Consider the following 72,089-nt stretch of genomic DNA (forward strand, 5'->3'; position numbering starts at 1 on the left):
ACCGACAAACAGACACTAAAGAGGGTAGAACTACAGGTGTGTCACACTATATTACATAAAAAAGTTAGGCACTGCCACTTTCTATCTGATCCCTCTCCTAAGTCTCCATTTCCTCTTTCCAAGTCTCCTCCTCCCCCTTCTTTTCTTCTCTGTGTGTTTCTTCCTCCCCCATCCCTGTCCTTGGCATACCTTAGCCATTCTTTGATTGTGTTCTCCATGTCTTTTTAGAATCTCCACTAGCACTAAAATTGTAATATTTGGTACTTAATACATTTGTTACTTTTCTCAGTAAAGAGTAAACATACGATTAAATTTACAAGTATATCACTATATGTTTAAGCTGTCAATTAAGGAATAACCGTCTTTTTTGTTTCTTGGTGTGATTAAGTGATTAGCTTGCGTGATGATGGCATTTATGCATAATATTTATACGCTTGATAATCATCATCACAACAATTTTGATTCAATGTTGCCCCATATAAAATACATGTATTGAAAATTTGTCGTTACACTGAACAAATTTTAAATGAAAGAACCCAATTTACTTTTAGTACTGAATAAATTTTCTTTTAACTTCAGCAAGTTCAACATTTTCAAAATGTTTGATCATGTACTCGACGTTAAGTGTATATAAGTAAATTAAGTGGTAGTCTTCGGAAATGTATTCTACTAGACACAAATTTCAATTTAAATAAGGAGCAAATTATTTATTGTTTTAACTGTATCAAAACACATTTTTACACTTTCATTTATTTTTCTTGTATAGAAACAAAAAATTTATCACTGATAATTTATTTTGTTTTGATAAATTATAACAATTTTAAATTTATTTTAGCTAGCTTGATTTTTCAAGTAGGATTGGTTGTAGATATATTTCTGATTGTAGAGACGATCAAATTTGTTAATATACAGATTTGTTACAATTAAATGTTTATACACATAGGCCCAATGTTGGTCCAATGTATCGGGCCAACATAGGGCCAAGGAGCAAAATGACACTGGGCTAACGTCATTTGCCAACATCGGCCCAATGTTCTTGTTGACGTTTCGCCAACAATGTCGCATTCATTGGGCCAATGTTGGCGCAACGTTGGGCCAATATCTGTAGAAATAACACTCTACATTGGGCCAACGTTGGCCAACATATCGGGCTAACATTGGGCCGATGAGCAAACTTAAATTGGGACAATGCCATTTGCCAACATTGGCCCGATGTAACCGATTACATTGGCCCAACGTTGGTCCGATGTAACCGATTACACTGGCCCAACGTTGGTCCAATGTTAGCATGCTATCGTACAGTTTTGACTCAACAACACCTGGCCTCTGCACTTCCCCGTGTCTGATTTACACAGATTTGTACATGATATCGTTTAAAAACTAAACGTTAATTCAGCTGTGCCGAGGCAAACATATTATTAATACTTACAAAGTGGATGCAGATATGCAAGGTATCAGTCTCATTACGCTCGTGTCAGATTAAAAATGGCGCGGATATTACAAGTAGCCCGGTTGTTGTCTATCCATGATGCTCAGTCAGATTCATGGTATATTGGGCCAACGTAGAACCGATGCCAATCCCCAAACAGATATTTTCTCTCATGATAATAGTTTAATGATATAATGCCAACAGTTAGAGCAACATTAATGCACTATTATACATGACCAACTATCAATATTCCATGTTGGGCCATTGTTGGCCCAATCAAGGTAACCCAACATAGATAATACAACCATAATGTAAGATTGGGCCAACGGTGTTCTGCCATCTGGGTTATTACAAATAAATAAGCATATACACAATTCAAAAAATAGAATAAAACACTCTTTGGTGCTTGATCACTTAAGTGCAAAGTTAAAATGTTGAAAATATCATATCTAAACAAAAGCAGTCATCCAATGATAAGCATGGACATAGAAAGTCCTCTTAACTATTTCAGAATGTGCCAACGTTGTCCCAACGTAAAGCTCAGCAGCTAATTATAAAATTGACACCATCAATTAGTTGGCAGTATAATAATTGGGCCAACGTTGGCCCAATATAAATATCCCATCTTTGAAACACCTAAACAAAATAACACTTGTGTGTATTACAAACATTGTGCCAAAGTTGGGCCAACATACTACTACCAACTTCATAGGACATGTTCTTTAAGGGTGTATTATAAACAATGGGCCAATGTTGGGCCAACATACTACTACCAACTTAGGACACGTTCTTTAAGGATGTATTAAAAACATTGTGCCAACGTTGGGCAACCATACTACTACCAACTTGATAGGACACGTTCTTTAAGGGTGTATAACAAACAATGGGCCAACGTTGGGCCAACATACTACTACCAACTTGAAAAGGCACTTTCTTTAAGGGTGTATTACAAACAATTGACCAACGTTGGGCCAACATACTACTACCAACTTGTAAATACACTTTCTTTAAGGGTGTATTATAAACATTGGTCCAACGTTGGGCCAACGCCATAATCCTTCCTTCTTTGGAAACTAAAGTGATTGCAAGTTGCTTACGTTGGACCACAGTTGGGCCAACATAGGAATTCCGTCATGGTCGAGAAGGTTGACTTGGTAACATTGGTCCAACGTTGGCCCAACGTTGTTCCCCCAACGCCAACCATACAACCTTTAACAAATGTTGGCCCAACATAGTCATGCAATCTGGGCTATACTTGTCGTAGAATATTGACCCTGGGTCATTTTTCTACGTAGAAAAATTCTAAGGGGGTCACATTTCGTCGATACACCGGTGGAGGGCTGCAATATTATACCTTCACTCGACACTCAGGGTCATTGAATAGTGAAGGATCCATTTGGTGCCAATTTATCACCTTCTATAAAGTTGACCTCGGTTTACTGGGTATACGGTTTCATCGAAGGACCGGTATCCATGTCCCACAGTGGATTTGAACCTGCGTCGTAAGAAACAGCTCCTTCCTCCGAGCAAACAGTATTTACTACTGCGCCCTTTGGCGACTCCTAAATAGAAATCGTATATAATATACTATGTGATCTTTTTTTCTATTAAAAATTGGTGTTGGTGTAGGTTTCTGTTTTTGAGTTGTCTGTATTGGCATTTTGTGACCCATGAAAATGTAATTTGCTTAGTGCAGATGATTTCTATCATCTGAATCTGTTATCTTGATGCAAAATGTGAAGAATCAATGTCAATACAGATAACAATCACGTGCTCTAACAAAGACCGGGAACTTACAACCTTACCTCATCAAGATAATTCCAAAAATAGAATTACTAGTATTCAATTTCTATCAAACATCTCTGTACTTACTGGAACACAAAAGTGCATTTTTTTATTACAAAAGACGAGGTTTTTTTTCCAAATAATATAACTTTTATTTCCTTTTTTATATATATATACTAGAATCAAAAGGTCAAAGGCAAAAGGTATTAATCTGTTAATGATATAAATACAGTGAAATACATTAAATGATATAAAATTCTGATGTATCTCTGATTGAAAAATTAAATCATTTTATATTTCTTTTGTGAATAAATTAAACCCCCTTCAATTAGCTCCGCTACATACCTTTTTTGATAGCAATATTAAACATGCTAAAATTTATTAGAAAACCAATTTGAATATGAATACATGTATATCTGTCCTTATTTCTGTCTGTCCATTAATCTATGCGTTTAGCAGTCTCAATCAACTCATCATGTGGTTGATTACCAAATTTTGAGAGAAAATGAGGACATAAAGCTGCATATATTGTTTCCTGTTCTCAGCTGCATTAGGTATCTTACATGTAGTAACAATTAATCAATCGGGATCTTCATACTCTGATTAGAATATACAGCTTAACAAACTTTTTAAGCTCACATGGTTTTTCGCACAAATTGAGGTCACATTGTTGTAATAAAAATTACCATTTTGGAACTGCAGTGCAATGGCATAACCCTTCGTTATGTTACATATATAATGTCAAACATAAATGCCTTTTAAAATCATTATCTTAAGTTTCCAAAGTGGATGTTTTAAAGGAAAATTTATAAATAAATGGTAGGATGTTTCGACTATACGATTCTACCATAGGTTTTTACTAATTGTAGAAAACAAGCTTTCCTTGATCCCATGTAGTTGTATTTTTAGAGGATATTTAAACAATCTTTGCTCATTTACCATACTCCTCTTGGTTTCGTCGAAATGTAGCGCCGAAAAGCGATATCATTGCAAAAGGAAACCACACTAAAGCATAGGATAATGAACTATTGTTTATTTTTTTGAATAGTAAATTTCTTCTATGAGAAGGAAAATTCTTCTGTATTTACGGTTTGAAACGTTTAAATATTGCAGTGGGACGAATCTTTCATGATTCTAGATTTTAGAAGTTGACTCTTAAAAATCCCACCTTATTAACATAGAAAGAAGTCAAACAGATGAAAAATACTATTACCAACCCGAGTTAAAGAGTCAAAATGTACAGAAAATACAAAATACAGTAGCTGTACTGTACCCATGTCTACGTTTCTGCCAAGAGCTATTACTTTCAAAAGAACGGATAAAAAGACAGTTACACTTGGCAAGAAACTACAAAAATTCAAATGAGAATAGTTTTTATTTTTCAGCCATGAATATATCAAAGTTCTACCAATTGATTTGTGAATTATGTTTCAGTAAATGAAATAAAACTCAAGTTATGTAAACAAATACTTCTAAAATGTATTTTGTTGTCTCGATACACAATATTATATCATATCAATGTGACCATAATTTGTGCGAAAAACCACGTGAGCTTAAAAAGTTTGTTGAGCTGTACAAGAGCTATTCAACAATTTTATTAAATTTCTGATTTAGACTTTTTTCTTCGACATTTTGCATTTTCAGTGTATTAAAATAAATTTCAAGAAAAAAAGGTATTTATTGTGGAAAACAAATCAACTTTGTCATAATTTTATGTCATCTTCTTTATCGTGATCTTTCTCTTAAATGTGAACTTCAAAACTTTTATTCAAACTACGTTCTGTTGTACCTGTATTGGTGACTCACTATAATTTATTGTATGTCGACATTGATTTTTCTTAGATGCTGACCTCAGCGTTCTTTCTTTTGCATACATGGGTAAATATAAAAAAAAGCAGCTAAATGGTTCATATGAAAATTGGAAATACAATTAAATATTTCCGTTTCTTTTTTGTATCTAAATTGATAAAGCTGCACAATATTTTGGGAAAAACAACATTTAGCAAACAGTAGGGAAGCTATTTTTTTCAGAATGTTCTCGTAAAAGTTATCAAATTGTGTTCTTCTGTCATTGGTGTTACCTTATAAAATTTTGTTGTATAGAATCAATTAAAAACTTATGAATGCAAGCCATGATAAACATGTACTAGGATTATTCAAGTTTACTGATAAGTCCAAAAGTATCGTTGTCCAGTGATGAAAATTAAGTTTTCAATCATATTTGGACATTGACATGAGACAAAAATAAATAGACACACACTAAAAAATGCTGTAAATTTGGTGCCATGTGTGTACAGTTCAAAATAACATAATTTATGACTTTTTTCAAGGAGTGAAATTAGGTAATATAAAGTTATTTCTTACATTTAAACTTATTAAAAGTAAAAAATAACAAGTTTTAGGTTGGTTACTCCACTGACTCAACTGTAACACCAATGATCGAAATTAGTAATACTAATGACTTAGCACTTAGCAATTAGCATTTAAACATACTATAACATGAAACTTCATGTGAAAGACAGAATACACTGCATGGCTAACATACAAAAATGAAAAAAAGTTTCTGGGATTTCATACTTAAAATCTTATAACAAAAAGAAATCTGGTAACACCAGTGACAGAATAGTTAACTTTTATGGTAACACCAATGACTGGTGAAGTAACACCGGTGACAAGAGATATGCAGTGTTTGTTAATCATTGGTTTGAAAAAAAAATAATGTTTGTAGGGTAAAAGGGTCTCAATTGTGAAGGATATGATGTTTTAAATCCCACATTCTTCATTAGAGAACTAGTAGATAAAATGTATCAATCAAAATCTCTTGTCACCGGTGTTACTTCACCAGTCATTGGTGATACCATAAAAGTTAACTATTCACAGAGAGATTTATACAAACTAAGTTAAGATTGACTAATTTTACTTTACTTAGGTGATAAACTCTGAGATTCATGCATGGCCAGTGAATTTTTCAGAAGGGAAAATATATTTTTTGAGCATAAAAAATGTTTTGTCATTGGTGTTACATGTATATGATCTGAAGTTGTCATTGGGATTACCATATATTTAAAACGTCTGTAAGTGGGAAAAAAATATTTATTGGAAAAAAAATCAATTACTTTCAAATACCATAAATTAGGTTTGCAAAGTAGAATAAAAATAAATAATTTTTCAATATAAGAAGAATATATTTTGCCTCCAAAAGTACTTGTTTTGTCAATGGTGTAACCATTCCTGTCATTGGTGTTAAACTTTAGAAAGTAATGCCAATGACCGTAACACCAATGACGTATTAGTCATAAAATGGTCTAATATTTCTAATTTACCCTGGATAAAGTAAAAGTTTTGTCAACATTGCTTTTAGTTTCCCTAAAGAACATCTTTCGTAAAAGAGTTCAATGAGTATCTAAAATCGTTTTGAAATAACGATGGAAACACCACTGACAAAAAATGTTTGTACTAGTGTACTTTTTTACTTCTGAAGTCCATTAATATGTTCTGATCCTGAATATCAAGGAGCAGTTTCTGTTGTTTTTGGTGAGAAGTGATGTAATATGACTTAGGACTGTTTATATTTCCTTATCAGGATTGATACCTCTTTTGTAGCAAAAACAAAAATAGTAACACCAATGACACAACTTTCTAGTACAGTCATATTAAATGCTGTATCAGTTAAATGGAAGGTGGGGCTCATACTTTTTTATTCAAAGTATATTCTATTTAACGTTTATTTTATGTATACATGATTTTTCAGACAAAATTTCATATAATTTTTGGCGTATTTATCCTTATTTGAAGAGAAAAATTCCATTGACAGCATGAATTTGGCTGATTGGTGTGATAAAATCATCCATTGACTTTAATGAAATTAATTATGTGAAAATTTCTATTAGTAAATAGGAAGTACAGATGTCATAGATTGTAAAGCAACAATCCAAAATTGGGAGAAAATAAGAAATAGGATTTTACAAAGAAGTGACACATTTAGCTGCTTTTTTTTATATTGACCCACTGTATATGTGTAAGATTTTTTTTCAAATCAAACTCCATACAAACGTCTAATCAAGGTTCTTTATCTCTGCCACAATTTCCAAGTTATTACCTTTATCCTATGACGTTGGATTTCATCCATTCTTCATTTTCTCGAAATATTTCTTACACGGATAAATCTTTGTAACGGTATTTTTGAACAATTTCTTGGCTTAAATGACATATAAAATAAAACTACCTTAAAACATAACTTCATAAAATATGAAGTAAACCAAGGGTAATCAAGCTTAAAGGTTCATTGAAACTATACATAGAACAAACATTGGCCTCTAGTTTGGGATCAGATGTCATACAGGAGTAAGCATCCCATATCCACCCATCATAACCGCCTCACTGAAAAAAAACTAGTGAAAGTCACTGGGAAGACTAGTAAATTTACTGTCCATACAATCACTACCTCAAAAGTAGTTTTACTAGGTATTGTGTAGATTTATTAGATAATATTAGTAAATCTCAGAATTTATAAGTAACTTTCACTAGGTATCTAAGTATCTTTACGATCATCACTCAACTTTTCACTTCTTAAGCTTGTACACAGAGAGGCACACTAGTTAAATCAACTGGGTAATTCTCTCAGTGCCTTGATTGCTGCTCCTTATTGTAATAGGGCTAATTAAGGGGAAACAAAAAAAATTGACTATTTGGACTGAAAGCAATGACTTCACAATGGAATACTTAATATTTGACCTAATGAAAGATTGTGTTTGCGAACAACGTCATTTTGTTAACCAAAGAAGTTGCGAAATGATGACTTTCAACAAGTTTGCCTCGTTTCAGTTTAATGCCACTAGTTCGTACTTGATCTTGTATATCAAATCAAGTCAGAGACATGTACTTCATGTGCAGCCGACAATGGAATATTGCTATAAAAATAAAGAAAGTTGACGATAGAAAAGTCGAATTCAACGGATTTTTCATAATGTTTTGTTGCAAAGTTACCATTAAAATATGTAAAATATAGTAAATAGTAAAAATAGTAAAATATGAAACAGATGTGTATGAGAGTCTATCGTATCTTTTGGAATATATAGACTCGACGTGGTAACGAAAATGAATATGGTTAATTAATAAATAGTTGTCGATATACCAGGTATCTAAATACTAGTATTATATTGGTCACGGCAAGAGACTTCCTTTTTTCGATATAGATATAGAAGTTTTTGAACGAACGCTGCTTCATACGACGTTAGCATTGGTAAAAAAAGACAATTACAATGTAGTACCCAGGGTATTTCCGACAGATTGTTGGAAGACGTAATCTCCAAATCAGAAATCAGAAACTCAAAAATCTTTTAATATTAACTTATGAGTACAAGATTATGTACAAACAGATTTTTTTAACAATTAAAATGGTTTATTACCTGACCAGTGACAAGGTGAGATAATTTACAAGTTCCATTTTTTTATTGAAAATCCGCTGTCTATGTCAAAATTAAGAAAGTTATAATTGCTTTTGTCCTATTTTGCTATAAACTGCGACCAAAGAAACAAAGTCATTATTTACTTCTAATGGTGCAATGCAAAATAACAATGGGGAGGGGCATACGATCATGCTTTTTTTGTAATTATAGATAATACTAGTTTCATCAAACGAAAGTCAATTGCATCAAAGATATATTTTTTTAGATATAAAAATAAAATCTTTTGTCATCGTGGCTTGAAATTTTAGCTTACTAATCATATTTTGTCGTCTGTGGGTGGACACATCGATATCTTTTTAAAATGTATAAAATGAGCTGAAACCCAGGGGTCTACACAACTACTGGAAAGGTGCTCCAAAAACCAACAGTGCTACAAGAAAAGAAGGTATGTATGTTAAATTTTCTTATAATTATTTAATTTTTACTTCCCCCCCCCCCCCTAACCATTACAATTAATATTTAGTATTATAAAAAAACCCTTAAGAATTACTTTTCGATAGTAAACTGTACGAAATGTATCTTTTTCTGAAAAAGAATTACATAAAAAAAGGAATCGGGAGAAATAAGGAATTTCGATTTGAACAAAGATATTTTAGTTTCATGAATTTCCTGTGATTTGCCATGCTTCTATTAAACAAGAATAAGCATAAAACTGCGAAATATAATCAGTATCTAAATTATTCTATATCTTTCAAAGTATAATGATCAAAATACGGCATACTATGTCATCGGGTTAAAAATATTATGGCGGAATAAAACGTGGCGAAGAAACTTTGTATTTAACTAATGTAAGAAACTCTCCTTAGTAAATTAAAAAAAAAAACAACATTTTGGTTGATGATGTCCGGATTATTTTGTTTATTTATTCATTCATTTATTTTTCTAAGGGGGTGAGATGTTAACAAATTTTGCTGTGCACATTTATTTTTTGCTTCAGATGCATACTGCAATAATTCTAATCGTCTGCGTTTCTGAACTGCTTTTAAGTGATGGATACGTCGTGAATTTTCAACGCAGATGCGACTGTAACGAAGTCAGCCACGGTTGGCGGAAGGATACATGGCAGTCGGACGCCATTCACTTCTGTGTCCCAAGAGGACGCGAAAACAAGAAGTGCGAAGTAGTTAGTAAGTTCTTATAAATGTCCTTTTCCTTGGTAATAATTATTATAAAAACTATAAATACGTACTATAAACAGTGGTAAAAATGATATCATGGCCTATTTAACTTTAAAATAATATACAAATGAAATCTTTTCAGCGTAACGATAAAACTTGAATTCATATTCGAAAATTAACTGTTCATATCAAAACACTTGTTATTCATATTAGTAAATTTGTTATTAATATTCGAAAACGTATTTATACTCAAAATCGAAAATGCTGATAATGATTGTTACAATAGGGCCACACGCCTGTTCGCCTTAATCAAGGAATAATATGACTTAATTGATTTAATTGAAGGATCAAAATTTGGACGCTTTTGCATTTTATTTTTGCCCCTTGCATTTTTGCCCTTGCACCCTTAAACTTCCGCTTCTTTGCACTTTCGTCTGTGCAATTTCGCCATTGAAAGCAAAATTTAGTGTGAAGGTGCGAGTTTTGCAACTGAAACAATTGTTCCAAAAAATCAGCTAGGTTATAATATGAATTACAAATTTTAATGCAAGTATTTATATGTCATATCAGATTACAAATTTGTCGAGAATTTTTATTCCAAATTTTACAAAAGGATAAACTTTTTTGATATATATTCAAATAATTCTTGATTTAACAATTTTTTTAAATAGTTAAATTATTCTTGATTTCATTACATGCCAACATTGTAAATTTGTCAACCTTGTAAATTCTCGACCGATCGGTGCTTTTATAATGCACAGGGAATGAACCTCCATTAATTGTAATTTAATCACAGTATAGCATATGCTTTAAAAGAGAAAGAAACGTACCTATATTAATTTATACATTGGATTGACGACGCATTTGTATGTTATTTACCGATCATGACAAGGAGCACACGGGGGGTGTGACCGTGGATAGGGGATGCTCACTCCTCAATGGCACCTGATCCCACCTCTGTTGTTTTTGGAGGTCCGTGTTTGCTCTGCTCCTATTTTGTATAATTGTTTATGGACTTTTAATCTTTGAATACTGTTTGTTATCGCCATATGTTTCATATTCCTGTGGCCCAAAGCGTACGACTACGACTAAAATTTCAACACTGTAATTTTTTTTTATAAAGATATTTTTTTTCTTAAATAATTATTTAGAATTTTATCATAAAATTATAATATAACGTAATAGAGATAATTGTCGCAACTTAGACTATAAGTCGTAGAAAGGGATGGGGGGGGTTTAGGTTTTTTTAATGTGTGAAAAGGTCCAGTGAATGATATTTAAGCATTTCTATACCCACCATACAATATATTATTACATTACCTTACATTTTTGTGACAGATGCCACCAGAGGAATCGACTGCTCCCTATTTGGTGAACACTATCATTTACAGGGCGGCTATCCAAAGAGGATAGCTGAGTGCTGCGAAAAACAAGGTAATTACATGTATATTGTTCATATTTAAAAAAAAATGAACTGGGTTAACATATAAGTGAAATTAGAAATGGTGTGACTGTTATAAATGTAAATGAATACGTTTTCCGGGGTTTATATTTGCTATTTTTTTAAAATAAGAAATGAAATTCATTTTACAGGACAACGACTCGTTAAATGTGAAAGAATACCTAATGTGTTCTCTTACAGAAGAAATATTGACATCATGCACTTCGATAAAGTCCTGAGAAAGCTAATTGTGTGGGTATCAAATTTGAATTAATACCATACAATACATAAACGAATAGAGACTTTATACTTTTATTTTACCTTTATTTTATCCTCATATCATTCCTCTCTATTTTTTTTTTCGTTTTTAGCGGCGTAGATCCATCGGACGACCACAAATTTCAAATAGAGTTGTGTGACGTTGAATTTGATGAATTACCAATACCCACACCAAGAAACATAACAACGACAAAAGCACCAGCAACGACAAATGCGCCAACAACGACAAAAGCACCAACAACAACAAATGCACCAACAACGACAAAAGCGCCAGCTACGACAAAAAAATCACCAGGTGGAGTCCTTGTACCTATGATATAGGACTGTCTACTGGAGATGAAACGCAAACGAAGATTGGTCGTTATTTTGTCATGTACGAAATTCACTATATGACCATAAATAAAAACCTGATATAGATATGAACATGTTTGTTCTTGTTCAATAACCAAATTCAAAGAATAAAGATCGAAGCCCTTCTACATGCTAACAGCATTCATCTTTGTCAATCACTCAAGCCCTAGGTTTTGGATTATTCGGATGTATTTTTTGAAATTTCCAGAATTTCCCCTACTAACCTTTTTAAGAAGCTAAATAACTCATAGTTAGCATTGTTATGTTTCATTGTCGCTGTTGCAACAAAGAAAAGTGACCCTGTAGAATATTGACCGAAGGGTCGAATTTCTACGTTATAAATGACCCTGGGTCAATATTTTTCAAGAGAGATCATTTTTCGACAGTATAAAATCCTTCCTATAACTGGTAATTCTACGTTGAGAAATGCCCTCCTACAAATCTGACGTACATTTTCACTGTATCATAACTAACAACCAAGCTATATGATAAACATGATAACTTTGACTTTTCTATCGTCAACTTCCCTTACTTATGCAGCAATATGCCTTCATCACCTGCATACGGAGTGTATACATCTCAATTGATTCGATACGCAAGAGCATGCTCTAAGTATGAACAATTTCTAATAAAACAAGATGTGTTTGTAAAACGCTGATGCCCCCGTATGGCAACATAGCAAAGATTAAGCTTTTCTTAATTGCAAATTTAATTAATTGGTACCAAAAGTAGGGTATTCTCACTGGAAAACAATTGTGAAATTTGAAAGTAAGCTAATGTTAAAGTTTTTTAATAAGTACAAAAATCTCCAAGGTCAAGGTCAAAAGGTCAATGTGATTAGTATCAAATGAAAGGTCTTGCCACATAAAATACTTATGTAGAGCATGAAAATCCTAGCCCAAACCATTCAGAAGTTATGGTCAACGTTCAATTTCCTAAAAAGTAGGTCAAACTCCAAGGTCAAGGTCAAAGGGTCAAAGTTATTGTTATCAAATGAAAAGTCTTGTCATAAGGATCAAATATGTAAAGTATGAAAGCACTAATCCCAACTTTTTAAAAGTTATGGTCAAGGTTTGCTTTTTAAAAGTAGGTCAATTTCAAAGGTCAAGGTCAATGGGTCAAAGTTCTTGGTGTCCAATGAAGGGCCTTCTTACAAGGATTACATATATGAAGTATGAAAGCCCTATCCCTTACCGTTCAAAAGTTATGGCCAAGGTTAAAATTTTTTTAAAAGTACGGAAATCTACAAGGTCAAGGTCAAAGGGTCAAGGTTGTTGGTATCCAGTGAAAGGTCTTTTAACAAACATTACATATGTGAAGTATAATTGTCCTGGTTTTTACTGTTAAAAAGATATGGCCAAAGTAAAATTTTAAAATTTTCATGTTAAAGTGGGTCAAACTCCAAGGTCAAGGTCAAAATGTCAAATTTGATGATACCCAAAGAAAGGTCTTTTCACAAGGAATAAACATATGAAATATGGAAGTTATAGCTCCACTAAATCAAAAGTTATGGGAAAGGTTTAAGTTATTGCGGACAAACAGAAAGACAGATAGACAGACAGACAGACAAAGAGACAGACAGACAGAAGACACGACAAAAACTATATGCCCCCAAAACTTCGTTTAAAAAAAGGTGTATTATTGACAAGCAAGTTGATGAAACAAGAATATCAGCAGTCTCGTTTAAAGGCATCAATTCGTAAGTTCTATGGTCGATACAATGACCTTGTTAGCGTATTCAATTTATCATTAGTCAAGTGCTGACTGACGTTTTTCATATACCAATAGATGATAAGATAGTAAATTTGTTTTTACAGTAATTTGACTAATTACACCCATTCTTAGATTTATCTGTATTTTGTACAATTTAAGACAGAAAATAAGGAATAAATTTATGAAAAATATGAATTATTTCAATGAAATATATGAATTTGAGAAAATAATAAAGAAACAAGATGTGTTTGTAAAACACTGATGCCCCCGTACCATCAACTTAGCGGCAATTATGACATAAAAAAATCTACCCGTTAACTTATGACCTGATTTCGTTGTTGATTAAGTTGAAGAATTTGAATTTCTTCTAGGATAATAATAACTGAATTATACGTTTCTTACTGTAGTTCTAGTGAGGAAAAAGTCTTGTGATAAGCAACACGTGAATTACTAGTATTTCTACATAATATATGTACTCTGTAATAATATTGAATTTAGTTAAATTCTAGTAAATAAAACTATTGTTTTAACCACGATAATGGATGATTGCATGGATCGAAGAAACGCTTATTTAGGTGGTCTTCAATTTTAAGCTTAATATTTCAGTTTTTGAAACTTCCTAAATTCACTTTCTCTCTCTCTCTCTCTCCCAAAAACGTATAGGAGAACGTTAATTAGTTTTTTGACTGTATGGTATTGACTTTTTTTCACCCACGAAAACACAAAAGAATCAGTGTACCTGTTCTTTATCACCTGGATCTTTTATCTTGATGCGAAATGTGAAGAATCAATTCCAACACAGATAGCAGCCACCTGTATTGTAGAAGGGGAACCCACTTCATCAAGATTATTCTTTAAAATGTGATTTTGACAATGATTCTATCCAAGATATCTATTGTACTTTTGTACTAATTAAAACTAACAGTACTTAGTAGGGTTAAAGACATTTTTTTTTCTTTATCACAAGCAAAATAAGGATTTAAAATTAATCTATTCATTAAATCATGCTTTTAAAAATAGAGATTAAAAGTATATATTATGGATATATTTCATACATTTCAATGTAAAAGAATATTAATTAGGAAAAGGGTTGTTATTTTACTATGTACGTCTGCTAGATTTATGAAAACGACGAAAAGTAAGCTGTGCTTTAGTTGGTGCTTAAAAAAAACAATTATATCTTTAGAAAATCCGATAAATGAAATAGATCTATACTATCTCGTTAAATTATTTTAGAAAAATGAGATAAAAATTAATTTATTGTATTGATTTAAAGTATCTTGAGAAAAATTTTCACTCATATGGAGACGCCTCCACTTGCCGGTGGAAAACTACAAATTTTGTTGTATATTCGCCACTCAGGGTCATTGGGCAGGGAGGGTTCTTTTTTATCATCTACTTCGACACAGAACCTCAGCCCGATTTATAGTCTCATCCAAAGGACCGGCCTCCACATCCCACAGTGGGATTCGAACCCGCAACGTAAGGATCAACTTCTTACTTTGCAACTCTAGAGCTGACACTCTAACCACTGCACCACGCAGAAGACATAAATCTAAGAAAATCTTTGAGAAATTAAACTGGAGTCACGATACATGTTGGTCACAAGAGAGCAGTCTCTGATCACTTCAGTAATGCTTATGTGTGTTTCAGAGTTTAACAAATAGAATACATTCAGTGAAAGTAAACGTTTCACCACGTTTGTTCTCTGCACACATTACGGAGCAATCACTGACAACTTATCACCACTGATACTGGTGAGTTGGTTTTGCTTCCTTGCATATCTACTCTTAATTTTCTGGATTATAATTTTAACATTTTTTATTAATACCCAACAAAATTTCTACCTCCCTTCAGTATAAAATTTATTCTGTAAATGTGTCAATCAAATGCATTCCAAAATTCGTAGTTTCATTCTTTGTGAAATGCTAGGGCAATGCAAGTCATGATATTACACAGAAAATTTGAGAAAATATCAAAAGTACAACTAGTTTGCCTTCTACCTGTACATATTGTATATAATATAAATTTTTGAAAATTGTTTTCTTCTCTCAAATGCCTTAACAATTTTTTATGAACTAAGAAACCCATGACAAGAGGGACAAAAACTTTAAATTTCAAAGTTGCAGTTTCCAATGGTTTCAGGGAGCAAACAAAAACTGTATAATCTTAAAAATTAACTCTTATATTTTTCCATTTCTGGACATATTGTCTTAATAGAATCTTTATGCAATGTCTGCTTCAGATACATTTAAAAGCTGCCTGTACATCTATTCTCCATTCCATCTTCAAGGTATGCTCTGGACATGTCAACATTTGTATATTCAGGTAAACACAGACTTCAGAATATTGAAAATAAGACAGTCTTAAAAAATGTATTACAATCATAAACATAAAATACATGATTATGTATCTAAAATAACACATTTCAATTTTTCAGAATATGTATATTTGAAATACGTGTAATAAGAATTTCAAATTCTGAAATCAAATACCCTTGTACAGCAGCGTATTTGCTTGACAATGCTTGGGTATAAAATCCATCTAACAAGTCCATATTAAAAAATACCTCATATGTTAAATTGTAACAATTTAAGGACTTTTACATCCCAAGTCATTGTACAAACAAATTCCTGGAGCACTGCTTGAAACAAGGAGTCCTTCTGTAGAAGTTTTATAATCATTATGGCTTATTCTTCACGTTGGTAATGGTAACAGATCGGCCACTAACGGCAGAATCTGTTCTGTTCTCAGTCTCCAGTTTTTAATATCCTTTGACACTTGACACCAATACTCTCCGTGCTTGGGGTCGGCGTTTATACAACGCTTTTTGATATCGTTTTGAGAATCCTGTAAATATAAATTGTTTCTTTTTTACAAAAACATGCATAATACATGTATACATTCCAGTCATTTCCTGACTAGAATGCATTATCATGTAATTTTTTACGTTAAATGTTTAGGGAAGGGTATTAATAAAACATTTTTTTTTCTTCTTATCTTAAAGAAATTGAAGCATATGCTCATGTATTATAACCAGGAGCTGTTTAAAATTTTCAATACTGGTTTGGATTTCAACATTGGTGAAAATCACTGTACTTCAAATTTATAACATAAACAACAAGGTTGATTCATTTTACTTCTCTGAAAACAATGTATAGCATTTATAAAATTATTTTTGAAAAAAAATTTTAATTCTTACCTCGTCTCCATGAACCTGCTCAAACTTGTAGAAATATGCCCAGGCATCCCCGAGGTCAGGTTCTATCTTGACAGTACGACTGAACCACTCTCTGGCCTTGGCTACCTTTCTCTCTGCCCAGAATATATACCTTACAAAAAGAGGGGATAAATAATTACTATGTTTCCATTCAACCTGTATTTTATTTAATTACATGCAAACGCATAAAGATGTTCCAAACACACAATGTATGTTTACAAGCTACATGTCTACTTACTTGGATGCTGCTAGGAGTACATGGGGATCGTGTTCACATTTGCGTAGAGCATCAACTGACTTGGTTTTCCTCTGTGGTCTGGGTTCCATGGCGATGGATTCGGCCCATAATATTCCAGAGTTTGGACACTCCTGCAGGGCTGCAAAGAATACAAGATGTTTATATGATTTTGTTTCAAACTTGATAAAAAATTAGCTTATGAAAAATGGCAGTAAGGTGTACTGAGACAAATTGAGAAACTGTGTATAGTTTAATTTGACTGCAGTTTTATTCTAACTACTTTCATCAGAACACAGAGTGAAGAAAGAAACCTTGTTAAGGTTCATTTGCATATCAACAATATACATGTACATAAATTTTGCTCCTTGGTGTATTTTGGTGAATGAAAAAGGGTGTGTGTGTTGGGGAGGGGGGGGGGGGGGGTTAGGGGGTGAGTAGCAGTACCTATATTAGAACAAAAAATATATTCTCTCTTTGCAAATTTTACCTCTTGCCATAAGTGTTTGGGCTATATTTTTCAATCCTCCTCTATTTTCCACCCGAATGGCTTCAAGCCTGAAATACAACAAAAGAGAGTTTGTATGAGGATGTCACGGGTTTTCTCCCACAATCAATAAACCAGTAAGCATTTATCTATCAAGTATGCCTGAAAGAGAGTTAAACAAATAGGTATCCACAGTTGATTGTATTCCTTTGCAGCAATAATCCACTGACTAAGTGATGGCAAGTAATCTTAGCACAAAGAAATATGATTTTACATTGAAGTAAGCAGAGAAACTGGGACTTCATGTTCAATGTACATGTAACTTTTTTCGCATAAGAAAAAAGCTTGGACCACTTCATCATTTCCATGGTATATTTGATGTAAATATATCAGTGTTCTATATAAAAATCAACTGTCTTTTGGACCTTGTTTTTCTCTGAAATTAGACTCTAAATACATGTATGCTCATTCAACATGTATTACTTCTGTAAAAATTTACCATAATTCTGCACACTGTGGATTTTTTAATCTGGCTTTCTCCAGAATTGACCGGGATTTAATCAGCTGACCTGACTTTTCTTCTAATCGGGACAGGAGTAACCACAAGGGAATTGCTTTAGGGTTTTTCTTCAACTGAAATACAGTTCATGGAAGAAAATAACTATGTTTCATTACATACAATATGAACGTAATATAAGCAGAACTTTTTTATTCAAGAAGTAAATGTGATACTGAACTGAAAAAAAATTATATTACTTGAAATTTTCTTAAATATGTGTACAATTAAAAACAGAATGATTGTTTTGATCTTTTATGAGATAATAAGTTGATGGTGCAATTGTTAAGGTGAGTGCAGATACTAGATCAATTTGCAAAGTCTGAATTTTCTCTTCGCCAAGTTTTTGCTTTAAGAGCTTTTTAAGAGTTTTGCGAGGTCTGCTAATACTGAGGATGACCTGACTTACCCCTTGATTGTAGGCTTCTCTTGCCAGCTCCTTGTTGTTATTTTGTTCCTCTATCTGCCCTTTCATCATCCACAGCTGTCAAAAATAAAATTATTCATAACTGTCAGAAAAGCACTGAATATGAAAACAAACAAACAGAGTACACCATAAACAAAGGCAATATTATTAACAAGTAGTGTATAAAAATATACTGTATGTGTACTTAAAAAAGCAGGCTTTATATTTTAGCGGCTTTGGTGCGGACAACGGTGCGCTAATTTATAAATACAGTGTACAATATACAGCGAGGAAGTGTGTAGCCCTAATTCATGAATACACCAATACATGTACATGTACAGTATATAAACACCCTCTCTATACATGTATGAAAATTCATCTTCACAAGTCTGCATCCATCATGTAATTAATTATTAACATAGTGCCCATTTTTCCTGTTCTTTCAGTAAATATCACACCAACCTTGGCAAAATCTGGGTAATGTTTGACAGCTTCCTGTAGCAGTGTATGGGCGTTCTTGATTTCTCCCAAACACCACTCCAACTTAATAGACTTCATCATCACCTAAACATGGAGAAGTAATATTCAATTATATTTGATTCTAAATTCAATGAAGTACCTTTTCAAGGAATTCTGTAAATCAACTATAATTGGCATCATCCTTTATTCACAATTTGTCAGTTTGTAATCAATCTGCAACTATTAATTTCTGTGATTGAGAAAATAATCACTAGGAATACAAAGCAAGATAAATGGTTCACAATGATTAATATCAATGAGTTAAAGTACCCGATAGGTTGCCAAATTAACAGATATTTCTTGCACACCAATAACAGTTTACAGTAAAAAGAAAACTTATGCATAAAATGACCTACTCACCCTAGCAGTAGGAGCACTTGCTCTGGCTTTCTGTAACAGTCTCCTGGCTCTCTCAAACTCATTGTTTTCTGACTCCAGTTTGACAGCAGCTAACCAGATTTCTTCACTGTTAGGGTTGGCCTGGAAAGCCAAGGCTAGAATACTTCTGGCTGCTGGAACATCTCCCTGTTTAAAGAAAAAATAATTTCTTATTACTCTATAAAAAGGATTTTTGTTGTAAAACTAATTTACTAAATCTTTATAACGAAATTGTCTTGAAAATACTGCATTTATTCATTGAATTCAGATCTCAAATATTACCAAATGCTGGGAATAGTAATATATCTGTAAAAATATCCAAATTTTGAAGGAAACTGTAGAATAAACAACAGAAATGAAATACTTACGGCCAGCCACTTAGATTTGGCCCCCATTAACCACAGAACCTCAGCCTTGGGACAGTGGGCCACAGCTCTTTGTAGGAGAGCCTCCAATGACTCCCTAAAATATATTAATCATTGTATACTACATAAAAGATTTTCCATTATTATTACACAGTGTACATCAGGTATCATTTTCCAATATGCATGTATTTATAAAGTGTTTGCAAGGCTAAATGAAAGAACAAAGTTGAGCTAATGAAACCTAAATATAAGGAACAATCATCAAGTTAAAGATCCATTGGAACAATACAAATTGGAGAACAGCAAACATGGACCTCTGAAACCAGCATAAAAGGTGAGATCAGGTGCCACGGAGGAGTAAGCATCCTTTGTCAATCTAAGGAATGCTCTTTGTCATGATTGGGCAAATTAAAAAATCTGTAGACAATTCAGTTAAGAACATTTTGATGGAATCTCCTGGTTGGTGATTAAAACAAAGATTAAATGACTTAAATTCTGTGTTTATTCTACCTTGATCCGTGGCTCTTCTCAAAGTAAGCAGCCCTCAGCCAGATGCTCTTTTTACTTGGATAAACGGACAAAGCATGGGCAAAAATTGCCCTAGCACATTCATAAGCTTCATGAGCTGCACACTGAAAAAAAAATTCATTTCTAATAAATTACAAGTCTCTACAAAACTGAATAGTGATGTAAATGCTACTTTTATAAAAATTATTATTGTACCCAGTGTACTTTTAACATTCTGCTACACTACAACAGTTCAATGTTTATGACTTGCGATTGAATGTTACAAGAAGAGCTTACAGATTCAGCATCTTCCATCCATGTGTGTTTCTTATCTTCATCTTCCACCCCAACTCCTATCACAGCACGACTGTCAAATATTTAACATAGATAAACTCATAGATATGGGAACATGAACATGACAGGAAACAAAAAAAAATTATGTTGACAATTGTTTAAATAAAGGATTTTTATGCTATATTTTGAAACAAATTATAATGGCTATAAAAAATGATAGAAATGACTTGTATTCCTTTATTTAATTGACTTTGAACATAGTATTCTAATATCAGGTTGCTATCATTTCTTGTGTTTGATATAAATCAATACTAACATGATGGCCTGACAAGTGTGAATACTCCCGGCCTGTTCACAGTCTTCAGCATCCTTTATCCACAAGTCTCTGTTGATTTCCACCATGTTTGCCCTCAGCGAGCTCAAGGCTGTTAGAAAATTATACATGTACAGTAATCAAAATATTTCTTTCCTGTGGTCTTGTATTTAAATATCAGCATCTCAACACAATTTATCCATTTCAGTTAATTTATAAAGTAGATGCCTCTCATTTGCACTATTCAGTGATATTAAAATGACCTGATATTATGAACCTTGTCATATGAAACATGTTTATAAAAAAAAAAGGAAAAATTTTAGACAAATATAATTTATTCCCCATATTATCTCCCTTACCTCTGTCTATGATCCTCTCCACCATGTGATTATTTCCGTTGGCCTCCTCTAGTTTGGCGGCTGTGATCCAGATTTGTCTGTCAGTAGGAATGTTTTCTCTGGCCTTATTTAACACTTTCCTGGCATTCTCATAATTTTCAAGACGGGCTAAAGCCAACCAGAGCTAAAAATCAAGTGATTAAAAAAAAAATCATGTGCATTTAGTATTAATAAATCAAAGATAACTTTAGGGCTTCAACTACGCCAGGTTGACAGTATTTCATCCCCCCACCCCAATGCCAAGAAAAAAAGTAACTACATCATAGAAACACCACAAATACTCATTTAATCATACCCAAAACAAAACACAAATGTAATACATAACATGCCTACCTCTACACTGGTGGGGCAGCACTCCACGGCTCGACTCAGCATTATCCTGGCATCCTCCTCATTCTCCAGTTCTACTGCCTGCTTCCACAGTCTCACAGAATTTGGAATCATCTCCAGTGCTAAAAACAAAGTGAAAATCTAAATCATTTCAACCACATACAATGCATAGGCAAAAGGCAAAACTGATGGATTTTTAAAAAAAGTATAACACTGATTCGGTGCTTAAAAAGCAGGTACAGATATGCCTCATAAGAACTGTTTTCAGTACCTTTCCTGAAGACCCTCTTTTTGGCCTTTGTCTCGGTCTCCAGGTCAGCGGCTTTGATCCACACCCTCACAGCTGTAGGGAGATGTCTAACAGCCTGGGCTATCACAGCCTTGGCCTGGTCACCTGGCTAAAATACAACATAAACTTGATCATTTTCAATTCACTAATTATTTTTTACTCATTTTCAACAAAAGAAAACACCTGAATGCTGTGGACTAAATATACAAATCTAAGACTGTCAGGTATATAACTAATATATTTAATTGCTTTTTTACACCCTGGATCTCTTACCATCAGTCTTGCGGCCTCTAACCACACATCCTCACTTTTTGGACACTCCTCACAGCCTTTCATGATCAGGTTCCTGGCTATCTGCATCTTCCCCGTTACCTCCTCCAACCTGGCAGAGGCAATCCAGGCTGAATAATATAAAATTCAGACACATGCTTACAAATCCACAACCATGTACAGTCAAACCTCTTTATCGCAAACTTGATGGGGCCAAGAAAAAATGTTGAGATAAGGAAGGATTCAAGATATTGAGGATAAAACACAGAATAAGCAGTTGTGACTTTAAAATCACTTTGCAAGGTTTTTGAGATACTGGTGTTCAATATACCAAATTTCAACTGTATAAGCTTTCCTGGAAGATGTATTCTTTGAATGGTAAAACATAACCTACCTGGTGGATGTTTAGGGTTTGTCTCTCTGACTGACTTCAATAAAAGCCTGGCTTTCTTTACATCACTGCAATACATTGTTGAAAGTACAAAATGTTCATGTAAAATACCTTTTATATTTATTATTGGAGAAGTCATTTTTCTTATTTCATATGTATTATAGGAAAAAACTAACTTTTATACCAGTAAGAGAAATATCTGCAAGATACTTGAGCAACAACTGAACAATGTATAAAGACTCCAGAAGGTATAAAAAACAGGATACCCCAATCATAACTATTCTTTGTTGTGAATTAGCAACTGGCACAAAGAATTGGTAGTTAAAAGTTAGTTTATGGTAAGTAAATGTAGTTTACAGAATGTAAATGAAGTTTACAGTATGTAAATGTTGTTTCCAGTATGGAGATGTATTTTACAGTATGTAAATTTAAGTTACAGTATGTAAATGCAAGTTAAGTTACATTATGTCAATGTAGTGTAACAGTATGTAAAAGTAGATAACAGTAAGTAAATGTATGCTAAAGTATGTAAATGTAGATTACAGAAGTAAATGTAGCACAGTATGTAAATGTAGATTACAGTAAGTGAATGCAGTTCACAGTATGTAAATGTAGTTTACAGTATGTAAATGAAGTCTCACTTGATGTCTCCTCCGTGAGATGGCAGCATGGACTGTAAATCTGTCAGGTAACCTTTTGGATCCACCACTGTCTGTCCACTGACAGAATCTGACACCTGTCATTCAAATACAACCCATTAAAAATATTTTTCACAGAAAATTTGCAATACCTAGCCATTAAAAGGTTTAATTAACATGTTATTACATCATAATAGGTATAAGATATTACATTATGCATACAAATAAACACATTGCCAATTTTATTATAGTTTACAAGAGTAAATACAGAGTTTAAACATTTTATAAAGTGAAGGCACCTGTGTGAGCTTGATATCCATCAGTGTGTTTCTAGCCTGGCCAATTTTCTTCATGTCAATATCACCACCAGGTGTTGAGGTACCCAAAGGGGTAATGGCCCCAAAGGGAGTGTTCATTCCACCAAACTTCTGTAAATATTATAAATTTCAAGATTTTAATGTATTTTCAGCTAATTTTATACCAATGATTCACAGCAAAGAATTCAGTGATCTAAGTAGTGTGGATATTGACTCTATAATAACTGACCTGGTCCCTGTCTGATATTGTGTTGGCAGTCCCTGTGCTGGCTGCAGCTCGGGCTAGTACACTGTCTGGCACTGGGGTAAATCTATAAAAATGTATCAAAATATTAAATTCCAGAGTTAAAACATACACATAAAGTTTCATTAATTCAAATTAAATAACCAAGATACCTCACTGCTGAGACTATAAAACTTAACTCTTAATTTCTATTTACTTTACAAAAGTCTTACTTTTCTGCTCGTGCATTTCTCTGTTTCTTGTTTCTGGCATCTCCCACTTCAGGTATGTTTAGCCATTCATCCTCACTGACAACGGCCAAGTCTCTCTAGGGAAATCAAATTTAATTAAACTGTCCATTCATAAAAATTCCTGTCATATCTATATTACCATTTAGTAGCATGACAAATTGATCATTTATTTTTAATGACTGTATACAGGGTTATTTTCACCATCCAAATTTTTCCCTTTTGTATGACCAATTTTGTCCCATTTTAAATTCACCCAACCATGAAGAGGACGAAAGGGGGGGGGGGAGGTTAAATAAAACGAGGGCAAAAATTTCCCTGTATACAACATTTTTTCCTCATTCCTAAAGACTTCTTATGGTCACCCCCTCCTGTTATCCCCCGTTTGATACCTTAAGATCTGAGAACTGCTGCTGAATTTTTGGCCTCTCTTGACGATATTTCTCCAGCTCTTCTTTCAGCTTTTGCTCCCTTCTTTCCCTGCGTTTGTCGTCCATTCTCTTGTCAATTTCCTCATAAATAGCATCAGCCTCTTCGTCGTCTTTGTCGTATGGATCTTTAGAACATAGACTTCCACCATAACCTGTGAACTGATAAGACAGACAAAAATCAATGTTATTTGTAATAACTTGTTATTTAAGTTTTTACTTTTATCGCGATAAGTTAAATACTCATGCATTAGGAGCTGTGTTGCATTTGCTCACTGATTCGTACCTCATCGTAATTTGCATCGTTCAAATCCTCTTCTTCTTCATCATCATTCTTACTTTTCTTTGTGGGAGGAGCATGACGATCATCACTACAATTATGATATTGATTGTTAAATGGTTGTCTTAATCAGGAAGATTTATTAAAACTCTTTATAAACATTTCTGGCATATCAAATTCTCAGTTTCAAACTAAAGAAAGAATTATTGCATTCAGAGAAAGGACAAGATGAGGTTTTAAATGATGAAGTAAGGAAAACTTTTCAAGTAAGCAAATAAGGTGAAAAAGAAAGACCAAAATATTTATCTACATTTTAGCTGAAATGATAAAACTACAAACAGTAAGTCCCCTGTTAACAAAATATATGTAAAATGATTGTTTTAATACTCACGAAATATCATCAATATCTCTGGCTGGACCAATATCAGATCGGGTTGTGAACCCAGTTGCACTAAAAAAGAAAGCAAAAATAAGTTAACATTGGCATTATAAAGAAAAAGTTACACTTACACATGAAATGTATTAAATTCAAAAGGAATGAAAATCACATTATTCAAAGCACTTTAATTTTTTTTCACCTGCAAATGTATGCTTTATATCGTTTATAGAAAGTTTTTTGCAGAGGAAATTCTAGAATTTCATTTTGTTTGCACTGTAGCAAACAAAGCAATTTAGAACTGGTAGATCTATCAGAAGAGAGATATCTTAAGCCGTGCTTTTACGTACCCTCTTCCTAGACCTGGGACATAGCCAAGTGGAGCAGGGAGGCCAATAAACGTTTTCTTTTTAGCACTCACAAGTGACTGCACCGACATCTTTGCGTTTTCTTGACTGGTATCCAACTAAAATTAAGGAACCAGTTTATTTTAGATAAATCATTCTTCATTCATATTGAAAAGTATATTCCTCATTGAGTTACAAAGAAAATTTATCATAAGTCTGTCTCAGTTTGGTGTGGTTTATATAGTAAGTATAATATCTGGTTCATAATAGAATAAAAACTGTAATGTGAAACGGTTGTCTAGAATGCTTAAATGAACGAGTTATTCATAATAAACCTACCCAAACAAGATGGCGAATAACTTGTCGCCAGAGGGAAATCAAGAAACAAATTTATTTTGTCATGTAAAGACAACATAAATTTCACGTGTAAGGAGTGGTTACCCAATGACAAATGCATGTTTAACTTAAAAGATACAACTGACTGATAAGCGGACCAACTTTTAGGCGAGTATATGCATTAATACCACATTTTTCACATTCTTTTTAACTGGTATCTTCCAGTTCCACTTCAAACATTGATTTGCAATTTCCTAAGCGAAAGATCAGTTCCTGTTTAACTTAAATAGCGTTGAAAGTGAGACATTTTCACAGGCTTGTATGTAATTTATGATAAGCAATTTTGGGGCCTTGTTTGCCTTATTTGTAATTCGTAAAACCTGAAAGGGCACTTGAACATGTGTCTTCGAGTTCAAGGACGAGGAGGACTGTAGCAGTTCAGGCTATATAGACCATGGATATTGGCCTGGGTAGCTCAGTGGTAGAGAACATGACTAGTCATGTAGAGGTCCAGGGTTCGATTCCAGGTCCAGTCATATATTTTCTTTATGCATTTGTCCTTTATTAAAACATTTGGATATCAATATATATATATATATTTTAATATCAATTTATCAATATTAATGTGGAAAAATAACCAATAGCATTGTCCACTGTCCCTCAGTCATCAGTGACATCATTGTCGTCTTTATTAATTGTCATTGTTCACTTTTCACATTTTCATCTTCTTCTGAAAAACCATTGGGCCAATTTCAAATAAACTTGCCACAAAGTATTCTTCGGTAAAGGGGATTCAAGTTTATTCAAATGAAGGTCCAGGCCTTCTTTCAAGGGGAGATAAATACAAATTCCCGAACTTAATGACATCATTTAAAAGTCTTCTCAAGAACAACTTTGCTATAAAATATGAAACTTACATGTATGTTGAATCAGCCTGAGCTAGTGTAGAATCAAATCTGTTCAAATTATGACCCCCAGGGTAAGGTGGGGTCACAATGGTTGATCAAAGTGTTACATAGAAATACATAGGAAAAATCTTTAAAAATTATCTTCTTCTCAAAAACAGCAAAGCCACAATAGGTTATATTTATATGGACATATTCTCAGAAAGTGTCAATTCAAGTTTCTTCAAATATCATGACCCCCTCCCTCTGTGGTAGGATGGGGCCACACTCTTACATTTCAACTTTCAATACTGAAATGATTTTTGCTTCTTCTGAGACAAAGTGTTCAGGTGAGCAATGTAGCGCATGGGCCACTTGTTGTCAATTTTGACATATTCAGGAAAAGGTACAGAAATTGTAAAGTTAAATACAATCTCAAACCACCTTCTAAATTTAAATGTACTTTTAAAAAAGGCTAACAGACATCTGTATCTAATTTGACCCATCCATTTTCAGATACAAGGTCATCGCCATGTCCAGGCAATACACACAAGATGTCTTGTGCTGGCAACACTGTGACAAACTCACCAACATCCTGTGTTTTGCTGTCCCCTCTGTGTGTCCCCTTTGTCATTATAACACTGCCCACTCCCCCAGTCGTATACCCCCTTACAAGCTCCCCTCCCCCCTCAACAGAGCAGGGGACTTTCCAGTGTCATTGGTTGTTAAACCAACTTTAGGCACTTTTATAAGGTACAGTACTGTATTTGATTGAAAACTGTAATTTTTTTAAAGTTTGATTTTTATCAAAGTACATGTATTAGATAAATAGAATTTTCACTGCAAATGTTTCATTATTTGAATACTTCTGCTATGTATTATTTGTATGTTTTATATTCTATTCATTGATATTTACAGGGATTATGATAATTCTGTTAACCTTCATATAGGAGTAACAGATACAAATGGTAAGAAGACAATACTGGATTGAATAAAACAAACTTTGATATGATATGATAAGTAACATCATTTTATATAACATCAAAAAATTACTTGAAACTCTGACATTTTAACTGACAATGTTATATACTGTAGTTTATGAATTTTTTAGGGACTGTGTATGATTATGTGTGATATATACTTTAGTTTAAAGTTTATGATTGTGTAGGAACCGTGTATGATTATGATGAGGGTGGTGTACATGTGGGGATGTCTGGTTGGGAGGAGTGTCTAGTGATCCCCCTGTCTAACCGAGGCCTCAACCCACACATCTACCAGGTGTGGGATGCCACACTCCAACATCAAGCCCAGTCTAACATATGGACAAAATCCAAGTAAGAGAACAAAAAATTGCGAAATTGGATCACCTTTTAAATTTCATCCCCAAGTCTAATTTTCTGCTCTAGCTAAATGTGCATTTTTTCCAAGTTTGGAAGGATAAAATTAGAAGATAAGATTTATTTCCTCAACAAATTCATTTTTACTGATTATGAAATGTAAAGGAACATGAATTTACTATTCATTTAATAAGAAGAACTTGTAGTCCAAAGTTCAGATGGATAATAAATTACAGCAAAACTTGTTTAATGCGAACATGGATATTGCGAATTCATGGATATAACGAAGTTATCTTGGATCATCCCCAGCTAAATTTTACGAATTTCTTATATGGGTATAATGAATTACGGATATAGCTAAGTAATTTCAGAGGTCCCAGGGACTTTGTTATAACTGAGTTTTACTGTATACTAGTACTTTTAAACATTTGATTTCTTCTTGCAGATACATTGAGGACAGTCACAACTGCTTTGACTTTGTTATATACTTTTTAAAACAAGTAGGATTCAGCAGAGAGAATCTGTCTGCCGAGAGCAGAAGTTCATTAACCCATGACATTATACTTCCCCAGATGTCAAAGGTCACACAGTTCATTACATTGTACAGGAACGTGGAGAGGAACTCATTTGTGTGTCAAGATGTCCAGACCAAACATCTCACCAAATAGGATGTACTCATGTATACCTCATTTTATTGTATAGATACTATGATGCAAAGAATAGTATATTTGGGTATAGCCTCTTTGATACAAGGAATATTATATTTTGGTTGTGGATTTAAGTACCGAAAGACGCAAATCTTAATGTTCATTTAGTATTATTGGGATTATCAAGGTTGCATTGACTGAAGACATTTATGGATCTTGCATGGTGACTCATATATGACATGCATGGTGGCTCAATTTGTAGAGTACGAATGCAAACTTAATATAGAACGAGGCAGATTCAAAGTTAACAGCATTATCTCGTAAATGCAGCTGTGCCTGGGTGAATTTCAAATAGGAAAAACTGTTTTGCAATGAAATAGTGTGAAAAGGGCAAAAATTAGATGGAATGAAAATAATCCTTATGCAGTATTTCATATATTGGGAACTCTTCAATTCTAAAATGAAAGGAAGATTCCAAAACATACTAATTTTATGGGTAATAGTATCAACATTTCTGTTTGAATTTGTCTGAATTACTCACCTCTCTGAAGATGAGGGAGAGCAGCAATTGTTTTTATATTAAATTTATGATGTGTTTATTTCTGTGATATTTTGAAATAACTTACAAGTTGTTGACTTGTTTTAACATGTAATAAAATTTGTGCAATAATCATGATAATGCTTCAATGTACTTGGAACTAGTGGTTTTGATTAATGGAAATATTGAAATTACTGCTTAAAGTGTTTATAAAAAGAATTTTTAGTGAGTAAACATTTCATTTGCTGGTTCTTTTATGTAAAGAAATATTGATCAAACATTTGAAACAAATGGGTTAAAATGTAATACTTGCTATTGTTTTGAAGGAAATCAGATCTTCTTCAAGCATGCCTTTTATATGCTTTATGAATGCTTGAATAAAAAATAAATTGTTTAGGTTTTTGATTGTCAGAATTAATATACAAGCATGCAGATGCAAAGAGGAGGCAGTTAATACATGTAGCCTAAATTTATGACCCCAAAGACCAGAGATTGTCCAAAATTTTACTAAAAAATATTTTTGTCCCAAATTCTAACTAGTAGTGTTTCTATCGCCGAAATATGGCTGAAATATTGCAGACTCGGCGTTAAACAACAATAATCAATCAATCAATCAGTAGTGTGTCTATATTACAAAATTTGAACAATCTTGCATTGATTCGTCATTACTTGATCGAACATGAAGGAATAGTTTAATAATCTGGGTTTCCATATCGATATAGCTAATCATACTTGCGCTGTTAACCTTCTAAGGAAGATTTTTAAATATTTTTTCTCTACATACCATTTTGGCCCCATCTTACCTCGGGGGTAATGATTTGAATAAAATTGAATCTAAATGAAAACTTTCAAGACATTTCTTTTCCTATGTTCTTTTAAAAGATTTTTTAAAATTCAATATAGAGATGATTAATTATCACAAATCGAGCTCAAAAACCCATTGAAAATAAAAATACAAAATGGGAGCAGACCAAAGACGTATTTCTAAAAAAAAACCGAGATGGGATAAGGTGCTACGAAGGATTAAGTATCCAGTGTCGATCGGTCACACCCGCTATGTGCTCGTTGTCATGTTCGTTTATACGAAAAAAAATCCATAGACAATTCAGACGTAACAAATGTACGAAAAACGCCATTCAGCATCTGTTAGGCTATTGTTCTATATAGAATAGAACATAAAATTTACGCATTGTTGTCTATAATGATGAGATTTGTATTTTGCTACTTAGAAAAGAAATGTTTTTTAAAAGTTGGTCACAACATTTATCATCAAAGTAAATAAATTACTTGCTATCTATGCCTTTCTCTGTAGGAAAATATCCAAATATGAAGCAGGTTTCTCAGATCCCTTGATGTCTTTTTATCAAGTTCAATGATAATTTAATTGATACACTAATTTATGGTTATTTTTAGACAGCAAAGCACCCCTTACAAACCATTGTTCTTTACCATTGGAAGACCAATAACAATAATTTCTACAAATTGATACTTAATATCCTAATGACCTTATTGACCTAGCCTAATTAAAATATTACAAATAATTAATGTTTGGCGTACTTGTCATGGCCATTTATTCACAATTTTTTCAACAAAACAACAAAATATGCGCCGATCTTCAAATCGATATGGCAGCATATACACAAACAACTCAAAGCAGTAGAAACACCACCTTGACCCAAGGGACCTGGAAAAAACAGTGCCCCATGGAGGTGGCATTCTCTGCAAAATTCTGCCATTAATATAGTTTTTATACCATCACTACACAAAATTCTTTAAAGTCACTGGCGCATAAATTCTCTGTTCTATCTCGAGTCTTTGTAGATATGCATACGATCAATCATCTTATGGTCCATGACGCTGAAAATATAAATTTAAAACAGCAGCAGAAATTTTGTTCTACACACATCAAAAACATTAAAATACAACTGAAGAGTAATAAGCTCATCAATTTATATACAATATTTTAACATCAATTAATTCTATAAAAAATTCTTCTAAGGCCAAGCATTTCTGCAGAAGTTATAACTTGGAGAGGGTGGGAGGGTTCTTCAGTTAAAATTTTTGGTACCAGCAGCTTTGTTGTTCAACAGGAAAAGGAAGTTTACCTTGCGCATGCCCAGTTGTATAAATGTGACAAGTAAGAGTTGTCTATCTTTCTATAGTCAATAATTATGTGCTCAAAATAACCTAGTTTATCCAGAGGAGATAAACTTTATTATTTTTAGACAGCAAAGCACCCCTTACAAACCATTGTTCTTTACCATTGGAAGACCAATAACAATAATTTCTACAAATTGATACTTAATATCCTAATGACCTTATTGACCTAGCCTAATTAAAATATTACAAATAATTAATGTTTGGCGTACTTGTCATGGCCATTTATTCACAATTTTTTCAACAAAACAACAAAATATGCGCCGATCTTCAAATCGATATGGCAGCATATACACAAACAACTCAAAGCAGTAGAAACACCACCTTGACCCAAGGGACCTGGAAAAAACAGTGCCCCATGGAGGTGGCATTCTCTGCAAAATTCTGCCAAATGAACCACAAAACATATTTTTTGTGGGTCATCCGCCAACAAATCTAGGCGGTCAATTTTGCATTCACCAATACAAATACATATTTATCAATTTAACACTCGACCAGTAATTGTATACAATTCAATTTTCAAATATGCAACTTCACAACTTCAAGGATTGGCCATGACAAGACTTAACAAGTACATGTGGGAGTAGTAGGATAAAATCTGTCAGTGGTTGACAAAAACACCCCCAGAGCATTTCTTAAAGAATTCACAAACAAGTCATTACCCAAGTCTGACAAGTGTACACCATCTTTGCGAAAAAGGGCTACATGTCTTCTTAAAATATCAGGATGTTTAATGGAGGCCCCACACATTTTCTTAACAACAAAAGTAGCAAGTGCAGAATTGATTCTTCTTCTCCAATTTTCTCCATCATTGTTAGAAAGACATAAGGTCCAATTACTTCGTGGTAAAATATGAGACCAAACAATAACTGTCTTTGGCATTAATTGTGAAATATTTACAATGGTAGATTTCATGCACATTTGTAAACCCTTCAAGGTATTATGCGGATTACCAATATCATTGCCACCACAGTGTATTACTAGGATTGTTGGTGGGTTATTATCTTTTAATTTCTTTTGGATAGTTGGATAAAGCTGTGACCAAACCATACCCCTTATTCCATGCCAAATTATCCTATGTGATTCAAATCCCAGGTTGTTAAGCATTCTCTGTTGAGCATATTTCTGAGCCCAAAATATCAAAGATGAACCAATTATCCATATGCAATCTGAAATGATTTTGAACAAAATAAATTTGCATCTAACTTATTAAACAATTGGCCTTATATATGACTTGTAGGCAGCAGAATTCCATCTGCCAATGGTTTTGATTTCAGCTTCGCTCATACCATTTAAATACAGATGTGTGGCCCCACCAATTCTAAAAGAATGAGATTTAAAAACCGATGTGTTTATATTCAAAAATGATAAACATTTATTGAGCATTGTAGAAAACTGATACTGAGTCAAAGGCTTGGAGTTGAAATGCACAAAAAATTTTGTAGTTGAAATTGTCTGACGCATTGCAAGAAATTTCTGCAGTATTGTAAACAAAATTAATGACTGGGCATGCTTTGGAACTTTAACTGCTGAACCCCTGTGCATTTGATCAGTCTTAGAACTTTTAATCAGTAGACTAACATGGTCTTGTAATAACTGAACACTATCAGATTGAAGGTCTACTACTTCACTGACTCTAAGCAATGCAAAAAATGCTACTGAATAGGCACATTGAAATAATGTTGCCTCGTATAAAGAATGTGCAACATATGGCAAGGTATTTATGATACGACCTAATAAGTGCAAGGTAATAGGCCTTCTAATATCACTAGACACAGTCAACTTTTTGTAACCAGTAAGCAGTTTTTTAATTAAAAATGACTCCACAGAATTTGGCCATCCATGAATGTTTATAAAAAAGCTCAGACCAGACAGATAACACTTGACGGTTGAAAAGGCACATTTTTTCTCTGACATGTGTGCAACAAAATTGATGACATGGTCAACAGGTGGAGGCCACAATTGTGGAAAAAAAGAGTTATCTACCCTAAATTTAATAAAGGTTTGAATGCCCTGCCTATAAACTTTGTTTGTATTGTCCGAAATGCTAGCATCTACCAGGTTCTCTACAGTTGATGAATAATTTGCCAAAATTGCATAGGAACTGGACAAGGATAAGGCCGAGCCCCAGGAGCCAGCTGATGGAACCTCGAAAACTGAAAACGAGAAAGAGCATCTGCCTTATCATTCTTAAAACCTTGAATATGTTGACATTTGATTTGAATATTATTCTGCAATGTTTTGAGGACCAAGGCTCTCAACAAAACCATAACTCTCTTATTTTTTGACGTTTTGTTGTTAATTATGTGAACAAGTGCTAAATTGTCTACATGTAATAGCAATTTATTAGAAGCTAGTTTTTCTGCCCAAATAACAATACCTAACAATATTGGAATGAGCTCCAACAAAGTAATATCCTTCTTTATCTCCTGAGACCAACTTGCTGGCCAAGCTAACACACTCAATTCATCGCCAAAAACAACACCACACCCAACCGACCCTGAACTGTCTGTATAAAATTGCAACATATCACTATCTGACCAATCTACTGATGGAAACCGAGTTAGTCCATTAAAATTTTGCAGAAATACAACCCACATTTGAAGGTCCAACTTAATCTCATTAGATATTCTAATCAAATGAAAAGATCTATCAACACCTTGTAGTGCCCCGTAAATTCTCCTACAAAATGCCCTACCAGCCGGTAGTGCTTTTACAACAAAGGCAAGTGAACCAACAAGCGATTCTAATTCTTTCTTTGTTACTTTTTTACTACACTGAACATACTTTATCTTTTCCAACAATTCATCCACTTTTTCTTTTGGAACAAAAATTGTCTCTTCAACAGAATCTATTCCTAACCCTAAAAATGTTAATTTTGTACAAGGACCTTGAGTTTTTTCTGGTGCAATTGGAACTCCTAAAAATTGACTCAGTTCTTGAAAATGATACATTAATTCTCTGCATTCACTAGAATTCGCTGATCCAGCAAAAAAGAAATCATCTAAGTAATGAACAATGCCATCCTTTTGTGACCTCTGTTCTAATTCCCAATGTAAAAATGATGAAAATTTTTCAAACAGTGAACAAGATACTGAACACCCCATTGGCAAACACTTGTCAATATAATATGAATTATTAAACTTAAAACCTAGCAGACAAAATTCCTGAGGATTGATTGGTAAAAGCCTAAATGCACTAGAAATATCCATCTTTGCCATAAGGGCCCCTTTTCCTTTGTTTTGAATTATGTTAATTGCATCATCAAACGAAGCATAGCTGACAGTACAATCTTGTTGATCTATGTAATCGTTAACACTATCACCATAAGGATGTGAAAGATTGGTTATCATACGCCATCCACCTTGTTTTTTAGGTAATAAACCTATTGGGCTACATCTTAAATTTGATATTGGGGGGGCTGAAAAAGGACCCAAAACCCTACCTAATCCAATTTCCTTCTTAATCTTTTCTTCTAGAAAACTAGAGTGTTGAATTGCAGACTTCATATTTTTATATTCAACCCTTACTCTAATGCCCTGATAATTTAACAAAAACCCTTTCTCAAAACCCTACCCTACTATGTTGGCAACTTTTCTGTCAGGATAATTTATTAATAATTTGTGAAGATTGTTGGTTTTAATTGGAGAATGGCCTAAATCCCATAACTTATAGATAGTTTTGATTGACCAAAGTTACTTCCCGTTGGTCGCCATACTGGAGGTCCAAACGCTCATATTCCTTCATTGTTCAACCAATTTCAAATTTTTATATTTGCTATTCTGAATTAGAAATCATTATTTTTCTGAAGTATATAAATTTTTTGGAAGCCTCTTTTATTTAAAAAAAATTATTTGATAAAGATTTTCCACCAAATATTTCTGCTATAGTTTCTTAAACTTGGTAAGACAAAGAGGGAAAATCACTTCGACCTCCAATATGGCGGCCAACGGGAGGTAACTTTCGCTAAATTCAGGCCTATCGAAAACTATCTATTGTGTAGGTCGAATTGCTCGCTGTGGGAATCTTGGGCGGAACTGCTGTTGTGTGGGCCTAGACTGGGGGAATTGTTTGACATTGTTATTCTGGGAAGATCTGCAATGTAAAGAAGGATGTGAACCATTACATTTCACACAAATATGCAAAAACTTGCAATTGTGTTTTTCGCAAACACCCTGAAAATTGTAAGAGTAACATTTAAATTGTTTGGGGGGATTCTGACTATAATTTTGTACAGTGGGCTGCATATAAAACAACCAAAGTTCAGCATCAACCGAACCCCAGTTAAGATTTGAATCAAATGATTTTTTCAGCCTAAACTGGATGTCATAATCCCTCCAACCATAAGACGTAGGTGAACGCTCTGCACCTTTTCTAATTGTTGCCATATAACGAAATAAATTTATAGCTTGTGCAGAGTGCTTGGCGCATTAAATTGAGGCAAAAATTAAAAAGGCATCAGTCCATTGTGAAACAGACATAATTTTTTCATCTTTGTACTTAGGTTTAACCTGAATTAAACCATCAAGATAAACAATATGATGCTGTATATCTGAAACTGGTTCTTTGATCAACAGTTTACTCAAAGCGACATACTCGTTATTCCAAATTTTTTCTTTCAATGTTTGAGAGACATGAGCTCCAAGCATTGATGCTACTGTAACAGGAAAGGAGAAAATGCATTGGAATAAAATTGGGACCCCTGTATCTCTGTCAGGTGCTCTACCAACTGAGCTATCCAGGCCGATATCCACGGCCCAAACCATTACATTCCTCCCTCCTTAAAGGTCTTCGCCCTCGAAGACACAACCCATAGAGATTGATTAAGGACTTTCACCTGCAATTCCAAAAACACGGCACCAAATCTGTAACAGGAAAGGAGAAAATGCATGGCTGGACCGGGATTCGAACCCGGGACCCCTGCATCTCTAAAAAGGTGCTCTACCAACTGAGCTATCCAGGCCGATCTACGGCCCAAACCATTACATTCCTCCCTCCTTAAATGGTCTTCGCCCTCGAAGACACAACCCAAGTTCTTATGTGCTCTGGCAGGACTTTCATGCAAGTCCAGGGGTGGTCAACGGCACCAAATCTGTTTAACAGGAAAAAAAATGCATGGCTTTTTTTTTTCGAACCCGGGACCCCTGCATCTATTAGTCAGGTGCTCTACCAACTGATATCCAGGCCGATCTCCACGGCCCAAACCATTACACTACACTCTGAAAAGGTGTAGGCCTATCTAATTCAACCATGCAATTTATACCTGTTGTAGTGCTAGTTGTTGGCACAGGCAACTGCGGCTCCATCTGTTGGGTGGGTACAGTCTGCACAACCGGAGTTGGGATGTCTGCAGTCTCGTAACAGGCTGTAAATTGAACAAGCGATTCTTGGCTGACCATGTAATTGACATAGCTGCCTGGGAATAATGACTGGTGACTGATGTCGGTATTTTGGGGTCAATGGACGTCGACGCTACTGTGGATGCTTGGATGGTCACCGTGGAGGCTAAAAATACTATGTGCCGCAGAATCCTAGATACTGGGCGGGCATATGGGCTATTGGCCTTCGATGCCCTGGTTTTATTGGCTCTCAACATGGTTTGACTTTCTCTTCGTGATGCCTTAGATGAAAGTAATTTTCTTCAGTTAAAATTTTTGGTACCAGCAGCTTTGTTGTTCAACAGGAAAAGGAAGTTTACCTTGCGCATGCCCAGTTGTATAAATGTGACAAGTAAGAGTTGTCTATCTTTCTATAGTCAATAATTATGTGCTCAAAATAACCTAGTTTATCCAGAGGAGATAAACTTTATTATATCTAATTCGAGAATTTTCAGTCATATAGAGACGTCAAATGCTAACTAACGTTTTTCATATAAATCGAGGCCATTATTTACACACATTGCATTTCAGGTTTTTCTCGTTCATGACAAGGAGCACACACGGGTGTGAGCGGTCAGTAGGGGATGCTCATTCCTTCATGGCACCTTATCCCATCTTTGATGTTTTTGGAGATCCGTGTTTGCTCTGCTCTAGAATTTTATTGTTTAAATGGGGGTCCATCCATCTATGACTCATTAATTGGACACTAATACAGAATAAGTAGATAAAAGCATCGAAGACTATGTCTTTAAAAACAATGATTGGAAAGAGCTATAAAGAAAACGATGACTGCCCATCTATGATTACACTATCAGCAATGATGCAAAATCTAAATATAAGCGTTGAGGACTATTTATGACCCCATAAATAGTAAGGATAAAGAAAAACAAGATCGAAGCTATGAGGACTGGCAATGAAAACCTAGTAAATAGCAATGACGATGAACTAGACAAAAAGATGAGAGCAGCAATGGGGGTATTAGAAAGAAGCTATGAAGAATGTTCGTATTTGAAAATATATGCCGAAATAAAGAACAACTAGAAAATAAGCTGTCAGGACACCTATGACGATAAAATATGAAGAATTACTTAGGCAGCATGGAAAACTGTCGGCGACGCCATAATCAGTCATATTATTGATTGGTTTAACTTCCATCTCGAGATGGAATAGGTAAGGTTTTGCTCTGTTTGCCCCCAAAATTGACCTCCTCGAATTAAAAGTATTCCACAACAGTGCTGAAAATGACTGTTTTTGAGCGCAGAAAGGCTCCACGCTTAGCTCTTTCATCGCGGCAACAACTGCCTTATTTTTATGATATTATAAAAGACGAAAATTACCAATTTATTAAAATATATGCATAACACTTCAGAGTCAAGACTAACGGAAATTTTGCACTCAAAAACTTATTCTGCAGAAATAAACATTGTTAAACTCATTCAAAAATACTTTAATGAATTGCTCGCCCATTTCCTGAGCGGAACTGGAGGAGTGGTAGAACTGAATGTAAACTGTACGAGAACTTGTATATTTTTGCTTGTTCTTTAAAATAAAAATAAAATATCAACTCTATAATTAGATGATAAATAATTACATGCCCTGTATTATTAATCAGTACCAAAACTTAAGCATGACTATGTTATTTTCCGACACCATATTCATCCGATTATTCTTATATATTATATATTTTTTCTGTATTAATTTCCTGTTAAGTAATTTATAGATAACTGGGACTAATGTTTTGTCCCAAATACCCCCACAATGCGTGACATTTAAAACAGGACTGTTCAATAAATAATGTCCTTGGTGCTTGGAAAGAAAAAAAAAACGCTCTTCAATAATCTAGATATTCTTTATTAATTGAAACGCATGCCCGTAACATTTTTATCCAATTTCTCATTGTTTTAGAACACATTTTTGAGTACGGCCCTTCGTAAACTGGAATATGGCAGACTCTATATGATTTCCTGGACTTCTTCTCTCTGAAAGGTGTTTTTTTTTCAAGTTTGGAAAATGAAAAAAGTCAATGGGTGAGAGATCTGGTGAATATTGTTGGTGTGACAAAACATTAACTTTCTGTTTATCCTTTACTCTTCATGGCGTTTGGGGTCGGACGCTGTCAATAAGAAATTTTATGTTGTTGATTCCTGATTCTGGTTCCATTATCTCATAAACCTTTCGAGTTTTGCAAAAAAAAAAAAAAATGCTTTCTAGCTATAGACTTCTCCAGAAATTGACCTGCCTCCCCGAATAAGAACTGAAACAACAAGACCGCTAATATTTCAGAAAATGGCATATAAAACTGTTTTTGTGCTTTTGCAATTTTTTGCTCTTCTCAGACCTTGGTTGTTTTTGTCAAGTGAATCTTATTGTAAACTTGTTTTGAGGGGTTAAAGCAAATGGATTCAAGTTTCATTATCTGATTGAATTAAAGACAAATGTAAATATCTTAAATTTTTTAATTTTTAAAGTAATTGTTTAGATTTTCTTACACGCTGTCGTTTTCACTCATTTTTCGAGTACTAATCTTTATTACTGTCAATTGTTTCTTTAAAACAGTGAAAACTACCCCCGAAATGACGCCTATCAATTTTGCTATGTGTCTTAGAGTCAATCAAACATCAGCAGTGATAATTTGTTGAATTTTGGCAAAGAGTACATTGGTTGTTGTAAGTCCTTGTCACCAAGAACGGTGCCCGTTTTTAATGCCCATTGTATCATTTTTGTTTATTGAAATCCACCTACTCATGTGTCTATAAAAGAGACATTAGTTGCTGTAAATTTCACATATTTCAGAGAATATTTCTTTAGGATGAGGTTAATGAGTTTTACAACACCTTTAATGAAGCGTCTAATTTCACTCTAGTTTACTGATTCTTTACCATTCATTTTCAATGCAGTGTTTCGAATAGCCCTTGTTTTCCAGTTTCTCACAAAGAAACTAAGTGATGAAAAGTGGTCACATAAACTTTAATCAATTCATCAAAGATTAAATCATGAGAGAAAGTCAAGCTTAATATCATATGATTCCTAATAGGCTATGTTGCATGACACAGAGCTCAGGACATTTTTTATTGAACAGCCTTTGTAAAGATATTAACAAATTCTGATCTATTTAAAAAATCCCATAGATATTTATACAAATATGTGAAAAGGGCATAAAATTAACAAGGACGCCTGGGAATTTCTGAGGTGGGATCAGGTGCCTTGGAGGAGTAAGTATCCCCTGTTAATCGATCACAGCTGCCGTTAGCCCTATATTTATCAAGTAGCCAAAACTATAAACAGCAGTGGTCAATTTTTCATATAGTTGTATTTTTTGTACCTGTTGGACAGCTTCTGATAATCTATTAAGTACCTAAGTAATATTTATCATGTGGCCACTCAATTGATTAAAGCTTTAAAATAAAGCGGAAAAGTATGAAGTTCTTTCATTTGCTGAACAAATAGCGTTTGAAGGATATAAAAGCTGTTACTTATAATGAAGTTTTATTTTGGACAAAGACATTTGAAATATAAAACCTATAAAATAAAATACGGTTGAGAGTATAAAGCAACATAATGTGTAGAAATGTTCTTAATAGACGTGTCAGTGACCTTTAAAGGAAAATAAAAAAAAAAAAATAAGGAAGGATTGAAATTAACTTGCTTGTGTAGAAGTGAGTCATTCTTTTATATATACATGTATAAAAAAAATTATATGTAACATTATCAGTCAAAATACCGACCATTTCATATATATGTACTTTGTAAAAATTGAATTAATTAAATCAATTTGCAGCAGCAGTGCGGTTTTTATGCCCCCGTAAACGAAGTTTCGGGGGTATATAGTTTTTGTCGTGTCCGTCTGTCTGTCTCTCTGTTTGTCTGTTTGTCCGCAAAAACTTTAACCTTGCCCATAACTTTTGATTTAGTGGAGCTATGACTTTCATATTTCATATGTGTATTCCTTGTGACAAGACCTTTCTTTGGGTACCACCAAATTTGACCTTTTGACCTTGGAGTTTGACCCACTTTTACATGAAAATTTTAAAATTCTACTTTGGTCATATCTTTTGAACAGTATATACCAGGATATTTATACTTCACATATATAATGTTTGTTAAGAGACCTTTCACTGGATACAAACAACTTTGACCCTTTGACCATGACCTTGTAGATTTTTGTACTTGTGAAAAAACTTTAACCTTGGCCATAACTTTTGAACGGTAAGGGATAGGGCTTTCATACTTCATATAGGTAATCCTTGTGAGAAGACTCTTCATTGGATACCAAGAACTTTGACCCTTTGACCTTGACCTTTGAGATTGACCTACTTTAAAAAAGGAAAATGTTGACCATAACTTTTGAAGAGTTTTACATATTTGATCCTTATGACAAGATCTTTCATTTGATAACAATAACTTTGACCCTTTGACCTTGACATTTGAGTTTGCCCTCCTTTTTAAGAAATTGAACGTTGACCATAACTTCTGAACGGTTAGGGCTAGGGCTTTCATGATCTACGTAGGTATTTTATGTGGCAAGACCTTTCATTTGATACTAATTACATTGACCTTTTGACCTTGGAAATTTTTGTACTTATTGAAAAAATTAACATTAGCTTACTTTCAAATTTCACAATTGTTTTCCAGTGAGAATACCCTACTTTTGGTTCCAATTAATTAAATTTGCATTTAAAAAAAGCTTAATCTATGCTATGTTGCCATACGGGGGCATCAGTGTTTTACAAACACATCTTGTTTTAAAAGCTCTTTTTAGTTTAGCCGAATTCAGCCTTCAATTACTTTTTTTGGAAACGCTGTTTTTGTTGATTGTAACATCTCTCTTAACTGAAAAGTCAGTTGGTTTAAATTGTTCCCCCATCTTCTTTAACTTCGTCAATAGAAATATGTTGCAGAGAAAAATTCAGTTAGGTATTTTATTAATAAAAATTGGGTCTGATTGAAGGTCCTGTGTAGCTGTAGGTGCTGGCACGAAAAAGATCCCTCCCTGCTCAATAGCCCTAAGTGCCGAGTATGGAACAAAAATTTGCATCTCTCCACCGGCAAGTTGTGGCGTCTCCATATGAGTGAAAAATTCTTGAGAGGGACGTTAAACAATCAATCAATAAATCAATCAATCAATCAATAAATCAATCAATCAATGGTGCCAAATACCCTCTGTTTGGGAAAGAAACAGCAAAATTATATAACACTAGTAGATGCTGGATATTGACATTTTAAACTTTACCGAGTGTCCAGTTTAAAAAAAACATTTCAGACTTGAGTATCATTTGACTTTTTTAAAAGTATATTATGATGGACATTTGTTATATATTACTATAACAACCATGCAGAATCTGAATCCCAGATTGGAAATTAATTAAAATTGCTTCTCTTTAAAGAAAGTGAATTAGGAGAATTTTTGAAATGCTCACTAATTGTAAATATTTAGAGATGAATTATCCCTTTGGTCTTAAGTTATTGGTCACAGTATTGTAACTTGTAGCTGATGCGAATAGTAATAGTTTTAAGCTTCATGATTGTTTGTTCCATTTTGGGAATCAAATTCCGATGATATGTAATTGTAAAACTTGTGACGTTAAAATATTTCTAGAAATAACTTCCAAATATAATATGGTTATAACTGACAATTTTCTACTCAATTATACAAGCATGTATGCAATAATGTATTTGGAAATTCCACAGGTACATCTTTTTGAAATAAAAGTGACATGCTAATACATGGGGTAAGAAAAAGAAATAAAGCACAAGAGTAAATAAAGTAATTTTGAAATAATATAAAAATTAAAATGAATAGTTACATAAAAATATATATTATGAAACATTTGTAATGGTATATTCACCATTCACATTCAAGGAATATCTTTCTTGCTAGGTTTGATTGATCCCTCTGTTTCGGGTTCGAGTCTAAACGTGGGACATGGAGACTTGTCCTTTGGATGAGACGGTAAAGACCGAGGTCCCGTGTCGCAGTAGGTGCTGGCACGAAAAAGATCCCTCCCTCCTCAATAACCCTGTGTGCCGAGTATGGAAAAAACTTACAGCTCCAGCTCTCAAAGGGCAAGTGATGGCGTCTCCATATAAGTGAAAAATCCTCGAAGGGACGTTAAACAATCAATCAATGATGCCAAATACCTTCTGTTTGAGATAGAAATAATGAAAAAAAATATATAAATAATAAATAAGATTACTTGTACTTGATAACCACCATATTATTGACAAACCATGTCATCAATAAATCATAATAAATATGTAAATAATGGAAAATAAAGATATACAATCATATTATTCATCGGCATTAATAAAAATGATGATAACGTCCCAGCTGTATACAAATCAATTACACATTCCAGCTTTAATATAAATATTATAATAAAAAAACTGTACATTTAACAGAGAATTCAGAATTTTATTACATTAGTACGAGCTAAATCTTGACATTTTAAACTTTACCGAGTGTCGAGTTTAAAAAAAAAATCAGTATGATTTGATTTTTTTAAACAATGTATTATGATAGACATGTGTTCAGGTATTGTTCAGTATCTTCCGTATAGAATCTACGTTCTTGACTTGACTGAGCATCTTATTTTTTTAAAATGTGCATTTAGATTGTTTGCATTGTTTTGTAACTGACAATGTTGCAAGATATTTTATTTTCTTTTACTAAAGCCCAGAGAGTTAATTCTACTTAATATATTTAGGTACTATAACAAACATGTAGAACTAGAATCTGATTCCAAGATTGGAAAATAATTTATATTGCTCCTCAACTTTTAAACCCTTCTTTAAAGAAATTGAATCAAGGAGAATTTTTGAAATCCTCACTGACTGTAAATATTGGAGATGAAAAATCACATTGGTCTTAAGTTATTGTTCACAATATTATTACTTGTAGCTGATGCGTATAATAATAGTTTTAATCTTCATGATAGTTTGTTCCATTTTGGGAATCAAATTGCAATGCTATATAATTGTAAAACTTGTGACGTTAAAATATTTCTAGAAATAATTTCCAAATATAATTATAACTGACAATTTTCTACTAAATTAGACAATAATGTATGCATTAATGAAATCGGAAATTCCGCAGTTAAATCTTTATGAAATAGTGAGATTTTATTAAAAAAAAAAACAACTTTTTTTTCTTAGAGTCATAAAGTTATTATATTGTTATGATTTCTGAAAGGGGTTAAGATTTTACAATTAAATCGGAACAAATAATCATTTGAATAGATGAACAATTAATACAAATATGATTTTGTTAGCAACAATTAGCAAAAGTGAACTGGATAACTGCTTGTTTTTATAAAAATATGTAAAAAAAAAAAAAATTAATCAAATTTAGACATAAGTGTTTTAGGAGGTTCAGAGTTTAACAATCTCTTCCTTTTTACTATTCAGGCTCTGTTGTCGTATTATATTTTTTGTTCCGTGTATTCTTTCAAAACTTACAGGCGAATACAAATGGTTTAGAAAGAAAGAAAACGCAGAAATAACTAAAGGAATATTTAAATGAAATAAAGATTAATATGAATACTATAGTTAAATAAAATATATATATCATGAAATATCTTTCTTGCTCGGTGTCATTTAAGCGGTATACTGTATATACCGGTATAGTCTTGAAGATATGAAAGCTTGACGTCTTGTTCAATTAAAAGTAGCAAGTAATTAATTGCTCTCTTCTTGTTTTTGATGAAAAAAACTTTAATCAATTTATTCTTTGTTTTCTTCTTCATCCTTGTTTTTTTTTCTTATCGTATTGCAGTCGTTTGACAAAACCCTGCGGTATTCAAAGAGGACTGTCAAAATATATCGAAGCATTGGACCGGTGTAAATACGTGTACATGGATACACGGCCTCCTTCTTGTATCATGTAATGGTGGTTGGAATTTCCTATTAATTCCAGTTACTGATCATTAAACTTCAGCTTTTTGAAAAAAAAAAGATTGCATCAAAGAAAACAATAAAAACAAAATCGAAAAAAAAAAATCATATCATACAAAACATGTTAAGTGTGTTACATATTTAAAAAAATTTCTATAGAAAAATAAATTATGTAATATATCGGGAAAAGAATGATTTCAAATGCATTATATCAATGAAGGAACTTTTTATCTATGTTTTGGTAATGATAGATTAATAATTTCCTTGATATTTTTATTAATAATTCGTTTTTTTTTTGTATTTGTGTGACATACAAGTTTCATATGACCGTGAATATGTAATATTATGTTATCAAAACTAGACTTCCTCCTATTTTAATTAGCACTTGAACTAAAATGGCAATTTTTCGATGATCACATTGACTTCTGAACATGTGAATATATTTGTCTCATCTCTAATTAGGCAGAATCTCCAATATATAATTTTATATAATTAATCAAACTTCATCATAAGTGGAAACATTTGTATTTTTCTATATTTTGAACCAACGAAAATATGAATATTGAGCAATCTTGACCCATAATCTCACTCTATTCTACTCTTTTGTACATTAATCATTCTCAGTATATAAAACTTTAATCTTTGATTTAACTGTATACTGCACTCAATTGACTATTTAAATAACACTCTTGCTATTGCTTAATATACCAGGGTATGTATTTTTAGACCAATTTTCCTTGTTTCCTTGTTAACGTGCTTGACCCCCATTTTCTATGAAATACTACTTAAAGATCACGATTACTTTCGTTATCTACTTAAGATCTACAGATCAATCTTGTGGGGGATAATGTACAATTATATTATTGTATTTATATGTATCAGTGTATGAAATGTTTATCTACATATACTCAGTGCTTATTTATTTTTATGCTTTTAGGCTTCTTGAGTTTGACAGTTGGGAATTGTCAGAATATTAGTAAATGGATTGCATATTAAACTTATCATAGACAGCTTAGTTAAAGGTTTGAATGTTCAATTTTGTGTAACTATCATGGAACACTTATTTATTTGCATGGTGTATATATATAGATCAATTCTCATTTGAGCAACTCTCTTTATTAAACAAGTTACCATGGAGTCTTGAGGTTTTAAGAAGTTATCTTAGTACAGCATAAACTCCAACTGAATTTGTCCTTTACTGGTACTGAAAAATGTTAATCCATGAATTCCAATATCTTTCCGAGAATTACACATGTACTAGTATCTTAAATTGAAAGATGTTTTTCTTGTGTTTTATTCAATGAGTTTTCTTATTCATTTTTAAAAAATCATGCCTCTTTAAATAGCCCAGAACTTACGAATAAATAATTTTTTTTTATCACGTCATAAGTTGTTAATTGTGAGAGGACCAAGATACTTAGTACTTTCGTTTTTTAAATTGTTTGAATTTGACCCACTATAGAAGTCGGAAGTTAACTTTTATTGTCGTCTCGTGTAGATATTTTTCCGTGATCTTAAATGCCTTCTCCGGAAAGAGGATTTCAACTGAACTAATATATTTCCTTCTCTGAAAACCCGTGAGCTTCAGTCAATGATTATACACACTGGAAGTAACATCAGACGGCTCACACAATGGATGGAAATCTTACTTCTGAGTGGGAACAATACTTGATTTTACGACGCACACCATACACAACATATCTCTTCATCTGCCTCGTTATCGGAATTGGCGGGAATGGGGTAGTGATCCTGACTTACCTCGTCAAAATGCGAGATAATTTGGAACAGCGATTCTTCATTCCACACTTGGCAGTGATGGATCTCCTTGCATGCGCTTCGGCGGCGATCTTATGCCTGCTATCTAACTTTTATCCACTAAGGTTTCCATCGGACTCCCTCTGCCGTTTCTTCTGGTACACATCATGGACAAGTTCTGCAATATCTACGCTGATTTTATTGTTAATTGCCATCCAAAGATACCTTTCAGTTTGTAAGCCCCATGGGCCACAAATGAGCGGGAAATGGCGTTACATAGTCTATGGTTTGACGGTTGTGACATGCATGCTTCTGGCGATTCCTTTTGTTTATTTAACAGGGAACATCAAAATAAGTCAAGTGTATAAAGGAGAAAATGTGACAGCGTACTACTGCTCGACTGGTGCGACTGAAGGTGGATGGAGGGAGTTCGAAACGGTATACTTCATTTGCCTATTTCTCATTGGTGTTTCAAATATACTTGTGACCATGGGATTTTACGTTCCAATAGGTTTAACAATTTACCGTACATTCAACAAACAACATCATCAGAAGTTGAATAACCATACTGGGGAAGAGAGCGTAGACGTTGACTCCTCGGTAGATGGAAGACAAATTAGCGAAGTATTTTCCGGCGACAGTAGTAAAAGCAGAAAATCATCCCTTTGTAACTCAAAATCTTTGTCTATTGTCAGTAAGAAGTCATTGAAAAAGAGGACAAAGGCAAAGAATCGGTTTACGTTGATGCTGATGTTGATTGCTCTCATTTACGTCCTGTCCAATGTTCCCACACTGGCCTTAATAGTAATCTGGAAAGACGATCCGGAATTCTGGTCTGTAGAAGATGACGTCAAATTGAATTTAATCATCATCCTCAGGAGATTATTTCTTGTGAATAATATCGTGAATCCGTTCTTGTATGGATATTTTGATCTGAAATTTAGATGTAAACTTGTAGAATTATTTAGTTGTAAATCATGTCGATGACATATGCTTTAATGTTGTGGCAATACCTTAATTATCCTTTTTTATTTGAATATTGTACAGCAAACATTTTACTACTTCAATTCACCAAAATCTGCACTTGTTATTAAATAACTAACAAAGAAACATTCTTTTTTTTAAAAAGGATGTTTGTAAATTCCCAATAATCTGGACTCAGACACTTTTCTTAAAGCAAACTTTTAGAAGATGATTTTTTAAACGAAAAGAAAACAATCATAGGGTAAGACTTTTGTTAGCTAGTTAAAGAGGCTAAGGGGTGGCAGCCATTTTCAGACTATTTCGATCTCCTTTTTTAAAAAAAAGCTTCAGACAAAGATATACAAAAAATGATCAAATTTTAAAACTAAAATGTATAAATTTTTTCTTTGCCAAATGATAGTTGACAGCTAAAGATACCGCATCTAAAAAATAAGTTAAATCTGGTGGTTAATTTGTGGTTAATTTGTTGACGCCCCGCCTCCTTAAATGTCCCTTCAGTGATTTTTCGCTAATATTGAGAATCCACCATTTGCTAATTGAGGACTTCATTTAGACCTGTGCCCGGCACTTGAGACTTTCGAACAACGAGGGATTTATTTTTATGCCAACCCCTCTTGTGGCACAGAACCTCGGATTATGCGATCTCATCCAGAGGAACAATATCCACGTCACACAGCGGTTTCGAACTCGCGACGTAAGAATCATTTCCTTACTCCTCCACTCTACAACAAACGCTCAATCCACCACCGCGCAGGCGACTGAAGGATTTCTTTAAGACTGTAATGAGGATGTGAAAGTAACAAGCTTACTTTAAAAAATTCCAAAGGAAATACATATGTTTTTTAAAAATTTGGAATCACCATCTGTAGCACTGTAACGACATCCTGTGTCACAAACTCGAGATTTCTCTTATCAAGCGCCTACATTGTCACTCTTTTAAAGTAGCTTTGTATTTATAGCACGAGTTAGTTATTGTAATACTTTATTTATCAAAGTACTACAGGTTGTATGTGATAAACAAGAATGACACATAATGAAAGCAAAACAAAAGAAAATACATATTTAGCATTTTAAAATTCTATCCACACAATGGGACTCAAGACGGATATGTGATTTTTTGCACGTTTGAATTCTGGGAAGAAGAAATATATCTGGGTAACTATGCTGACCATACGTATACAAGAAGAAGGAAGTTTTTAATTATTTAAAATTCTGAAAGAGATGTGCATAATGATTGATACGATAATTGTTTTTAGAACGGAAAATGAAGCTTACGACAATATACAGTGTACCAGCCTTTTTAAAGATTCTTAAATAAATAGTTACAATGGTTATGTGTCAAATATTCTATCAGTCTACTATACCTTTTTTAATTATTTTGTAATGGTAAAGAACAAAATTGTCTTTCATAATATCTAATTAGCCCCTTAATTGCAGAGTGTTAAATATTCACATGTTTTTAAATTAGTTTCTCTTTGGCAAAGTGCCAAATATTCTATCATATGTTTTTTAATTAGTCTCTCAATGGCAAAGTGTCAAATATTCTGTTTAATCTTATGATGATGAATGCAGTGTAGTGGTTTAAAGTGTTCCAAGTGCTTCCGAATTAATTCTAAAAACTTTTGGAATCAGTTGATCTCAAAAATCTCAAAACTAATTAAGAACATTATAGGTGTTTGTGGAAGTATGGTTTTGCACACGAGGAAGAACTTAAGATTTTCTGGAAGGATACATGTATATCTCCTTAAATTAATGGAAAATCAAAGTACTGAGATAAGATTATATCTCTTTTTGAATGTTTGGAATTCATTCCCATATTATTTATAAATTTGATATTCTATTTGACCTTATTTTGATACATTTTTGTAAAATTATGCTTGTATCTTGATATATTGTCTGTAATAAACTTTTGAATAACAATTACTAGTAATAAGATTTTTAGATTTTATTTTTTTTGTTATGTTTTGATTAAAATTGAATTGATAACACATGGTATGTTGCAAGCATCTTACTTAAATGGACTTGTTTTAACCTTGACCACAACTAGAAATTAGATAGCCCAGCAAAAGTAACTGCTGGACTGTCGATTCCTGTCTGTATGTGTAGTAATAAGTTTACCTAATTATATTCGCTTTTTTGTTTTTTTTCTTTTAAAAATCGATTGCAATATTATAGTTAAAAAAATTCATAAATGTCGTGTTGTTTTTTTTTTTAACTTGAAAGCGGTAATTACTGAAAATAATGAATTGAGTTCAGTGATAAAGTTTCAAACATTCTGTCATACTTTTCAAAAAAAAAAACTAATCTCTAAATGGTAAATTTTCCAGAATTCTATCATGTATGTATTTTTCAATTAGTCTCTAAATGGCAATGTGTCTAAAATTCTAACAATTTTTTAAACACTTCTCATAATTGCAAAGTGCCGAATATTATATAAAATTTTCTTTGATTAGTCGCTCAATGGCAGAGTGTCAAATATTCTTTCACACGTTATTGATTTAGTCTGTCAATGACATCGTTTTATATATGCAATTTAATTTCATAATGATACATGCGCCGTAGAGTGGTTTGAAGTGCTAGTGAAAAAAAAACTATCAACACATTCAGGAATCAGTTGATGCTAAAAGTATCAAATAGTATTCTGGAAGGCTATTGGGATTTGAGGAAGTTTTGTTTTACACGCGAGGAAGTCATGCAATTTTTACTCAAGCCCTAGAGGGGCTTGAGTTATCTAAAACGATGTTAGGTCATCGATTCACTCAATTTAAAAACACGAAGATCTATTATTTTCGTAGATAAAAACATTTCTAGAAACAAAAATGAAGCTTATCTTGAAAATGCCTGTATATTCAAAGATATTAAGTGTTCATTGTCGGATTCTATTCTATGGCGAATGAACAATGAGTGAAGCTCCGCAGCCGCAACAGTTTCTATTACAGAGATTTCGCGCTTTTTTTGCGTAGGAATCTCAGGTAACTTTTTTACAGTCGCCGACAAAGCATCATTGGACGAGTCAACAGCAGACTAGGAAAGATGACCCATGCTACCCAATCGTTAACAAATTCTACAATGCATGGCCAGAAAATGTATGGCTGTACCCCCCAAACTGAAATTGCTTTACACGGGCCTTCAATTGATGTGCACTATGACTTTGAGTGATAGTAAGAAAATAACACAAAATTAATGTTATATATATATATATATATATATATATATATATATATATAATATATATATATATATATATATATATATATATATATATATATATATATATATATATATATATATATATATATATATTGACAACCCCTGATTGATGGTTTGCCATTTATCCTGATATTATTTATGGAATTTAATTTTTTTTTGTTTTACTTTATTTCTATATATATATATACAATGTATATATTTTTTGCAAACCTATGCTAATATTTAGATTTTTGTCTCATTATTTTTCTTTTCAATAACAATTACTCAATTATCAAAAATAAATATTGTTTTGTTGATTCGTCGATTAAAATAGAATGTGAAACATCTAGAATTTTGCCAGTATCTGCTTTGTTCTTTGGGGATCACATATAATCATCACTGAAAATAAAAAAAAAGAAAAGAAAAGAGTCTGAAACATTTTATCTATATCTTGATATTCATAAATAAAAGACATTGATTGCAAACTATACAAGATTTTAAGATTAGCATGAATATTTCAAATTCTCAACACTTAGCTTTCCTGATATATTTTCATCTATCTGCAATAAAGGCTTTTTCTCTCTCTGTTATACGTAAATATAGATTTTTTTTATGAAACAATTGTTTAAAAGAGGCAAACTTTTTACTTAAAACAAATCTCATTTAAAGCCAGCATTTTGCAAAATTCTATTTTCGATGCAACCGCCATGTTTGCAAACACGGCCTATCGCCGGTCCAGTGTTGACTTCATACAAATTGTTAGGTTTCCTTTGTTAAATTGTATGATTATTTTTAAAATGGACTTTCGAGCACTATTTCTGGTCCTCAATTTCGCATCTGATCATGAAAAGGAAATTAAAGTTGATGAAACATATATGATAACATCCAATTATTAATGAAGTCTCTTAAGGACTAGTGTTAAATATTGTATCTTATCTCATGATTATCTTATGATAATGCAGATGCAATTAAGTGTTCGTAAGTTTTTCGAGTGCTTGTAAAGCCTTTTTAACGAAGAATTAAGGGAACCCTCTATGGCCAAAAATATTACAAAATTCTAATATGTAAGAATATTGCCAATAAAAGTAGCTTTCTTTTGTATGAAATATCCTGAGATTACGAACAGTATTCCAGCTCAGATCAAAAGTCCAAAAGTGAACAATACAAATTTTGGAGCAGAGCAAGCACGGTCCTTTAAACACCTTAATGTCAAGAAAATTAGTGAACAGTAGCTGAAGAAAGGTTGGTTAATTTTCAGATTCAAAGTTGTAAAATAAAGATTAATGCTGAATGTATGCGGGAATACTTTCACTCATGTTTTTTTCCCAATAATTTTTGTCATTTTTTCTTCATTGCAATTCAACTGTTAAGATTTGTTGAAACGAAGACAAAAGAATGAAAATACTAAAGGAATCGTGGGTGTCTAAAAAGCTTCAAAACGTTCAGAATTATTTTCAAAAATAAAAAGTCTAATGTTGATGACAGAAATAGAAGAACTTGTCTTCTGTAGATAATTAAAGATGATTGTTTGAACATATTGTCGACGTCATCTTAAAATACGTAAATTGCTTATAAACTTTTCTTCTCTTAATAAAACTCGAAATGTTAATTCTTATAGATGGTTTGATGAAAAATTGGGGTCTTAGAAAAATCCCTGTTCGAATCAATTTTGATTGGGAAGTTCCGTCCGTGTATCCACAAGTTGTTCCTGTTTCCTTACGAAAGCCCTAATTATTATTACACACGAACTTACAATACACACATATAATTACTGTCTTTCCACAAATTCTATTTAAAGATAAACTTTGTTGTTATAAGTAGTCATAACAACAAGGTTTATTTTTAAATAAAATTTGTGGAAAGACATTACAATTTATATTTTTATATTTTATATCCAATATCCTTATGGTGTGCATTTTTGTTTTCAGATTGTTACGGTGACAACCGTTAGTTGGAAATATGTACGAAAGTTACAAGTATGATAGGGCATACATGTACTTATACATTACACTTCTGTTCCAAAACATAAACGTTCAAGACTACAACTCGTGAGTTATTTACCTTATCATTGAACATTTACAAAATTCATTTTTTAAATTAAAATCATTCTGATTGTAGACACAAATACATTAAGTTGACATAAAAGGATGCTTGAGATCTGATTAATAATATCTAGGTGGTTTTTCCAGGTCTTCCAACAATCCACTGGAATCCCCATGGCTTCCAAATGCGTTCCGTTATTAGCCATCTAATCTTTATATTCACATAATGCGGAATTTATTCAAAATGTTATACATGAAAAGGACACGCTTACTGTGGCAGCCAACTCGACATTTAGATATTTCGACAACGTATTGTCAGTTAAAAATAGTTATTTCCATTCATATGGTAACATGATATAACCCAGTGAACTTGAAAATAAGATTTTCGTACTAATTATTATTAATTCATTGTTGGTAGATTTTCCACTTATTTCTAGATAATGACGAGGAGCACACTGCGGATGTGACCGGTCGGCAAGGGATGCCCACTCCTCCATGGCACCTGATCCCATCTCTGATGTTTTAGAGTTCCATGTTTGCTTTGCTCCTGATTTTTATTGTTGAATGGACGTTCGAGCTTGAATACAGGCTGTAATATCCAATTATTATATTCCAACATATAGTTTGATAAACAAATTACGTTCTTCGTGGATTGTACTGAAAAGAAAATTATTATCTCATCTAAATAATATTTCACTGGATTTGTTTTTTCGTGCTTGTGCCTCATTTATATCACATGATAAAATAAATCCTTGAAATTAGTGCAAGACGAAAAAACCTTTTTTAACAAGGATCTCTAACGCTAAAAGAAAGACAACCTCTTTTTGTTGTTGTTTTTCAACATTACATGTATATACTTTTAAAAAGCATAATAATCTAATTAATAATCATAATTTTCTAAGTATTTAAGCAAAAGGTTGTCATAAAAGAAAAGAACAGGAGAGATTAAGTTTATTTTCTTATACTTAAAAACTACTGTATAGCAGGTTAAAATCGCGGTCGGAAAAGATCGCGATTTGTTCAATTTTCAGCAAATCGCGGTAGTTTGAATTCGCGGAAAAGGAAAAACCATGAATTTCTTTAACATTACTTGCAAGCATTTTTCTGTAGGTATATATTGTGTGAACTGCTATTTCTCGTCTCTGTAGTATAATATTAAAGTCTGTAATGTATATTGCGCATATCAGACAGAAAAGTTAAGTCTATATATTGTTGCGATTTTGATCCCGATTGCATATTAACGAAACACCGGACTGATCCCGATTTGAAGTCAAAATAATGCTACGCATTGAATTTTTTTTATTTCCGGGTCCAAATCAGAAAAAAAATTATACCGTAGTAAAAATGTTGAACTTTTAATCATATAATTGAAATTAATTAATTGTCTTACCCTGTTTACTAAGTAAATGCCTTGATTAAAGGTAATGACTGGTATCATTGAGTATCATTGAGTGATACGCACGGGTGAAATTAAACAAGCATGTTTTTATACCCCCCGCTTGAAAAGCGGGAGGGTATTTATACCCCCCGCTTGAAAAGCGGGAGGGTATATAGTGATCGGGATTTCCGTCCGTCCGTCCGTCCGTCCGTCCGTCCGTCTGTACGTCCGTCCGTCCGTCTGTTACGCTTTTTCTCTTATCCGCAACTCCTCTTATACTACTGAGTGAAATTGAATAAAACTTTCACAGAATCTTCATTACATATTGCCATTGTGCACCTCCTATTTTACTTTTTATTCGACACGTATTTTAGGTTTCCCAGAGCAAAACATAGACATTCCATTTTTTGTTTACCTATGATGTCACATAATAGAAGCTTCTGGATAACATTTGACGGGACGAGTTATTCCTCTTTACACATTACCGTAAAACAATATAAAGCAATACATCGACATTATGGGAGGCGGGGGGTATCATTTAGTGAGCTCATTGCTCACAGTGCCTCTAGTATTAAATACTAGTAATTACATCGCACGTCTACTAGATGGCAAAATTAATCGTTAGCTATAGAAAGGAATTGACTAATTAACTAGAGGTACTGTGAGCGATGAGCTCACTAAATGATACCCCCCGCCTCCCATATGGTTATAACTGGTGAAAAAGTCCATGTTTTCCTGTGGCCGGGAAACCCAAAATATGTGTCGAATCAAAAAGTAAAATAGGAGGTGCACAATGGCAATATGTAATAAAGATTCTGTGAAAGTTTCATCAAATTTCATTCAGTGGTATGAGAGGAGTTGCGGATAAGAGATGGGTACCCCAAAGCGTAACAGACGGACGGACGGACGGACGGACAGACGGACGGACGGACGGAATTAACGATTACTATATACCCTCCCGCTTTTCAAGCGGGGGGTATAATAAGCTTTAAAAACAGCAACAACAACGTGTTTTTATAATTGATCCAGACACTCGCATAATTATAAAGACTGTCTACACCTAATCACAGAAAATAATAAAAATTCAATTTATCCTTATAAAACTTTTTAAGAATTATTCACTGTATGTTGAATTCGCGGAATTTCATTTTCCGCGAATATAGCGAAAATTAACTCCGCGAGTTAATTTCCTGCTGTACAGTACTTGGTCAAATACTGGTACTTCTTTAACTTTTGATGCATTTACTACAACCGTTGTTTGACCAAGTAGTATTTAAGTATAAGAAAATAAAATTAATCTCTCCTGTTCTTTTCTTTTATGACAACCTTTTGCGTAAATTCTTTGAATATGCAATCTATTGTACTGTTGCAATCCCTAGAAAATTGAAAATCGCCGAACTTTTTTTTAAATTACAGGCTACGTTTGTGGTGTGATACATGTATGGAGCATAAGAAGAGATGGGTGTGTCAGTGCAAACCTCTGGGATAAAAGTGAAAGCTTTCTTCAACACTTTAGACAACCATTGCTAGAAATAACTAGAGGTACTGTGAGCAATGAGCTCACTAAATGATACCCCCCGACTCCCATATGATAATAATGGAAAAGTCCATGTATTGCTGTGGCCGGGAAACCCTAAATATGTGTCGGATCAAAAAGTAAATTTGGAGGTGCACAATGGCAATATGTAATAAAGATTCTGTGAAAGTTTCATTAAATTTCACTCAGAGGTATAAGAGGAGTTGCGGATAAGAGATGGGTACCCCAAAGCGTAACAGACAGACGGACGGACGGAGATACCGATTACAGTATACCCTCCCACTTTTCAAGCGGAGGGTATAATAAGTATATTTGCTTACATAAAATCCCATAAAATTTACGAAAATGCTGACTTCAAACGAGGTTGTTGAAATCCCTTTATCATCCCTTTATCTGCCAGCTGGAGATTGTATCTGTTTAAGAATAATAATACTCAGAACATGCTTTTTTATATAAATATAAATTGTTTGTCATAACCTACCATTGGGTCGTATTTAAGAATTTTAAGTTGACCTGTTTTTATACTTAGTTTGACTACGGAACAAAGGCATGTTACATGCAAGACAGCACCCGGATCATTATTTGAAAAATGCACACACATAGGTAATTTGTATCATGTTTTGCATGTTTCCATTTATTTCTAGGACGTAAAATAAATCTATTGATATTTTTTTTAAAGAAATGATTATCTCGAAAAAGATGAAGATAACCCAGAGGGATCGATCTCATATACAATTTTTGAAATAGAATTCTCGGCACAAACACTGACCAACAGAAAATCCAGAGGTGGGATCAAATGATATTGAAGAAGTAAGCCTTCCATTTTAACCAATAACACCATCACATAGTTGAGTATGACGTCATATACTTTAAGGACCCTTTCTACACCAATGCAAAATATTTTTTGGACATTGAGAAAAATACAATCTATAAAGGTGCTGATATTGAACTTATCTATTTAATTTTCACTGTATGGTACGTGGCATTGAACCCCAGGAAAAATAACCAAACACAACACAGTATCAGCAAATAGAAATCACCGTTGTTTACTTCTACATAGAAAATACATTTAAATAACATGTTCAATTAATTTATCTTGTCCATTTAAAATGTTAAGAATGCTTAAATTCATTACAAAATGTGTAATATACTGTGAATTTCTATGTTTTAGAATGTAGATCTAAGGGACAGATCATTCTAACTGCAGTAAAATACCATAGAATCAGAACTCTTTAGTGTGCAGTGTAGAGAAGGTTCTTAAGCAGAGTAGAGTTTTGAAATGATCACGACTGTTCTGTCTATCTGATCTATACATAAGACTCATGGCAGTTGTGGCCAGGCATATGGGGATTCTTACACATCTTAGATTTCTAAATTCACTTCTGGAATATCGGAATACGTATTTTATGTCCTGTTCACATATTTGCATTGTCTGTATATTTTCTTTTAGATCAATCACTGTTCGTAAGCATTACATTTTCATTAATTAAAAACACTTACACTTATGTGGTGTCAACCAAGGTACACACAGTGGGCGTGGCCGTCGAAATGTATGCCTGTAAGTCCTTATTTCAATATACAATATTTATTGCCTTTAATATTGTTACATAATTGAAGAGGTCATAACCATTTAGATTATTCGAAACAATCAATTGGTCTTTGGAAAATGGGGTTATCGCAAAAGAGATTATTCGTAGGAAAAAAATACATTAAATATAAAAAATGAATTTATTCTTTCGAAAGTCCGTTTCATATATACAGAAAATCCGATACATTTAAAGTTTTTCTTTTATACAAATGTGCAGCAATTTGTTAGATTTTTTAAATAATACATGAAACTGTAAATTGAATATCTTTTACATTCTTTAAAGAATAATTTATTTTAAAAAACCTCTGTATTAAAAGTGCATATATCTCAACCCCTGTTCAATATTTAGACCTAGCAAGGAAGATATGTTATACATTAAAATTGTATGCAAACACCTCTTATTAGGGAAATGACTTTTCATAAAAAATGTGACATTTTCTATCATACTGTGCTTTTGCATTCGATTAAGGTGAGGGTGCTTATTTCTCTATGTCACCTCATTCAATTGCACCTGACTCTGTTTTCAGGAGGCCGTTTTTCCTCGCTCTCAGTTTTGTTTGATTGATCTTACATGCAAGAGTATAGATTGTGTTTATTAAATTCCAATTAAGGTAAGTCACTCGTCAGCTTTTTAGAAAAGTTCACGCAGAAGCTTTTACTTCAAAACTACTTATTAAAATTCAATTTTTATAACATATTTAAATTCAACAATGTAAATTTTTTAACATTCAATGAAAAAACTGCTGAAAATTCTACAAAGAAGCAAGATTTATGAGGGACTATTTCTTTTGGTGGAAGGATATTTAGCAGATAATTCTGCAAATCTGCACATTTATAAAATTTAATGTAATGGAAATTTAGCCTCACATAATTTTACTCTGAGAATATTTTCCGTTTTGATATTGCTAAAAATATTTAATATAGGTCTTAATTTATATTTTTAGACCAAGTTTTACACCTTCCCTCAACAAACTTTTCAAAAAAATGAAAATATATTAAAGAAGTCAAGATCAAATTTACACCATTTTTTGCCTGAAAATCACATATTTTGACAAATATTTCAAAATTAATATCACTGACCCCACCTTTTTCTTTCATTATTTTAAACTACTCGATACTTGTGACTGATCAGCACTTAAGTCGTAAAAAGTTTGATATAAGAAAATTTTTTATTGCCTATTAAGTTTTTTAATACCCCAAATATGTTATTTTTTAGTGCAAAAAGGTCACACAATAATTTACGCGCAATAATTTGCAAGATTTGTTTAATGATAAATATTATTCAAACTATTTTACGTAAAATAAGATTATATTTATTGCCATGCTTACATCTGATCAAATATAATAAAGGTTAAAGTAATTAACCAAAGAGATGAAATTTAAGTGCAAAAAGGTCAACTTAATTGTACCGTAGATCAGTAGGATGCACACTGACCCCCTATTTTCTTTGCGATTTTGAGTTACACTTTATGAATACTTATCCAAAATATACTTCTCAAAAAATCCTTGATTTAACAAATTTCAGGAGTGACTTACCTTAATATCACAATTCACAGTTTTGAAGTCCTGTAACTTTATATGATATTTAATTTTTTTTCTTTATTTGGTAATATTCTGAGTTTCATACAAGTACAAAGAGTATTTTGAAATTATTATTATAGTTCATATAGATGTTCCTCATCATTTCCTGTAGATGATTTAATTCTACTCATTTCTTTCACTTCAACCATTTTAAAGATAATAACAGTTCCATCTTTGCAACCTACCACAACCTGGCCTTTTTCGTTCATTAAAACTGCAACGGGTCCACTACAGGAATTGTCCAAATCGTAATCTGTATGGCTTATCTGTCGCGGTTCGAAATTTATTAGATGTAACTTTCTTCCGGTAGTATTACCAATAAACACTTCCCTATTGTCCTTCCTTTCGTTGACAAAACACTTTGAAGGAGTAAATATGTCTTCTTTGGTTACAGACCAACCTGGATTTATATTTTTCTCTTCTCCTTTCATCAATCGCTTCAGTCCGATGTGTTTATCAGAAACCAGCAAAAACATTCTATCATGAATTACTTGTGCTGTTATGTACAGCGGTTCCTTGAGCATGCCTTCTTCATTGTATCGTTTTACAATTTTCCCACTTAAATTATCATTTATTTGATATTCTGTGACTTCCTTTTTTCGAGGCTCACAGAGGTACACTCTCCCAGCAAAAACACAAATCCCTTTAGGGCGAAGGCATTCTTTCGTAAAACACGTGAAATATGTATATCTGTTGTTTTTTCCTCGTTTATAGACTCTGACGGCACTTACTGATTCCTCTACAAAAGTTATGGAAAATGTCAACTTATTAGTTAAAAACACGCAAACACACACATACACACCCTAACACACACACACACACCCTCACACACACACACACACACACACACCACACACAGAGAGAGAGAGAGAGAGGATAGATAGAGAGAGGGGGATAGAGAGAGAGAAGAGAGAGAGAGAGAGAGAGAAGAGAGAGAGACAGAGAGAGAGAGAGAGAGACAGCAGAGAGAGAGAGAGAGAGAGAGAGAGAGAGAGAGAGAGAGAGAGAGTCACCTCTTTTCCCAGGATCGGAAATAAAGAGCAACTGTTTTCCATCGTTTGTTTGGTACGAGTCTAAGTCAAATGGTCCGTCTAGTTTCTCAATGATTTTCCACATTCGGTCTCCTTGTGTTCCATATCCGGTACATTCTCCAGAACTTTGACTGGCTATAACGATGGTATCACCCAACACTATCATGCCTACAAATTTAAAATCATTTATTTAATAAGTAAACGTTTTTAAATATCTATCAATTTTCTGTTTTTGTAGAAGAGCCATCGAAAACTCAAGGCTCCTGGGCACTTATATATGTTTTAGAAATGTTAAAAAATAAAGTCTTTTATAACCCCTGCTTTAAAAGTGGGGGTGTATAGCGCTTTGGGTGTCTGCTCGTCCTGCTGTCTGTACGTCTGTCCGTAACGCTTTGGGATACCCATCTCTAATCCACAACTCATCTTATACAGCTGAATGAAATTTAATGAGTCTTCGTAGAATCTTTGTGACATAGTGGCATTGGGAACCTTCTATTTTACTGTCTTGGGTTTCCCATAGCAAAATATGGACAATGCCATTCTTTCTCTAAATGTTTTGGGATTTTGCATACCATTGCAAAACTATTATTTGAGCTGATACTTATTTAGGGTCTCCCAAAGCAGAACATGGACTTCGCCATTATAAACATATGGGAAGGCCAGAATATCATTTTGAGAGCTCATGGTTCACAGTACCTCTAGTTTATTATTAAAAATAATTATCTCAGATTAGTTTTATTAAGAATCCATCATTTTCAGGGGGTGCTAACTCCTCCATGGCACCTGATCCCACCTCTGATGTTTTGGAGATCCGTGTTTGCTCTGCTCCTGATTTTTATTGTTTAAATGGACTTCGATGTTGAATAACTGTCCGTTATTTACATAGCTCATTTCACATTCTTGCTAAAAGTATACTTTTTAATCTGTAATGAAATGTAATGCAAAAAAGTGAAAAGTAGGTAGAAATACACCTTCCCTAAAATGTTCTTATTGATGTTCTTGATAATTTATGATTGATTTAAATCAGGGGAATTTCAGTTTATTCTCAGAAAATGTCCCACTTCATATGATGCTTCGAGTGTGTATTCTAAGCACACCCTTTTAAAATAAGACGGCTATAAATTAACATTTCCTGATAATTAATAATGTGTTTTACTAATCGTTCAACAGATTACCCAACACAATTTGAGCATCGTATGTAGTTACAAAAGATAAAAATAATACTGATAAAAAGGAAATGATCCTTCTTTCCTTCAACAATTATTTGTCGTACATAAGTCTGATATTTCACTTCAAAAGGTCTTTAAATTGCTTTGAATTTAGTTTTTATCTTAGAAAATTGTCATGATAATTTAGTTTCTTCACGAGAGCAGAGATTTACTCTTCTCTTAAACAAATTAAAGATATGTTTGATTAACCTGTGATTCTTGTTTCCGTATCAAACTGACAAATCTTTTCAGTGATTTCTTTTGTATCTTTGTTTGTCGGATTCCGCATCTGTACCAAGGTATCTTCATAGCGATCCTGCAAAAACAGTTCATGACATAAGCAGATTGTATATCTCACAGGATTCATCAGTAGTACACATATTATGATAAAGCAGAATAAAAAACGTTGACGAACTATTGAATAATCTCTTCTACATTAAGAAATCTTTAATAAATCCAAATATTTAACTAAATAAAACTAAACTCTCAATTTTCTATTTACTACACCTCATTGCTGTACATGTTCTCCGGTGAATTTTCTTCATTGATCATTATTCGGGCTTTCCTCTTTTCCAGTTGTCGACATTGCCGAAGATCAACTTCATTGTAATAAATATTTTGAGTTTCTTTCCTTTCTGGAAAGTCCATTAATTCTGAACTTTGAGACTTTGAAGAATCGGAATCTAAAAAAGAAGACCGGTCATTGGAGGACGAAGAATCCGACTCAGGCCTCGTTTTGATATTTTCTGTCGTTTTCTGTATGGACTTTTGTTGTTTCACCAGATGAGGTAGTGCCTGAAGCTTTTCTGCGCCTCCGCCAAATGACAAAAGTAAATTTATTTCATAGAGCAGATAAAATGTTTGAATATGGACATCTCCGATTGAGTTTTTGATTACATTATACCTCAACTTCAATCCGAGGGTTTTCTCATGCCCTTTCACATTTTCCTGTTGTGTTTGAACCACAGACATGGTTTCTTTATACCTTGACTGCATCTTTCTTATTTCTCTCTCTGCAGACTTAGCCGCTTTTGAAATATTGATTAGCATATGTTCGCATGGACAACATTTTGAACATGCTGGCAATTGACAGTCACTACACCATCTTGTAATTTTGTTATCAATGTGGAATTCGCATTTAGTAATTTTACTAATATATTCACTTTCTTGTAAGGTACTTCCAGAAAGGTAGACCTCATGCTTACGAGCTTCAGGTACTTTGTCATGCAATATTTTACACTTCTGGCAAATTCTAAGTTTGCAAATTCCACAATACAATACAGCAGAAATGTCCTTGACATGATCATCATCAAAGTTGCAAAAGGGATTCCTTTTCAGTTTATCAAGGTATTTATTACATCTTACGATTGATGCTAATCTTTCGAATAGAGGATTACGTGGGAACGTGTGTGCTTTTACGTTGAACGGTTCCTTGCATATTGAACATTTTCCAAATGGTCTTTGAGCTTCCACACATGATTTACAAATCGTGTGACCACATGGTAAGTACACAGGATAAATGAATCGTTTGTCGCAGCTACAGCATTTTATGTCATGTTCAATTTCGTGAAATATATCTATTGTTTTCTTTCTAAAATGAAAAAAAAATGTATCTTTGTAAGATCGACCTATCTACTCGTTTTGGCTGCCGTCGCAAGTAAATGTTTATGACATTAAAGCCATATATGGCGTAACTGATCAAAAAATATATTTTTGAAAAATACAAAATTAAGTAAAGAAATATAGAAAATACATTTAAATTAAAACTTTTCATACAATTCTGAACACAGAGAACACCTCGTTTCAACTAATAATACGATTTTATCTTCTCTGTAATGTGTTATTTAAATCTTTTGTATTTTTTGCCAGATAAATGCTACAAATTTTGGAATTCCAAATTAAATTGTGATATCTTTATAATACAATTGACTTCTATTTTGTAATTTACAGAAAAGTTCGTTATCTTTATATAAATGTAATGATACAAATGATACAAGCCTACATTGTTATAATTTTAGTCTAATAATTTTCATTATACATACGCCATATATGGCTTTAACCTAACTGTATACACAACTTTCACCTTCATAAATTGTTTTACCTTGGCCGAATTTGACATCTGACCAGCTTTCTCATGTATTCATTACTTAAAACTGAAATTCTCAAATAATAAATAAATTTAAAATTTATGAACAGATCTGAAGTACTTCCTCTGTTTTTAAAAAAGAAAGTATTTGTTTTGAAGCTAGGAATACCAAGTTAATCAATATTAAAATTTCCGGCCCATAACAACAGGAAACAATTTAACTTTAAACTTTTACGAGTGCACTATTGAAAACCTTATCTCTCATCCAGAACTATGCAATATATTGCTGTCTTTTGTCTCAATAATCTGTTTCCTAATTCAAATTTGTAAAATTAATTTGCATGATATAACATCTTATTTTATTAACATCAATGGAGGTCTATTATTTATCAAACTATTGTTCAAATTATAAATATGTTATTTTGTCTAAACATAGGTTTTACTCAATGCAGAAAACAATTCTTCTCATTTTGGAGTAAATATAAGATATTCTGATGCATTACAAAGAAGATTGTATAAAACACATAGTGTCTGAAACAAAATTGTCTTTTGGGCAGTTTACGGCAAAAAGTTAAATTTCCTCATATGCAGGTGAAACTTCAAGGCTAAGCTCAAGATTGATATTTTAGGGTTTTAGGGTTAAGGTCAAAAGATCAAATATATTTAATATATTAATGAAAAAGTATCATGTGAGGAATGAAAACCTTAAGTATCAACATTTCAAAAATTACGACCAAAGCTTGGTATATTTTTGCAAGGATGGGTCAAACTCTAAAGTCAAGGCCAAGAGGTAAAGTATGGTGGTACCCGAAGAAAAGTCTTTTTACAAGGAAAGCAGATGTAAAAAAAGAAAGTCAGTGCGCTATCTAATTAAAAGTTTATGGACAAGTTTAAAGCTTTTGTGGACACAGAGAGAGAGAGAGAGAGAGAGAGAGAGAGAGAGAGAGAGAGAGAGAGTATTTAATTGATGTTTGGTTTACTGAAAAAATGAATATGCAGTATAACCCTAAATTCTTCGATGATGGGGGCATAATTATTGTGTGTTTATATGCATAATTCATTCGATTTTAAATGAAGTAAACATATGAAAGAGAAAATATATTAAATAAAAAGAAAAAAGTGGTTCAAAAAGAAATTATGAAAAAACGTTTATTATGACACAAAATGTAGCTTAAAGATCTCGTACCTGTCGGATTCTCGTAGCCTTTTCGCCATGTTTCAGTTTGAATAATGAACGTTTTGATCTAGTGGCCGTTGGTTTGGGTTAGATGTATTTCAAAATTTACAAAAGGTGATTCAATTTTGTGTAAGTCTATTTCCTTAACACATGCAAGAGAATCTTTAGTCGTACGCGTAGATATTAGACTCATCATACGAGGAAACATTAGCAAAATATACAAAAATAGAGACGCTCACCAAACGAATAAAAATTAGTTGGAATGGGTCATTATATGATCGATTTGCGCAATAACAATGTTTACTGGAAAATCCTATTAACAATTTTTCTACAAATATAAATACAAACTGCACTTTTTCTATATCTATAAACTCATTGAACATTTTATTTATAGAATTTACGTTGTATGATTTTGTACATAATGTCTATAAAAAACAAAGTTATGAAAACACTTAAAAAAGTCATATAATGTTTAAACTAAAGCATAGGAAAGAACAGAAGGATCTCTCCACTAATGCCTTATATGTTTAGGAAATGTACACTGAACCAAACGTCTAAGTATTCACCTAACATTTTCAAGTTTTAAAGAACAAATGCATACAATAAATAATTTCTTTAATCCATGGTTAAAGATGCATATTTCAGTTCGATGTTGCGTAAATTACATGTAAGTAGTATCGTCAGAATTTTAAGCAGTGTCCAATGGGATTCCGATCCGCGAATTTGACAGTGCATCATCACACAGAGGCTTTTTGGTCAATATCCGTGGGCATTTAGCACTTAAGTGCACCGCTTTAAGGATGATTCAGACTGCTTGAGTTGATATGGGACTGTCACGAGCACCGATTTCTTATTATTTTCATACGATTGAATCTTTTTGTTTTATGTTTCGAAGAGTGTTTCAGGACAATTTAACAGTTTTAACCTGGTGTGACGCGAAATTTTGGCTTCAGACGTGATCAAGGTCCCTTCCGGTTTGGTTAAATTTTGTCCAAAGCTTTAAAGTGTGTTAAATTGGCGATGAAAATGACGCACAACCTATAGAAAAATGTGTTTAAATGGGCTCTGATACTGTTTTTTAATTTTTGTCCCCCGCTTGAAAAGTGGGGGATATTAATTTGGGTATGTCCGTCCGTCCGTCCGTCTTTCTGTCTGTCTGTAACGCTTTCGTTTCCACACGATATCTCAGGAACCCTTTGAGCTTTTGCAATGAAATTTTGCATAGCAACTCCCTATGGACTAAAGAAGAACCCTTTTGATTTTGAGGTCAAAAAGTCGAAGATCAAGGTCATAAATTCTCTCTGTTATAACACTTTCGTTTCCGCGCGATATCTCGAGAACCCTTTGAGCTTCTGTAATGAAATTTTACATAATAACTCCCTGTGGCTTAAGAAAGACCACTATTGATTTTGAGGTCTAAAGTTTAAAGTTCAAGGTCATAAATGTATACATTCTGTTTGTGTGTAACACTATCGTTTTCGGGCGATATTTCATGAGGATTTTAAGCTTTTGCAATGTAATTTCATACCAAAATTCCCTTGGACCTCTCTCACCCCTCTCAAAGTGTCCCGCCCCGTTTGTTTTATTAGTATTTATTGTATTACATGTCGCTATTTTTAGCACAGGGGCATAAAAGGAGAGTTATTACGTATAAAACAGGTTCCTGGCGGACTTTATATTCTTATTACATCTATTAGAACTGTTTAATAAAGGTTAAATTAGACACCATGTATTGTGTAAAATTTTGACAATATCGAACGTGAATATATACATGTATGTGACTTCATCTTAGCATATAATTTTCGTCATAGTACAGCAGTTCCGTGGTATAGTGGTATGTCTCTCGCTTCACATGTAAGAGGTCCCGGGGTCGATTCCAGGACGATCCATTTTCTTTTTTTCCGAAATACTTTTTTTTAACTAAATGATAGTATTCAGCATCTGAAATGAAAAATTCATGAGGTCTAGCTTGTACAAACTCATAAAATCATCATTACAGTGTGATAAATATTCCATATAAAAAGAATCTTCTATACACATAATTAAGAATGAGCAATCAAATCTTTATATCCATATTGACATATTTTATTTGCTTCAGTATATATGTATACATTTAAGAATCCGACTCTCTCTCTCTCCCCCCCCCCCCCCCCGAACTGCGCGCATGGTTTACTTTTTCCCTAAACGGGGGACACAAATAGCTTGTTAATAGTAATATCAAGGACAATTAAACACTAAAATAAAAGTGAGTTAAACGCAGTGCAAGGATGGTTCAGATATAAAAATTCCAACGGCTTTTGCTTCTATCTCAATGGTCATTTTGCCAATGTTTTGTGTTTTTTTTAGTGAAACCAGTTTTTAGAATGATTACAAAAAGATGCTAATATTACAAAACACGTGCTGCATAGTATAGATTTATTGTTTTTAAGCTTCGTCATGGAACATTGGTTTTCATCGGTGATATTTGATTTTCTTTTTACAATTGCAGAGATAACTCATTTGTTATAATAAATTGAAAATTTCAAATCATTCTATAAAGTAGCTCTTAAATAAATACATTTATTAAAGTGAACACTTAGAAGTTTTGTTAAGTGTACATGATAAACGAGATGCATTGGTTTCGAAGAATCAGAATATCTTCACTTTTGTATTTGAGGTACACATTGTAAGTAAAGAAGAAATGTGTTTGGTTTGAATTTAAAATTTTTTTCAATATTTATTGGTTTATAGAATTATGACGTCATTACAAATTTAGAGTCATTGTACTAAGAACAGTAGGGTTTTTATATTTAGTCGAAAAACACAAGTTTTAGTCATCAGTGTAATCAAACTATGCACTTGATGGACATCCTTATTCTTATGTTTGCCAAAAAATATTGTTGTTCTGTCAAAAACTACATACATGTTAAACTTACATACACCTCTTCAATTTCACCACAAAGCTCTTTTAATAAATGGCATTCAACAAAATGTTCAACTGACTCAATCTTACAGAAACTGCAAGCTGGAGACTCCTTTAACTTAGTTTAAAAAGATATAAATGTGTTGGAACTATTCTATGTAAAATTCAAAATTGTAGTCACTGAAGTTTAGATTCTTGTGTAATTTTAAATGGAAGTTTAAAAACTTTACTCCAATACGGCATGGATAATTTATATAATCATAATACAGTATACCAGAATACACCAGGAAGTATGAGCGGGATTTGCTTCATCTACATCTATATCTGACGTACGCTCGAAAAAAAAACCTATATAAAATTTTTGAAAGGACTTCAGATTTCATTAATCATTTCAGATCATTATGAATAGGCTGAAAAGCAGTTGACTCTAAAAATGTTATTCTGGATCTATGCTGGAACCATTGTCCTTTTGCAATTATTATGCCAAGCTAAAGGTGAGGTTGCCATTTGCCTTTGTAATCTGTAAAATAAGAGAAATTTGTAGTTCCATTTTAACTAAAATTAACGATCAACTTCCAGGTAAGGATTTATGTCTTTGTGTGTTGTTGGTTTTAACCGTTAAAGGATAAGAGGACAACCAGTTGATTTTGAAAGCAAAAGTGTCGGTGGTTAAAGCTGGCAAATTTTTTGGTTTATACTATTTATATTCATGCCAGTCAAGAACAAGTAAATTTTCCAAACATCAAATTCTAATTCAGTAAAGGGTGTATGAAATCAAGGTCAGATTAAGAATATGGGGGATATTTATAGGTCCGTGTATAATGGACTTGAAAACTGTCTGTTATCTTCATATATTTCATGCAATGGGTTTTTAAGGAAAAGATCCTGTTTAATTATAAATATTACATTTACGCCTAGGAAAAAAAAATATTGTTAAACGAAATAAATTTCTTTTACTAACTAGTGTATTTTTTTGAAAAGTAAACATAATTTCCAAAGTAAAAAAAACAAACAATTTTTTTCCTTTACTGAAGAAAATTGAAGGCAGTCTCATTAAAATCCAACCTTCACTAGTTCCGTTTTATTTTGATTGTCGCGCACCACGTTACAATCAGAATAAAAAGGATCTAGTGGACAATCAAACTAAAAAGGATCTAGTGAAGGTTGGATTTTATGCAGAGTGGGTAGACGCGGAGTAAGTATCAATCAAGTACAATTTTCCCGAAAATATCGACAAAATTAAACGCTGTTGTTTCATGATAGCATCAACGCTAAAAGTTGGTTTAAAACACAAACCAAAATCAATTGTTTCATGATACTCAAACCATTCACCTTTAAAGCCAGTGGGCCTCTTGTTTTTCTTCAAAATTTACCCTTAAATCAACAAGAGAGGAGTCTTACACCCCCCTTCCTCCTTCCAAGAAACAATAAAAACTGTTCATTTTCAAAACCAAAGTTAACTATAGTTAATGCTTTGATTTACTTTACTTTACCACTTTGTTTTAAAGATTTGGAGCCTTCATATTTCTAAACTTACATACCAATGATTTTTTGCAGGATCATATTCATATAGAAAGAATATTTCTTTAATATCAGAAAATCTTTTGATGGAATTGTCAAAGAATATTTTTAATCTGAAAATCATAGTAAATAAACTTTGATATACTATGGTGAAAACTTTAATTAACTGTATTATTTAAAGTGCTTTTTTGTTTGGAAAATTATGAAAATAAATAACGATATGAAGTGATTATGCTAAATTAAAAGCTCATTAAAAAAACAAAATCAAATGAGCGAATCTAACACAAACCTCTGAAAATAGAAGTAGGATCACGTGGCATGGAACACGGAAATATAAATTGAAGCAATGTAAAAACAACTAGAGCCGAGCTCGTTGCAAAGCAACGAATAGGTCTTCCGTTGGAGCTACGGAAAGGAAGAAGTAACCTTGAGTCTAGGTCAAACCATTCTTAAGTTATATAGGTAAGCAACCTAAAGGCTTGTTAAGGAAGCAACTTACAATGTGTCGCCAGGAAAAAGGCTGAAAAGGAATTTTATGTGCATGACCTTGAACTTTATAAATGACCTTGCGACAAGCAATGACAAACTCTGTTATAAAAATACATAATACTTGTGTTACCGACTAGAAAAGTTCACGTATGTTTTTAGATATTCTCTTAGTTAATACATCCACCCAAAATATCTTATCTTTAGTGACCTTGAACTTGAGTCAAGGTCATACCCCACCCTGCATTATATCAGCAATGTTTCACTGGTACAAATACGGTTGAGAATTTAAAGTTTCTCTGTCAGTAACATTGACTCGTCCAAAAGACTGGATATGTTCAGTCAAATTTTTTTCTGAATATATATCGAATGGAAAGAATTTATTAGGTTCAAAACTATGATTTACATAATGATTTAACTAGAAATATATCTATAGGACATGAATGCCCCGCCGAGTGTATATTTATATAATAGTGTTGTGTTTTGCGTGCACTATGCCTAAATAGTAGTCAGGGTTTGACACATGGTGCACGAGCCGGAGGCGAGCGTGCACTATGTGTCAAACCTTGACTACTATTTAGGCATAGTGCACGCAAAACACAACACTATTGTTATTATTATGCTGACTGTGTTCCTGTATAAAAACGGCAATATTTTCTCCATTCCCAATGTTTCAACACCTTATTCATTTGTCTACTCTATTATGACGTCACCTTGTGCAACATGTACGTCATAATCTTTTTCTTTAATTTTGAACGTTCCATGCTTTAGGTAAAATCTACAGATAGTTTTAGAGAATAGTATTTGAGTGAAGGAAGGATGGTTGCAAGAAACTATTTTAGACGAGTTATTTTGCTTATTTTAAATCTTAGTGCAAAATATTTGAAATTATTATACCTCTACTGTAATTACTCTTTATAAAATTTATACCATAAAACTGTCTATTTTCCCGAGAAGAGACTACTTCACTAATCTGAAGACTACTCCATGGAAAATCAGAGCTACTCCCTTGGACTACTCCCTCATGAATATCTATTAGTAATTTCAACCAATCAAAGTCTTCAGTGGGCGGAGCGTTCAAGGAAACTCGAGTCTGTGACGTCATGTTTTTAGCAATTTAACTATGACGTCAAAACATTTCGACATGCATGCGATGTCAAAATCATACTTGAATTCTAGCAAAATTCTAGCAAAATGTAGACACGATAATTCTTCGAAATATCAGTGAAAAAAACTTTTTAAAAATAATTTAATTGTTTTAGGACTCGATACATTACTTATCATGCACTCTGTTAAACTGCATGCATTTGTAAATATTTACATTTGCAAATGTTTTCCTTTATATAACACTACTGAAGGCAAGCGATTTTATAACTGTGTAAATACAGGTATGGGGTCAAGAGGTCATTGATGTGCGTTTGGATAAACGTTCGACGTAATTTCTCTGTGACGTCATAAAGGGTCGACGCGCGTTTAGTGGATTACATACATGCCGTTGGGTTTGAAAAATTAACGCATTTCACACGTTAAAAGTAACAATCAGGCAAATATAAAGTATGAATAAGTCACAAATGTAAATATAAGTAATAAGGTATCATTTTTTGAGTTTTATTGAGATGTAAAACGGGTTGGCACATGATCAAATCTTCCATAAAGCCCTTCGGGCTTTATGGGATTTGATCACGTGACCAACCCGTTTTACATCTCAATAAAACTAAAAAAATGATACCTTATTTCTTAATTATGCCTCTACGGTGTTTTTTAAATCTCGGAATATTGGGGGTAAAATTAAATCGCCTATGATTGTTTCGGTATAATAAAACAGTTATGGAATGTGAACTCGAGAAATAGCAAATTTATGGTTCCCCGAGGGAGGAAACTATTTCCCTCGGCGGCTTCGCTATCAGCCCAAGGCCTTCATTGTTTCCAGGTAAGTCCAGACTGCATCTATTTAAATTTACGCTTGATTGGCGTGTATACAAGCGCAATCAAAATTCGAGAGATAGAGAGTAAAATTCAACGAAATATGTGTAACGGGACCCAGGTTTTGGTTCGAGAGATAGAGAATTTCGAGAGATAGAAGTTCGAGAGATCAGGAGTAATTTTGCTTAGTTATATATAGAGAAAAAAAACGGGACCGGATGTTCACTTCAAGAGATCGGAGTTCAAGCCATCGAGAGTCACCTGTATTTCAAATTGCTTTGGTTTGTTCAGTAAAAAATAAAAATAGACTTTATTGTTTAAATGTCTAGTAATAAAATTCAATAAAAATAGACTTTATTGTCAAAGTGAAATCGCAAAAATTAAAATCGCAAAAAATAGATATATCTATTTCAGGATCAAATCTCAAAAAATTGCACCCGCATTAAAAACCAGTTATACGGTATATATATATATATATATCAAAGTTATCTTGTATCCTCAGTTATATAGATTTACTGGAATTAAGGGGAAAAGTTAAGCACCAAACAAAGATTTTAAACATAGAGGCTAATTCTGACCATGACCTAGAAACTTTGACCAATTAAAGTCACTGCACATCCATTGACCAATGGCACTCTGTGAGTGAAATATGAGCAAGATTGGGCCAAGGAGAGAGAAGATATGCTCCAAACAAGGATTTTTCATATAATTCTGCTATGACCTTTGACCAAGAAACATGGTTCAAGGTCACTGCACACCGGTTACCCAAAGGCACTCTGTGGGTGAAGTATGAGCCAGATTGGGCCAAGGAGAGAAAAGATATGCTCCGGGCAAGGATTTTTCACACAAGTCTGCTATGACCTTGACCTTTGACCTAGAAACATGGTTCAAGGTCACTGCACACCAGTTACCTAAAGGCACTCTGTGGGTGAAGTATTAGCCAGATTGGGCCAAGGAGAGAGAAGATATGCTCCAAACAAAGATTTTTCATACAAGTCTGCTATGACCTTTGACCTAGAAATATGGTTCAAGGTCACTGCACACCGGTTACCCAAGGGCACTCTGAGGGTGAAGTATGAGCCAGATTGGGCCAAAGGGAGAGAAGATATGCTCCGGACAAGAGATCTCGGACGGA

At 33.2% G+C, this 72,089-nt stretch overlaps 7 protein-coding genes across 8 annotated transcripts in view; 4 read left to right on the top strand and 3 right to left on the bottom strand.

The window, feature by feature from the left end:
- The first annotated feature begins 9,041 nt into the window (after positions 1-9,041).
- Positions 9,042-11,939, top strand: LOC134249474 (uncharacterized). Its single transcript, XM_062731825.1, has 5 exons — positions 9,042-9,067; positions 9,620-9,809; positions 11,139-11,234; positions 11,394-11,493; positions 11,613-11,939. The coding sequence occupies exons 2-5, from the start codon at positions 9,620-9,622 to the stop codon at positions 11,839-11,841; spliced, it is 615 nt and encodes a 204-aa protein (XP_062587809.1). The 5' UTR covers positions 9,042-9,067; the 3' UTR covers positions 11,842-11,939.
- Positions 11,940-15,387: 3,448 nt separating this feature from the next.
- Positions 15,388-25,528, bottom strand: LOC134249468 (pre-mRNA-processing factor 6-like). Its single transcript, XM_062731818.1, has 25 exons — positions 25,403-25,528; positions 25,068-25,127; positions 24,683-24,767; positions 24,361-24,558; positions 23,954-24,048; positions 23,727-23,808; positions 23,480-23,608; positions 23,184-23,278; positions 22,546-22,610; positions 22,155-22,282; positions 21,864-21,990; positions 21,596-21,714; positions 21,224-21,386; positions 20,868-20,976; positions 20,555-20,624; positions 20,261-20,382; positions 19,754-19,847; positions 19,368-19,532; positions 18,951-19,052; positions 18,492-18,566; positions 18,026-18,159; positions 17,530-17,597; positions 17,043-17,181; positions 16,787-16,916; positions 15,388-16,434 (listed from the first exon to the last, which is right to left on the bottom strand). The coding sequence occupies exons 1-25, from the start codon at positions 25,489-25,491 to the stop codon at positions 16,282-16,284; spliced, it is 2,796 nt and encodes a 931-aa protein (XP_062587802.1). The 5' UTR covers positions 25,492-25,528; the 3' UTR covers positions 15,388-16,281.
- A 137-nt stretch (positions 25,529-25,665) lies between these two features.
- Positions 25,666-29,535, top strand: LOC134249469 (MKRN2 opposite strand protein-like). The gene is made up of 5 exons (XM_062731820.1): positions 25,666-25,903; positions 27,136-27,372; positions 27,538-27,587; positions 27,788-27,953; positions 28,402-29,535. The coding sequence occupies exons 2-5, from the start codon at positions 27,152-27,154 to the stop codon at positions 28,622-28,624; spliced, it is 660 nt and encodes a 219-aa protein (XP_062587804.1). The 5' UTR covers positions 25,666-25,903; positions 27,136-27,151; the 3' UTR covers positions 28,625-29,535.
- A 2,297-nt stretch (positions 29,536-31,832) lies between these two features.
- Positions 31,833-34,807, bottom strand: LOC134249473 (uncharacterized). Its single transcript, XM_062731824.1, has 5 exons — positions 34,744-34,807; positions 33,997-34,161; positions 33,679-33,807; positions 33,326-33,454; positions 31,833-32,464 (listed from the first exon to the last, which is right to left on the bottom strand). Exons 1-5 carry the CDS (start codon positions 34,805-34,807, stop codon positions 31,863-31,865), a joined length of 1,089 nt encoding a protein of 362 aa, XP_062587808.1. The 3' UTR covers positions 31,833-31,862.
- An 11,235-nt stretch (positions 34,808-46,042) lies between these two features.
- On the top strand, positions 46,043-49,469 carry LOC134249470 (cholecystokinin receptor type A-like). Its single transcript, XM_062731821.1, has one exon. The coding sequence runs from the start codon at positions 46,199-46,201 to the stop codon at positions 47,306-47,308; it is 1,110 nt and encodes a 369-aa protein (XP_062587805.1). The 5' UTR covers positions 46,043-46,198; the 3' UTR covers positions 47,309-49,469.
- Positions 49,470-57,999: 8,530 nt separating this feature from the next.
- Positions 58,000-64,250, bottom strand: LOC134249471 (uncharacterized). Of its 2 annotated transcripts, none has more exons than XM_062731823.1 (5): positions 64,132-64,250; positions 61,367-62,450; positions 61,070-61,175; positions 59,634-59,786; positions 58,000-59,359 (listed from the first exon to the last, which is right to left on the bottom strand). In XM_062731823.1, the coding sequence occupies exons 1-5, from the start codon at positions 64,158-64,160 to the stop codon at positions 58,695-58,697; spliced, it is 2,037 nt and encodes a 678-aa protein (XP_062587807.1). In that variant the 5' UTR covers positions 64,161-64,250; the 3' UTR covers positions 58,000-58,694. The 2 variants fall into 2 exon arrangements, with proteins under 2 accessions (XP_062587807.1, XP_062587806.1); XM_062731822.1 differs by having other exon boundaries at positions 59,634-59,819.
- Positions 64,251-67,376: 3,126 nt separating this feature from the next.
- The window catches only part of LOC134249477 (multiple epidermal growth factor-like domains protein 10), a 45,112-nt gene continuing 40,399 nt past the window's right edge, over positions 67,377-72,089 (top strand). The window contains exon 1 of the mRNA XM_062731827.1: positions 67,377-67,518. Coding sequence (XP_062587811.1) covers positions 67,458-67,518 — 61 coding nt within the window. The 5' untranslated portion in view covers positions 67,377-67,457. The remainder of the gene's footprint in view (positions 67,519-72,089) is intronic.

The sequence above is a fragment of the Saccostrea cucullata genome, unplaced genomic scaffold, assembly GCF_032062105.1.
Source record: "Saccostrea cucullata isolate Sc308-1 unplaced genomic scaffold, CSIRO_AGI_Scuc_v1 ctg3080, whole genome shotgun sequence".
Classification (NCBI taxonomy): domain Eukaryota; kingdom Metazoa; phylum Mollusca; class Bivalvia; order Ostreida; family Ostreidae; genus Saccostrea; species Saccostrea cuccullata.

What these genes read in the sequence shown, in the direction of transcription:
- LOC134249469 (XM_062731820.1), top strand. Translation starts at nt 27,152, where the DNA reads ATGTCCAGGCAATACACACAAGATGTCTTGTGCTGGCAACACTGTGAC. An exon ending in ACTTTAGGCACTTTTATAAG is followed by an intron (nt 27,373 to 27,537) that starts GTACAGTACTGT and finishes TGATATTTACAG; the next exon opens with GGATTATGATAATTCTGTTA. An exon ending in AGGAGTAACAGATACAAATG is followed by an intron (nt 27,588 to 27,787) that starts GTAAGAAGACAA and finishes ATGATTGTGTAG; the next exon opens with GAACCGTGTATGATTATGAT.
- LOC134249473 (XM_062731824.1), bottom strand. Translation starts at nt 34,807, where the DNA reads ATGAAGTCTGCAATTCAACACTCTAGTTTTCTAGAAGAAAAGATTAAG. An exon ending in TAAGAAGGAAATTGGATTAG is followed by an intron (nt 34,162 to 34,743) that starts GTAGGGTTTTGG and finishes TAACATTTTTAG; the next exon opens with GGTTAGGAATAGATTCTGTT. An exon ending in CATTTCGGACAATACAAACA is followed by an intron (nt 32,465 to 33,325) that starts AAGTTTATAGGC and finishes TCATTTCAGATT; the next exon opens with GCATATGGATAATTGGTTCA.
- LOC134249470 (XM_062731821.1), top strand. Translation starts at nt 46,199, where the DNA reads ATGGATGGAAATCTTACTTCTGAGTGGGAACAATACTTGATTTTACGA.
- LOC134249474 (XM_062731825.1), top strand. Translation starts at nt 9,620, where the DNA reads ATGCATACTGCAATAATTCTAATCGTCTGCGTTTCTGAACTGCTTTTA. An exon ending in TGAGTGCTGCGAAAAACAAG is followed by an intron (nt 11,235 to 11,393) that starts GTAATTACATGT and finishes TTCATTTTACAG; the next exon opens with GACAACGACTCGTTAAATGT. An exon ending in GTCCTGAGAAAGCTAATTGT is followed by an intron (nt 11,494 to 11,612) that starts GTGGGTATCAAA and finishes TTTCGTTTTTAG; the next exon opens with CGGCGTAGATCCATCGGACG.
- LOC134249468 (XM_062731818.1), bottom strand. Translation starts at nt 25,491, where the DNA reads ATGTCGGTGCAGTCACTTGTGAGTGCTAAAAAGAAAACGTTTATTGGC. An exon ending in GTCCCAGGTCTAGGAAGAGG is followed by an intron (nt 25,128 to 25,402) that starts GTACGTAAAAGC and finishes TTTCTTTTTTAG; the next exon opens with TGCAACTGGGTTCACAACCC. An exon ending in GTACTCCTAGCAGCATCCAA is followed by an intron (nt 16,917 to 17,042) that starts GTAAGTAGACAT and finishes TCTTTTTGTAAG; the next exon opens with GTATATATTCTGGGCAGAGA.
- LOC134249471 (XM_062731822.1), bottom strand. Translation starts at nt 64,160, where the DNA reads ATGGCGAAAAGGCTACGAGAATCCGACAG. An exon ending in AGAACATGTACAGCAATGAG is followed by an intron (nt 61,176 to 61,366) that starts GTGTAGTAAATA and finishes CTGTTTTTGCAG; the next exon opens with GATCGCTATGAAGATACCTT. An exon ending in TACGGAAACAAGAATCACAG is followed by an intron (nt 59,820 to 61,069) that starts GTTAATCAAACA and finishes TTAAATTTGTAG; the next exon opens with GCATGATAGTGTTGGGTGAT.